Source organism: Folsomia candida, unplaced genomic scaffold, assembly GCF_002217175.1.
Source record: "Folsomia candida strain VU population unplaced genomic scaffold, ASM221717v1 Fcan01_Sc022, whole genome shotgun sequence".
NCBI classification, from domain to species: domain Eukaryota; kingdom Metazoa; phylum Arthropoda; class Collembola; order Entomobryomorpha; family Isotomidae; genus Folsomia; species Folsomia candida.
The window spans coordinates 1,156,205-1,228,293 of NW_019091214.1; the positions used below are offsets into that span (position 1 = coordinate 1,156,205).

General features: G+C 34.0%; 3 protein-coding genes across 5 annotated transcripts; 2 read left to right on the forward strand and 1 right to left on the reverse strand.

Moving 5' to 3' along the window:
* Positions 1–1,473: 1,473 nt before the first annotated feature.
* On the reverse strand, positions 1,474–5,581 carry LOC110858805 (A-kinase anchor protein 200). Its single transcript, XM_022107691.2, has 3 exons — positions 4,150–5,581; positions 3,471–3,623; positions 1,474–2,429 (listed from the first exon to the last, which is right to left on the reverse strand). Exons 1-3 carry the CDS (start codon positions 4,213–4,215, stop codon positions 2,064–2,066), a joined length of 585 nt encoding a protein of 194 aa, XP_021963383.2. The 5' UTR covers positions 4,216–5,581; the 3' UTR covers positions 1,474–2,063.
* A 4,672-nt stretch (positions 5,582–10,253) lies between these two features.
* LOC110858742 (probable GPI-anchored adhesin-like protein PGA18) lies at positions 10,254–13,545 on the forward strand. 3 transcript variants are annotated; one of them, XM_022107602.2, is made up of 11 exons: positions 10,254–10,501; positions 10,964–11,092; positions 11,189–11,269; positions 11,336–11,521; positions 11,584–11,769; positions 11,832–12,029; positions 12,181–12,378; positions 12,447–12,545; positions 12,608–12,682; positions 12,753–12,860; positions 12,937–13,545. In XM_022107602.2, exons 1-11 carry the CDS (start codon positions 10,384–10,386, stop codon positions 13,389–13,391), a joined length of 1,833 nt encoding a protein of 610 aa, XP_021963294.1. In that variant the 5' UTR covers positions 10,254–10,383; the 3' UTR covers positions 13,392–13,545. The 3 variants fall into 3 exon arrangements, with proteins under 3 accessions (XP_021963294.1, XP_021963295.1, XP_035714825.1); XM_022107603.2 differs by lacking the exon at positions 11,584–11,769; XM_035858932.1 differs by lacking the exon at positions 11,336–11,521.
* Positions 13,546–45,758: 32,213 nt separating this feature from the next.
* On the forward strand, positions 45,759–52,037 carry LOC110858787 (zinc finger protein Noc). Its single transcript, XM_022107671.2, has 2 exons — positions 45,759–48,890; positions 50,036–52,037. The coding sequence occupies exons 1-2, from the start codon at positions 48,786–48,788 to the stop codon at positions 51,491–51,493; spliced, it is 1,563 nt and encodes a 520-aa protein (XP_021963363.1). The 5' UTR covers positions 45,759–48,785; the 3' UTR covers positions 51,494–52,037.
* The last annotated feature ends 20,052 nt before the right edge of the window (positions 52,038–72,089 follow it).

The window sequence follows — 72,089 nt, forward strand, 5'->3', positions numbered from 1 at the left end:
TAATGGTCAAGATAAAGACAGTTTACCAATTTGATGGTACATATTTTACCATGAAATGATCTTATTTTTTACGAAATGTGAAAATGCTAATTTTTTTTGGAAAAATTTGGCAAATTATTTATCTCGCCCTGCGTAGCATGAATTCCTCTTTTCTGTCTGTCTGTCCGGTTTTTTACACGAATTCATTCTAATTTAATAAGACCTGATCTCCGTTTTCTAAGCGTCGGTAATAAATGCGTTACCAAAAATATGTACCAAAAATATTTTACCAAATACCAAACCCTACAAGTTTTGACATCATCGTTTTCACCGAATTTTACCAGACATGCAGGACACATATTTTCCTAGAAATTTTGACCCTCACATGCCTCCTGTTGTAATTAAGACGTTCCGTAGCCTTGACATGGATGGCGACATTCTTCCCGCAGGGTCCGTGAGATTGACTCATTAATCATGCACAAGTTGGAAGTGGACCAGTTGTTGGAGAGGAAGAGTTGTTGGTTCAGAATAAATCTTAATAAACACATTTGTCAACGTCTAATTTAGATTTATCTCCCACGTCCAACCAACTATCCCCCCCTTCAAAATGCAGTCCACTCTGCTCTTCTTACTCATTTTAAACGAGCAGTTCACTCCAATTTTTGTAACCTGGTATAATTTTGGGCGTACTCACTCTTGCTCATTTAGCAAAATTTGCAAAAGCTCATAAAATTTATGCGGTGTGAGAGGATTCGCAAAATATGAGTCTTTTCAAAATACAGTCACCACTCTCCTTACGTATCTTCACGTTTTAAACGAGCAATTCACTCCAATTTTTGTAACCCGATAAAATTTTCGGCGTACTCATTCATGCTTAGGGTTGCGTCTTATTTAGCAAATTTGCCAAGCTCAAAAATGTATGTTGTGTGAGAGGATTGGCAAAATATAAGTTCGCAAATCTCGCAAAGCTACTTATTTATTTTAAAAAAACACAGATTTTGATGGTTTTTCCATGATTTTTAAAAAATTTCTCTTCTTTTAGTTTAGGTGATGATGAAGATCAGTTTGCCAAATAATTTTGCGAAATATTTAAAACATGCCCATTTGCTGGGTAAATTAGTCAAAAAATTTTATGGTTTTTCAGCAAAATTTTTTCGAAAATTCGACGTCCGCCGTCCGAACATATAATATTGATATTTAAAACACAACGAATTTTATAAAAATTATAGATTCGACGTGAAACTGTGTGAAATTATTTTATATTTTAGTGTTATTTTATTTTGAAGCGCAATTTTTTAAAGTTTACACAGTTTGCGCAAATTGAAGTGAATTGTGGATATTTGAATTGTAACATGTGACTTGAGTACTTATAAAGTTACAAAGCTTAGCGTGAAGCGTGAGTTTTTTTCAACTTTATTTATTTATTTATTTAGTTTTAATCTTAAAACTAAAAGGCAAACACATTGAGGTTTGCTTCCTAAAGTTTGAAAACATATTGCGTTACAAAAGTTAAGAGATATGCCAAATTCTATCTTAAATTTTTCAACTTTTAGAGATTTTGTAATTTTACAGGATTTTTGTACCTAAAATTGTTGCACATAAAATTACAAAGGTTAGCGTGAACCGGAAAATTTTCTTTGTTTATAGTGTAAAGAACTAAAGTTTTAAAGAAATTTGTTTTTTAAAGAAATAAAGCCGTAGTAAATTTGTTTTTAGTGTATTTACTACAACTTTATTTCTTCATTTTAAAATTAAAATGATGCCATCAGGATATTCGTTTAAAATGTTTTGGCAAAATGTTGTGTTACACAACATTTTGTTACATTACACAACTTGTGTAATTTTACATGATTTTTGTACCTACTTACAATTTGCATAAAATTACAAAGGTTAGTGTGAACCAAGAAATTTCATTTGTTTAAAGTGTATTTATTACAACTTTATGTTTTCATTTTAAAATTAAAACTATTCCATCAGAACATTCGTTTCAAAATTTTGAGAATTGTAACATTTTAAAGGATTTTTGTACTTAAAATTGTTGTCCACAAAATTACAAAGGTTAACGTGAACTTTTAATATTAACGTTAAAACGGTTTCATAGGAGCAATCGGGGCAATAGGAGCGATCGGCTCGATAAACGGTTTCTCCTTTTTCGGCTGAACTTTGACCTTTTTCGGTGGTGGAGGTGTGGTTGTTGTGGTCACCACAACTTCCGGTTGGCCAGTGCTTTCTTCGACTGGGACGCTGTCATTTCCTTCCGTGGTTTCTTCTTCTTGTGGCGTGACGTCGTCTCCTTCTTCGCTTTTCTCTTCGTCTCCTTCGTCACTTTGCTCTCCGGATTTTTCGCCTTTTTCGTCACCTTTTTTGACAATTTTTTTCCCATTGTAATCATAATCATTGACTTGCTCGTTGGATTCGTTGGAGCCTCTTTCTTCAGAAGCTGGAGATACCTGAAAAGTCAAGGATTATATAGTTTAGATAAAATTTGAAGATTTTTGAAATATTCAAATTTGCCCTTATAAATTTTAAAATCTTGAAAAATTTGGATGAAGGAATTTGAAAAATTTTTGCTGTACAAAAATGATAAACAACCGATATAAAAGATACACTTAACCTGAAACAATTAATGTTATACAGCTTAAAATTATAATTTTACACTTTTAGGCATTTTAGCCCGGCAAATTTGTGAACTGTAAATTTTGTTTTTGCAAAATTATACTATTTTTTGGCTTAATCAAATTTAGAAATTTTGGGTATACCAAATACAAAAAATAATAAAAATATGAGTATTCTGAAAATTTAGTTTTCCAAATTTTAAGCTTTTATAAATATGAAAACTAAGACCTGCGGACATAAAATCTAAAAGTAATTTTAGTAAAACAAAGTCTAGTTTTTCAAATTGGCATTTCAACTTTACAAATTTTAGCAAATTTACAAAATTAAAAAAAAATGACTTAAGTATATGAAATTCAAAAATTAAAAACACAAGCAACTACAGAGCTATATAAACAAATAGTCACAAGAAAGCAGTAGAAGCTAAACTGAAACAATTTGTAGCCTTGACAAATTTAACAACTTAGGTTGTACAAAATTCTACAATTTTTTCGATTTTGTCAAACTTGAAAAATTTTCACAAAAATAAAATAGAGAAAATTTAAATTTAAATTATTATGAAAAATTTAGAAACTTTTGTCTTTAATAAAAACCAAAGCCTTTATGAATATGACAATTACGCCGGGATCAATGTACAATCTGAATTTATTAGTCATTGAAGTCTAACAACTCTGCACTTTCGAAATTGGGATTTAAGCTTTCAAATTTGAAAAAATTGGGTAACAAATTTGAAAAATTTTGGCTTAACAAAGTTAAACAATTTTGGCTTAAAAATGAACATTTTGACTTGACAATATTCAAAAATTTGGACTTAAGAAAACTGAAAACTTTTGACTTTCCCAAATTTTCCTGCAATCTCAATTATTTTTCAAACTTACATCATCGATATCCTCACTTGGTGGTGTTACGGGATTATCGGGTTCTTCCGTCTCCCCATTCGTCACATTTGAAGATGAAGACGAAGTAGTCACTTCCGGTGCAATGGTCACTGACGATGGGGGCGTCTCATCCTCCCCTTTTTCCACAATTGGCTAAATTAATTCAGATGACAAATTAATGAGACAATTCGTAACTTTGTAAAAACCGTAAACTTTGTAAAATAATTTTACAAACTTTTACAAAATAAAGAGACGCCCTTGATATGAATAAGTTTAAAAAAATTACGAGCTAATTTTTCTTACAAATATTTGTAAATTTTGTAAAAGTTTGCAGAATTTATTTACGGAGTTTGTAAAGTTACGAAGACCTAAGTGAATTCCTTTACTAAAATATTAGCCCTCTAGATAATATTAGGTATAGCATTGTGCTGTAAAATTAATAACTTCTGTAAACTTACAAACTTTTTCAAACTTTGACAAATATTTCTGAGGAAAATTAGCTCAAATTATTTTTTTAAAACTTACTCAGATTTCTGGCGTCTCTTTATTTTGTAAAATTTCGTAAAATTTTTCTATAAAATTTACACATTTTACAACATTACTAATCCCCACGTGAATTGTCTCACAAATTTAAATCTGATACAAAATTGCATGCACTTTTTCAAAATTAATTTCTCACCTGTCCCGAATTCCCCTCGATGCATAACCCCACCACAAAAAATACAATTAAAACTTTCACCTCCATATTTAAAAATGTTTGAAAAATTTTGCAAAAAATATGTACGTGCAAAAATTATGAAAATATATTTAAGCCCAACAATTAATAATTATTTGCCTACGAGTCGGCAGGAAACGGGAGAAAAAATGCATAAAAATTGCATAAATTTCCATTCACATTTTATTTACGTTCCATTGTTTCTCTTTTTCCAACTGTGCAGCAAGCATGTCATCAATTTAAGATATTGAATTTGTCATATTTTCTGGAAATCGAGGACTTGCTTTATGCATGCACGGCCACAAAAGACGTTTAAACAAAGGGCCAATTATTCCAATAAATTAAAATGAGGGACACATTACATTGTGACGCGTGCTTAAGCCTGTCTAATAGGTCGTCGACGTATGTAGCAATAAGAATAACGCACTTTACATATTCTCCATAAGCACATAGTATTTAACAATAAGCGTAAAATTATTGATTTACCTATTTTTTAAATTAAATTATATTTAGAATTAATTAATCAATTAATTAAAGTAGCCAAATGTAACCCATTGCACACATTCTTTATAAATACATAGTGTTAAACAATAACTGAAATAATTTACTTATTTTTAAAATTTAATTTTAATTATAATTATAATTACAATCAATTGATTAATGAATCAAATTATCCTGTTAGAACTATTTATGCTAAAATTGTGATCTACGTTATGTAAATCAATTTTAATAAAAATAAATTCAAATGTATTCGACTTTTAAACTTGACAAAATACTCATTCCGAATTAAATTTTTCGTTTTGGTAAAATTTTTAAATTTAGAACTTTATAAAGTGCGACACGAGGTTTTTTTGCATTTACTCAAAATAGAACCTTTTTTAAAGCTATATCGGGATCGTGCAGCGAGTTACATAAAAAAATCAAGCCAAAAATTAGGAACCACGTGACGCTTATGTTTCCGTTGAATGGTCCATTTGAATAAAAATATTGGGGGCAAAGGTCACGCGCCCGCGTTGGTTTGAGGAAACAACGAGTAAAAATTAGCTTGAAAATTGAACTTTGCCGCCAATCTTTTCTTCAAATGGGCCATCCAATAGACAGATAAGTGTCACGTGGTTCCTACTTTTTTTGAGATAACTCAACACAATCCAGGTGTAGCTTGAAAAGAAGGTTTCATAGTCAATTTGAAAATTAATAAAAATACAAAGGAACAAATCCCAAGTCTTCGAACGAAAGGTTTGATAATTGAGCCTCTTGGTCAGAAACTTTTGACTTGATTTCGAACGATTAGAGCGAGGTCTCCCAGCGTATGCTCTCCGATTTGGACCAAACTAGTGTCAATCGATCACAAATTTAATAAATTTGAAGTGTAAAATTTGTCAACTTTAAGGCACGTTTTCTCCTCTTCGGATGCAAATATCTCTGCCAATGGGAAATGGTGTCTTTTGCAAATTTTATATAAATACAATTTTATAAAATAATTAAAATAAGAATTTTATTAATTGTAATTAATAAAATGATAAATGGCATTCCAAGTTCCATACGGATCTGAGCTTAGCACAAATTCGATGCAATATTCCAACAAGAATTTAATCCGTCGTTGAAGTTGAACAATTTGAAATTCTAGCAGAAACATATTAAATATTACATATTTGTCAAGTTTATTTTAGTTTATGGCACACTTTCTTCACTTTGGATGCAAATATCCGACCCAAACGTGACCATTAGGAGATTGTTTTTTTCCAAATGTTCTGTTTAAATCTATGACCGATTGACACTAATTTGTTCAAAATTGGAGAGCATACGCTGGGAAACCTCTTCTGTTGAATTTGACAATTACAATAACAATTCTTTGAATGGGAGGTTTGATTTCATAAAAATGAGGTTTTACATTAATTATCATACTGAATATAATGCGAAATTATGAAGTTACAAATTCATAAATCATGCATGTATCACATTGTTATGGTTTATGCACTCTAGAAATCCTGTATTAAAATTATACCAAGCGGTATTCATGCATGACTAGCAAAGTGGTATTAATATAACTAGGCATTAAAGTATTACCACATTGGTAGAGAATTTTTACACACCAGTATAATTTTAATACCAAGCAGAAGCAACTTTAATACCGAGAAATTAATACCAGACTTCTAAGTGTGCAAATTAGAAATTTCCAAAAATCAGATTAAGTAATGCTTTTCATTAGCAGAGTTATAAAATTTAGTTTGGATTAAAATTTGATTGATTGGTAGCAAATTTTTACGAAGCGGTATAATTCTAATACCCAACGTTCATATCGAGAAATCTGTATCAGATTTCTATATTGTATTGTTTTTAGTTCAGTAACGAAACTTTTTGATTAGAATTAGAAATCAGTAACGAAACTTTTTGATTAGAATTAGAAGGCATCCCTCGTTCCTATACCTGCTGTAACATAATTAGTATATATTATTAAAATCCCGTACACTTTAAGGCGTCAAAGTTTGCCAAGACTGAAATTTTGAAAACATTTTACCTATCCAAAAATTGTTTTATTCTGCCGTATTTATTTTATAAATATTTACCACAATTTTACATGTTTTAATGCATCACGCAGTGTTTGGCAACTTTGTAAAATAATTTTACAAGCTTTCACAAAATAAAAAGACGCCCTTGATTTGAGTAAGTTTACAAAAATTTGGGAGCTAATATAACCTTCGAAATATTTGTAAAAATTTGCCAAAGTTTATAAATTTACGGATTTTACAAAATTACCAAGACCTGCGTGACTTGCCTCATTTAATTTACTATTTAATTTCATCACTGGTGAAATGAAGGTAAAAAAGCTCACGTCAGAATTTGTAAACTTCGCAGCCGGATAACAAAATTAGAATTTTGCGAATTACTCTGCATCAAAACAGATTAAATCCTGTTTACATCGCAAATTGTCGAAATTGTTCAATAATTTGCAGTTTACAAAAGTTTTACATTTCCTTAGAAATATTTGTAAACTCTTATAAAAGTTGATAAGTTTACGGATTTTACAACGTTACCAAGGCCTGCGTGAATTTTCTCAAAGTTTTATCAAAGTAAACCTTATTTTGCTAATTTCCTGACCTTTCTTATATTGCTGAGCTTTAATTCGTCATTTATGTAAAAGCGTAATTTTAAACGTACGTAACTTTATGACAAAATCAAATAATTCACTTCTGTAGTTGTAACGCAGTAAAAACTTTGTAAATACTTTTTGCACAAAGGTTTGCATCAAAAATGATTTTATACTTACTGAATTATTCAAGTACATAATTAGTTATGCTTTACAAATCAAATATTTGTTCGAATATTTGTAACCTTGTAAACCCCATAAACTTACAAAATATTGCAAAAAGCAAAGCTCGAAAACGTAACCTTTTTGGCCAATTAGACTAGTAAAATTTGATTTCTTTTCAGTTTCGGAGTTCTAATTTGACGAAAAAAATTATTTTAGACCTAAATCTTAAATAAAATAAATTCACTTCAATATTTTAGCGCAGTATACTTTGTAAAAAAAAATTAAACAAAGTTTTTTTCAAAAATTCTCTTCAATAATGTTTAGTAACTAATTTTATACTTAATTAATCAATCAAGCACTTATAACCTACGTGAATTGCGTCGTTTAATTGGCTTATTTAATTTCACCTCGTAAAATAAGGACGAACTCGAGTCAAAATTCGTAAACTTCACAACCCAATAAAAAAATTTTTAATTTTATGATTCGTTCAATCATTTAAAACAGATGAGGTGCCATTCAAGGTGTAATTGTACATAAATTGTTCCAAAATTTGCGATTTACAAAATTTTTCGACAAAACTCTACTAAAGTGGAACTGATAAGTATTAACGTCTAGTAATAGCTTGGTATTAAAGGTTTACGATATCAGTAGAAAATTTGTATAATTTTACTACCAAGCGGTAGCAACTTTACTAGTGAGAAATCAATACCTCCCTGACTACTTGACTATATAAGATTTCTAAAAGTGTGGTAATGGTAATCGGTCGTGGGGTAATAATATATTTAATAATAATAAAATAACTCAATGCAGTTTTTACGGACCGGTACAATTTTACTACCGGCAGCAGTTAATACCAAACGGTTACAACTTTACTACCGAGAAATAAATACCTGCCTGACTTTACCAGATTTCGAACAGTAAAAATTCTCAACTCGATGGCATGGAACCCTTTCTTTTACAAGGATATCAACCTCAATGCCAATTATCCAGACAAGACCTACCTGAACTACTACACAGACAAAGAGGTTTAACTGGTCAATACTGGATTCACTTATTCCAAATATTTAAATCCATGATTGATTTGTTTGTTTCATTTCAAATTACAAATTCCGATTCAAATCCAGAGTACATTTCCAGACAGCGATGAATGACACCATAATAAATACATAAAATTTCGTCTGTCTCCTTCCCAGCCTAGAAATGTATGCACGTCAAATAAATAAATAAATTACCATCAATTTTCAAATTTCGGGAAATATTCGGCATTTTAATTCACCAGATTTTCTTTCTATTTTGCACAAATCGAATTCGCAAAAATGTCTGCAAAACATTCCCCATCAGATTGAGACCAAATGAAGGGACATTTTCCAAATAAAGTTCCCCAATTTTTCCAAATTTTGAAAAAATATTCAGAAATTTCTTCTAATTTTAATTCAACAGATTTGGTCCTCCTGCCCAAATAGATTTCGCAAAAATAGGTTTTGAAAATGTTCCCAAGACCAAATGAACAGATGCTTGTTAAATTTTCTCAAACAAATTTCCTCAATTTTTTCAAATTTCGCTAAATATTCGACACATTTTTTTCCTTTTTTTTAAAAAGTGCAATTTTCGCAACAAGTGAATTTGCAAATTTGCCACCCCCCACCAAAAATGTCATTTTATCAAAAGTCCGACGTGACGTGAACGTCCCAGCCTCGTGATCTACTTTTTCTCCGCATTGCTTAATCTTGCACGTTACGACTTTCCAAAACAATGGATATTTCACCCTCTTCTTGTTTTTTAACCTTCCTCTCGCTCTCCACCGCGTGGCGTCATCAGTTTGAAAACTTGATCTCATTACTTTCCGCTAAAATGACAATAAAATGGGTAACATCTCACCTAAAACAATTTAATCGAGCATGCTTCCGAATTAATTTGTCGGGGTGGCCAAAAATTAAAATTCAAGTATTTATTCAAGTACACAGTAACAATTGCTTTGGAGCAAAATGAATGTCTACATTTCATCGTTCAAGTAGTGCTTGATTTTCGCACATTTCTTGCACTGCACGAAATATTCGCCACCTTGCGAATAACACTACGCTTCCATCCAGTAAAGTTATCCCAGCGTATGCTCTCCGATTTTGACGAAATTAGTGTCAATAGATGACAAATTTAAGTGTGCATAGTATGAAATTTGAAAAAAGACACGATCTCTCAATGCTCCCGTTTGGCAGATATATTTGCATCCGAAGAGGAGAAAACGCACAGAAAGTTTGACAAATTTTACACTTTCCAAATTTACTGCGAGTTTTCTCTTCTTCGGATGCAAATATCTGCGCTATTAGGAGAAAGTGTCGTTTGCAAAAGTCATACTAATTAAATTTATGGTCAAATAAGACTAATTTATTCCAAACGCTAAAAATGCGATGTCCTAAAAACTGCAAGAAATATGCACCATCTAGCGTCGGGAAGTAGTTTCTTGCGCCTTGCAGGTCAAAATAGGCGGAATCAAACAATTTCTTGCGGTTATTTTCTGCACGTGGTCTTTAACACACGAAACACTAATGCTTATTTCTTGTATTTGTTATTATTATTAATTGCTTATTATTCCTCACGCAGAAAAAAAACAATTTCTCCCAAGTGTTTTTTTACGGTAAACCCTGTTTAAAGTTGTCATACTTATTCAAATATTTTCATGTCATTCACACATTTTCCTCCTTTATTCACTACACCCTCCACAATGGCACAAATATTGAGATCATGATCACAAGTCATGATTCATACGTATCAATCACCCCTCGGATGAGTATAAAATCATGCCAAAAACCGGAATGTCGGCATCACTTTCAATTCCACTAATCCTCCTCCAGGAGGTAGCAAAATCCGGATAGTTTTCAAATTTTTAATAAATTTTGAAAAGAAGGATTTTTTTTACAAATTTTGAAAATCTGGGTAAAATTTCCATCATGAATTTATTCGTGGTGGGAGTTGTGCTAATTTTTGGGTGCCTCGTTCCTATGGGGGAGGCGCAAACGGGGGTTAACTGCGGGACAAAAAAGCCAACTCTAAAGACAGGAGAAACTTGTGAGTACAGAAATTCTGATTTGTTTTTTGTCGTTACCAGATTTGTTACCGAATTCATAAAATTTTATGGTCGGATCTAGTAACTGATTTGGTCATTTTTTTACCAAAAATGTTTACCAAATTTCGAAATTGATTTTTACTAAATTTGCAATTTCATTTTTACTAAAATTTGCAGCCTAATTTTTACAAAATTACAATTTTGACTTCACTTTTACCAAGTTTTCAGCTTAATTTTACCAAATTTGGTCGTGCACTTACATGTCCATACATTTTTTTACTTAACATTTTGGGTAGTTTTTTTACATTTCGTTACGTTACCAATTTGTAACATTTTTAACTCGTTTTATTTTTTGGTATTCTGTTACCAATTTGGTAACAAAGTGTATGTAGATGCCTTCCTACATCTTCATAGATTTGATAAATCCCCGAATTAAAAAAATAAATTTGCGTATTTTTGTTCAGATTATGTAAATCAAAACTGCCCCCTCGGAAAGACCTACAACTGGCCGGGAAATTCAACCATGCAAGCGCAACACTGCCATTGTTGGAGCTACTGCGGATATATTTGCGAATGTGATACATCCGCAGGAGGTAATTTTCGCAAAAAACATCACTAAAACTTTTTTATACAAAAAATTTTCACTAATTTTTTCAAAATTCTCATTTTACCCACAACTTTCAATTTAGGCGGGACCACAAAGAAAACTGCCCCCACAACGCAGCCAGCTGCGGCATGCAAGAATCCCCCAGTTCCGGCGGGATGTTCATGTAAGGAAAAGTTTGGCAGTGCAAAAAACATGTATTTCAAGCTAAAATTATACGGGAAATTTTTAGGGGTGCCAAATCCCGGTTGTACCAAAGGACCCACGTACGATACACAAAATCCCGCCACCCACTGCCACTGTTGGAGCCATTGTGGGTACATTTGCGAACCAAAAAGCGGCCCCGCCCCCGCCCCTGCAACAACACCGGCGCCTGCACCGGCATGTAAAAATCCCCCAGTTCCGGCGGGATGTTCATGTAAGTTGATACAATATGCTAAAGGGGCTATTTAATCCTAAAAATGGGCGGGAATTTTTTAGGGGTGCCGGATAAAGGATGTTCCAAAGGCGATACTTACAATACCCAAAATCCCGCGGCTCACTGTCACTGTTGGGGGCATTGTGGATACATTTGCGACCCGAAAAGTGGTCCCGCCCCCGCCCCGGGGACAACGCCTGCGCCTGCCCCGGCATGTAAACAGCCCTCAATTCCGGCAGGATCTACATGTAAGGATGACTATATATTTTGGGAGCTAATCTGTATTAAAAATGGGCGGGAATTTTTTTAGGGGTGCCGGATAAAGGATGTTCCAAAGGCGATACTTACACTACCCAAAATCCCGCCACCCACTGCCACTGTTGGGGACATTGTGGATATATTTGCGACCCGAAAAGCGCTCCCGCCCCCGCAACGACGAGAGCACCTGCTCCCGGCACGACTCAAGGAGCGTGCAAAGCACCTCCTTCGGTTCCATCGGGATCCACATGTAAGCAATCGAATCATGCAATTTGCATAAATTTAACTTTTTGGCAGGACGGCTTTTCTATGTAAAATAAACTTTATGCTTTTCGCGGGAAATATGAAATTCCCGCGTCCTTAAATAAACTCTGTTATAAGAATTGGCGCCAAATTTTCAGGGGCTCCAAGTCCTGGCTGTCCCAAAGGCGATACATACAATACGCAAAATCCCGCCACCCACTGTCATTGTTGGGGGCATTGCGGATACATTTGCGACCCGAGAAGCGCTCCGGGTCCTGCAACGACTAGAGCACCTGCTCCCGGCACAACACAAGCTACATGCAAATCACCTCCTTCAGTTCCGTCGGGATCGACATGTAACTAACGCAATTTAAAATTATATTTCCCGCTAAAAGTTTCGTAAGCATTTTGTCAATTTTTGTAGGGAATCCTGATCCTACCTGCCCCAAAGGACCGACGTACAACACTGCAACGACACACTGTCATTGTTGGGGACATTGTGGATATATTTGTGATCCGAGGGGTAAGTTGAGACAGCGAGATTTTTAGAATTATATATTTAATTTTCTTCTAATTTGTATAAAGCCGGACCCACAGCTGCTCCCGCAACGACCGTTAGAACATGCCGATCACCCCCAACTGTCCCGCCTGGCTCGAAATGTAACGTTACGGACTAATGATTTTCTAGATATATATTTATATTCTATCATTCCCACCATTTTCTATTTAGGGGTTCCTGATCCTAACTGCAATAACGGACCAGTCTATAATCTCCCGACCAACCCACCGTTTCATTGCCACTGTTGGGGGCATTGTGGCTATATTTGCGATCCTAGGGGTAAGTTGATGAAGCGGCGGGAAATTTCAATTTAAAATCGGACGCAAATAACAACTGCTAATTATTTCGTTTATAGGTAGCACCGGAGCGGTAACTGGAAGCACTACAATGGGAACGGGATCAACTTCGATGGGCACGGGTTCAACTACGTCCGCTACGGGATCAACTACTGCCATTACTGGATCGACTACTGCTGCTACCGGATCAACTACCGCCGCCACGGGATCAACTACGGCTGCTACCGGATCAACTACTGCCGCCACCGGATCAACTACCGCCGCTACGGGATCAACTACTGCTGCTTCCACGACAGGTGGAACTACTGGAACAACGGCGGGATCAACGACCGGCGGCACAACAGGGACAACCGCTGCCACAACGGCGGGCTCAACAACCGGCGGCACAACAGGAACGACAGCTGCCACGACGGCTGGATCAACGACTGCGGCGACAACTGTCGCAACAACGGCGGGATCTACGACTGCTGCAACAACTGCGGCAACAACGGTTGTAACGGTGGCAACAACTTAAAGTTACCAGCAGCAAGTTAGGCTTCCACGGGATCACTGTAATTAAATAACAGCTGATTTGGCCGCCATTTTAAAAACTATTTTCAATATTTGCATATAAATATCAATGTAGAGCAAATTATGCTTTAATAAAAAGCGAGAGCAATTCAAATTTATGAGTTTGATTTATACTTCCGCCGTAATATGGAGCTAGTTTGTTAAGCTTTAAATCATCAATCGAGCTGCCAAGAAAGCGCGAGGGATTTAAAATTTATTCCAGGTTAGCTTTGTTGTCACTCTGCCCCACTTTTTGAGTTGGCAGGATTTGGTTTTACTCAAAATCATGCCAAGTTTTTTGCATTTGATAGATATGAGATCGGTAATTTACTATAATTTAGCAAATTTCGTAGAATTTTATGTTTATGTAACGCTTCACCCCATTTTTTAGCCATTTCGGTTCAACTTGAGTTTTTGAGTTTACAAAAATTTGTTTTACTTGTTTCAAAAAAATTTCGAAATACTTTCGCTAAATAAAATTTGAGATCGGTGATCAATGTTAGTTACATATCTACATAATCTATGGAGTACCACACTTTTATGCAATTTCCCACTTAATCATACAACTATATACACATCCATTAAAAAACCTAGTTCCGTAGGTTCGATTTCTGCCTTTTCCCGGTAAACCGAGGGAAAAAATCCCGAAAAATTCCACGACACAAAAAGGTCAAAATATCCTCGAAACGTTTCAAATTTATGAAAAATGTTCAAAAATGTCGTGAAAGTGCTCGAAAATTTTCGATAACTTGGAAAATGGTTTGCACGTTTGCACACAAATCAAACCTGCTTTTAAGTAGAAAATTATGACCGAATCCCTGCACGTCCCCCACCCTTTCTGCAACAATTAAGAATGAATTGAGCCCCGTCATCTCGGCCTCATTCATCATCATGCCCACTCCTAACCGCGGATAACCCATTGTGCTCCGCAAATAGTAATGAATGATACATAATAACCACGCCACACCACACCGAGAACAGTGGCCGCGGAAGCGTGGGGACAGAGGGACAATGTTCCCACGGTTATTTGATGTCCCCCACAATCTGCTCATGTTATACAAACTCCTCCCTCCCTGATCCTGTAATGTTAATGCCCCCCGATTTTCCCCCAGCTTCCGCGGCCACTGATTATACGAGTATAACATATTTAAATCCAGTGGCCGCGGAAGCGTGGGGACAGAGGGACAATGGCCCCACGGTTATTCGATATCCCCATCATCTGTCCATGTTATGTAAACCCCGACCTCCCACTTATCCTGCAATGTAACTGTCCCCCGATGTCCCCCAGCTTCCGCGGCCACTGACTGAGAAGGATGGATTAGCCTGACTGACTGACTGATCGGACTGATGATAATCGTCATCATCATGACGCTTCTTCTTCTTCTTCCCTTCGTAATTAATGATTAATGCGAAGACACGGTTTTCCGGGGATGTTCTTCTCCAGCAGGGTCATTAATCACTTCGTGGGTGTGATGAATATGTACACACGGGTAGAAAAATATGGTCAGACAGATGAATACTATTCATTTCACGCCATGGTTTTGTAGCCCCGTAAATTTTGAAGAGTTTGAAAAATACGAGATACAATTTACACCAGGAGAAAGTAAATATTACAAATTTAAGTTACATTTGTTGAATCAATTTCTGCATCAATTTTGCACGTTGCAAAAATCGGTGTTTCCTGTTTAATTAGTATTTTGCTCGCAATTTCATATACATTTGTGGCATGAAATTTTACACAGTTACAAAAATTCCTGTTTTATTTTCTCACTATTTCTGCATAAAATTTCGAAATTGTTCAGTTACAAAAATCCCAAGGTTTCATTTTTTCGCAATGTCTGACATGAAATTATTTTGCCCAGTTACAAAACTTTCGCTCATTCTGTTATTGAATTTATACCGCAAAATAAAGCGTCTCCATGAATTTTAGTATAGATAATAATTTTATACCAAAAACAACACGCATTATGAATTTCGTCATAAATTTGTCACCTAAATTGCATGGCCCTTTTTGCCATGCAATTCTGTCCTGTTTGTGTGTGGTCCATCCCCCTTCGTCGTCGCACATATGGACACATGTCCACAGCTAAATCCCCCCCTCCCCATATTTTGAGTGACATCTCTCCCCCCTCATGAGCAAAAAAACCGCACCGTCACCCAGAAACCATTAAGGCTCGTTCGTTTCAAAGCATGATGTTGCACTAAATAAGGTCCTCTCTCTCCTTAAGGGTCCCATCCCATCCCTTCTCATGCATGATAATTATTCATCTCAGCTTCAGCCGAGAATAAATCCCACAACAATAACAATAACAATCATCGTCGTGGTCTGGTCTGGCCTGTCAAACTTTTTAACACCGTGTCTGCCACGGTATCAATCATCCTGTCGAGGTCTAAAGTGCCGACGTGACCACACTGGCAATTAAAAAGCATCAGATTTCTCCTCTCTCCAGAGAGATGAATTGTGGTGTGATGACTGATTGTCGACTTAATGATGCAAAATGTGTGTCCAGCAAGAAAGAAAAAATATGGTTTGTTTGATTAGATTTTGTTTTTAGGGGGGACACGAAATAAGGGATGTGACCCAATTTGAGCGGTATTTTATCATGAATCGTTGAGGGGTCCTACTTAACTGATCATAATTTAATACTTTTTGCGACTATAATTAATACTTTTTCCTGAATACTTCCTCTAATAATTAAATCTAACAATGAAGGTTCTCAACATATGCTCACAGATTTGGACCAAACTGGTGCGAATTGATTAATTAGTATGAAATTTGCAAATGGAACTATCTGCCAATGCGCAACTTTATAATCTAGAGCATTATTTATGTGCTTGTATCCAAATTTTGAGAAAATTCTTACTTTTATGTTTTTCTGTACATATTTCGTAAGTATTATATAAATGCATAGTTCAGAGATTTTTCGTAATTACATATCCTCCCACCGATGTCCTTGTATCAAAACTTAAAAATTTTGAATAAAAAATTATTGGTCTCGATCAAAATCTTCTAGCAATTTTATATTTGAGAAATCCTTTAAAATTTTTGACTTGTTGACCTCTCAAAAAAACTTTAATCATTTTTTTAAATTAATTAATGGTCAAAAATATCCTTGTATCAAAACTGACAATTTTTTACAATTTTTGATAATTTTATTCCCAACTAAACTATTTTAACCATTAAGTGCCACGTAGAAAGGATGTGGCTTCCTTTTTATGAATATTTCCTAATCAGCACACCTAAAAATCCTGTCTGTACGGCCCCTGCTTTTCTTTTTCGTGGGTGGAACTATTTAAAACACATCATTTTCACCTTGTTAATAAATATACACGTTAAAAAAGTGACTTAAGAACACAAAGGGACGGATGTGACGATGCATGAGGCGTCCAATTTTACTTTCATATTACACGTTTCTTTATTTTAATCCGAGACAAGATCCTGCATTTTCAACCTCTCACAAGAAATCGGGGGCCATACACACAATCCACGTCTTTTTTTTTCAATAAAACGACAAATTTCTCCAAAAAAAAGACAAATTTAGCACACTTTAGAAAAATGTTTGATAAAATTGGTAACGTCAGGTTGCGTTGGTATAATTTAAATATTGGAGCAATTCACGTAGTCCTTAGTAACTTCGTAGCCCGTGTGTTTTTGAAAAGAATTTTGTAAAAGTTTATCTGAGCAAGTTTACAAAAATTTGCAACTTAATTTTTCTTGCAATATTTTCTAAGTTCACAGAAATATCGGATTTTTGAAAGTTACCAAGACCTGGGTGAATTTCCTCATTATATTACAAATGGTTAATTTTGCAAATTGATCGACATAAATCTTCGACACATTTTCGCAATTTCTATAAAATTATGTAGTTAAATTTCCAAGTCAAAATATATTTTTTTATGCAAAAATACAGTAAAACTTTGTACAGGTGCCTACTATGAAATGGATGAAAAACATCAAAAAAGAGTGTCAACTGAAAAAAAAGAATCGAAAATTTGTAAGGTTTCACTCTATTCTGAGAAATTTCACTCCAATTTGCTACAAATTCAAGTTATCCTCAAATCATGACAAATTTAGGTAAAATCTTGGTAAAAGTTGGTAAAAGCTGGTAAAATTCAATCTCCTAGCAACATTTTCAATACCAAATTTACCAAAACACGTCCTTTCTGCACGGCCCCTACTTTCAGCTCCTTCCTTAGATTACCAATTCCATTAAAAAGGCAATGCAGCAAAAGAATAATAAATCTGAGCTTAGGATTTCTTTTATAATCGCTCATCGCCCAGAGTAAAAATGAAATCCTTAATTCCGACCGTATGGAAAATATTCTGGATCTGATATTTCGGGACTGTGTGTAAAGAATGTGATCCAATTTTGTACACTCTAAATAAATTTGATTAAAATTTACTCAATTTTGAGTAAAATTGCCACCAAAGCAACTATTGAGTAAAATTTACCCTGTCAAAGGTAAAATTTACTCAAGATTGAGAGATTTTTGCTCAACCTCGAGTAAATTTTACCTTTATATTGAACTTTGTAATTTAAAAATGAGGTAATTCACATAGGTCTTAGTAACTTTGTAAAATCCGTAACATTTCAAACTTTTACGAAAATTTCTGATGAAAATTCTGATATTTCTTGACTTGACAGCATTGTGCATCGCATTTTACATTCCTTCCTGAGAGAAAAGTAGGAAATTGTAGATCTAAAATTGCACCAGGAATTTGCGAGGGTTGAAAATAGCCTAAGTAAAATTTTACACATTACTTTATTTTTTAAGAAAAGTAAAGTTTTTACAAAAAAAAATCCTTTAAAATAACTTGATTGAAAAATCTTGCAAAATTTAGTTAAAACACTTTCACGTGGAAAACGCTTATCTGTCAAATATTTTATTTGTTATATACAAAATTTTGAACATGATGAAAGTTGTCAGCCACATACAATCTGAACACAATTTAGCGAAGATGAAATTTGTAAAATTTCTCATAATGGCGTGAAACCATACAAATTGTCGGTTTTTAATATTTTTTTCTCTTACAGATTTTCTCGACGACTTAAAACTCCTAGGTTTTCAAAATAATTCCGAGAAATTTTTCGAAATTGTAAAATTTAATTTTAGTTGGAAATTCAGTAAATTTATAAAATGTTGAGGCAATTCACGCATGCCTTGGTAACATTGTAAGATATGTAAATTCCGTAAACTTACAAACTGTTATTAAATTTTTAAAATATTTTTGAGAAAAATTAGCTTACAAATTTTTGTAAATTTACTCAGATCAAGGGTGTCTCTTTGTAAAAGTTTTTAAAATTATTTTACAAACTTTACAGATTTTTACAAAGTTACCAATGACCACATGAATTGTCTCGTATTAAAAATTCCTAGATCCTCCTTAAATCGGTGACATCCTTGATTCCAGTTCCCTTAATATTTATGTAATTTACTAGTTTTTTACGTACCGAATTAATTGCTCATTTCGTTCCACAGTTTTTGTTTGAGTCGAGACAACCTTGAATTGAATTACATTTCGAATAGACATTTCATCTCATTTTACTCTATTAATATTTTACCCATTATTAATTTGTTAACGGATTTTAATTTCGCACGATTATTTACTCTGGTGACTCAGCCCTCTGTGCAATTTTTGCAGATTTGTACCGGGTAATAGCTTTCAGTGACATTCAAAATTTGAAACCGATCATGGAAATAAGTATTTACGTAACAAAACAAAATAAAGTTCAATTCTGGGCAAGTTTTGAGCCGAAGTCGATAATATTTTGGGATAACGTAACTAGGGGAATTATTCTATAGGTTAATTATGGGGTATGTAATAAGATTTCAGAATGAATAAATTAAAAACAAATTCATAAATGTATGTATGTATGTATATATTTATTACTGTGTCTTTCCCAATTCATTGCATTTATCGTACAAGTACAACAACAATGGTCTACCACTGGTGACACACTGGTCATATACCATATATTTAACTATTCTATATTACTAATTATTGCTTAACTAATTAATAGTATAAAAATTCTTCAGTTCTTTTCTGTACAATGATTTCCATTATTTCTTCTTTAAAAGTAGTGAGGTTCATTTCGGAGATAGACATTTCATCTCGTTTTACTCTATTAATATTTTACTAATTATTAATTTGGGTTGTTTGTCATGCAAATGTTTTTTTGCCGATTATGCAAATGTTAAATATTTGCATAAAAACAATGAGGGTATTCATTACAGAGTTAGCATCGTTGAAAAAAAATGTCATCAATTCCGCAAAAAAAATTGTCTTGAAAATCCATTTGCGAACTTGCACATCTCCGATGGACAACTATTTAGTTCGCAATTTTTGTTTTCAAAAACTTTTTGCAATGCGAGCATGCGACTATTTTTGGACAAGTTTAGAGCCGAAGGCATAATATTTTTAGAACTTGTAATTACATAATTGTACCAGATCGATACCAAATCAACAATTCAAATTTACCAAAAAATAAGTTAAACGGAAACCTTAATGAACTTATAAGTAAATTCATAAAATTCAAAATATTCATAAAAAATTAGCGACGAACTTTACTAAAAAACTCAAAAATTACAATTTTATATCAAATTGTTGCCAAATTTGTATATAATAAAATAACCTTATTTAATTTGGTCGTTGTTTAAACCGCGACTAAATTGGTAACATCAATCCGCCATATTTATTGAGGTAACCCAGATAAATTACCAAATTAGTAAAAAAAACTATAAAAAAATTATTTTTTTAAAGACTGATTTACTGTCAAAAAGCCTTCATCAACTCTTTTCCTACAAAATATTCCTCTAAATTTTAAAAAGTTTGCAAATTTGACGTGAATAATCTCCAAATTTTCATTACTTAAAATATGTAGAAGCTTATTATCCTTTCTTTACATAGTTTACTTTACTTCCTCTTCAAATCAAGGTTTGGTTGGAGCAGGGGATGCTTGCCACCACAAATTTCTGGTCTTTACTTTCTCTCTGTATAAATTTCCGAATAATTAATTCCTCTTTTTCTAAAAAAAAGAAAAAGTTTTCATTTCAACAAAAAAACGGACGATTAAAGTACTCCGTCAAATTTAAAAAAATATGCACTGTTAGAAATCTGGTATAGTCAGGTAGGTATTTATTCCTCGGTATTAAAGTTGCTACCACTTGGTAGAAAAATTATGCCGGTCCATACAAATTTGCTACCGACGCAGTAAAACGTCAATACCGGCTATTACTAGACGGTATTTCTTATCAACACCACTCATAAATGAATACCGCTTGGTGTTAGTTTAATACTGAATTTCTAAGAGTGTAAAAAATTGAATTAACTGCCCTGTGAATGCCGGAATATTTGCACAGTCTCCGAAAAAGGAAGCACGGCAAGAATTGAATTTCTGGATTAAAGTGTATTAAATAAATTAGAAAAGCCCGTCCCCGCCAGGAAATTATTTCGTTACACAATTCGAATTAACTTTCTCCTTTGATCTCGCACGAGGCCAGAAATTGATCTGTCAGTGTGACGCAATTCGAAGTATGTATATAAATTCTGTTACGGATTACACAATCGAAAATGAATTCTTCCTTTGAGGCGACGGATTTCTAATAGATTTTCATGGCTCATTATCAAAGAGTGGGTATGTATTTATGGAAAATCACTGAAATACAGGGTGGTTTAAATGTCAGGTTACAATGTCAAATTTTTCAATGGGAAAAATTCGCAAATCTCCATTAGTTAACGAAATTTTGCCTCTGAAATTCAGTATTTTAAGAATTTTGTCATCAGTTTTCCATAAGTTTTGATAAAAATTAATAAAAATCTCAATCCCAAATCTGTAACTAATGGAAATTTACGAATTTTTCCCACTGAAGAAATTTCCATGGTAACCTGATATTTAAACCACCCTGTATATAACTATTTAATATTTAGGAAAGCAAGTCGACGCGGCATTAACAAAATTCCGAGTGGTTAACAATACTTTGCGTTAATTTCAAAATTCTGAATTGGCAACTGGACATATCGGAACATTAACCACTTCGCCCCTATAACGACTATGTGGCGTATTTGACCTTTACACCGAATACGACCATGTGGCGTAAGTTCCCTTGGCACCGGAATACGACGATGTGTCGTATTGACCCTTGACAACGGATACGACTATGTGGCGTATTTTCCGTTCACACCGGCCTACGACTATGTGTCGTATCCGGAAAAAAATTAGGTCATTGCCTCTCCAAGCAAAGCAAAGCAAGAGTTATGAGTCAACAACCCGCCCTTTAGGCGGGAAGATAAATTGTCTCTTAGGAAATAATATTAGAAATGGATGCAAAACAAATTTATAGCCAAGTGGCTATATCTAGCCAAGACGCCGAGTTGTGAAAACTGTTTTTTGCAAGGAAATTTCGACACCGATTTATTTCAACAACGCTTTACGATAAGATTAGAGAAATTGTTTTGCTCGCATGTAGCACAAATGGGCGTTTTGGGCGAGAAAACTAAAAGTTTGATGAATTGCATCATCGCATGGATTTAATTATATACCACAAATAATCTTGCCGGTAGGGTAAACTACGTCAAAATTAATGATTACGTACCGGGTGCCGCTGAAATATCTTTTAGGCGGGAAAATTAAAAATTGAGAGATTGCCAGGAATTAGTAGAATTTAATTTTCCCGCTTAAAATTGATTTCTATTCACCAGATGCGCCATAGTCTATGTTCGAGCAATTTCCTCTCACGGGATAATTATTCATTGTCATTGCTGTCTATTTAAAGTCATTGTAAGGATTTTTGGTTTTCCCGCCCAAAATCGGCTCCTAAGGCGCTTTATGCGCTATAATCAATATTTGCGAGTTTACGTACTATTATGCAAGTATTACTCCATGCTTGTTTAACTTTTCATGCAATTACAATCATTTTTAAAATTCGGCGTGTTGGCTATTTTCGGCTATAAACATTGGTGGTTCGCCACAACTCAAAAATGCAAATTATAACTCAAAATCCCTTCTTGAAAGGTTATTCATACCAATTTTCACAAAAAAGTGTCCAGAATAATTCCGGTGGGAACACCATTTTTTAATTCATGGCCCAGGAATTAACGTCATGCAGTAGATAAAAATTTCGGGGTCAAGGGAGGTAAAAATTCGCGGTTACTAGGGGTGAAAGGTATGAAAAAACTCGTCTCCTAGGGTTGAAGTGGTTAACATGAACTCCTTACTCATATTCTAATTTAAATTTCGTTCAAATTTTGTTGCAATATGTGTTGCAACTGCAGTCCCAAATTTACGGCTATAGCCGGCTTTTCACAACATTCTCAGTTGGTTTAAACATTCGGAATAAGTAACGAATTGTATCTAGCGATTCAGCTAGATCATTAGACCTATGGATTAACTTAAAATGCTAACCAAAATTCCAAAATTCGATCGTGGCATTCTAATACTGAAAATGCAATTATTTTGCAAACTTCAACGCATAGGAAAATTGGGGTCCGAAATTGAGGCATCGGCCAAATTCGAGTGTAAAATAATTTTTAAAATTATTTCGCGCGATATTTGACCAAAAGTTGGACTAGTTTGAGTCAAAATCCAAAATTTGCAAAAAATTCGCACATTTTAGCTCAGATCTCGAAAACTGCTGGCGCGCCACCCCAATTTTATTACGGATTTCTGATCTACTAAATATTACGCAACTTTTAAGCCATCAAACTCGAAAATCGTTGGACGCCGAAAAAACACTATTTCATTGTATATATCTATCTTAACTAATACTGAAAATGCAATTATTTTGCAAACTTCAATATATAGGAAAATTGGGGTCCGAAATCGAGGCAGCGGCCAAATTCGAGTGTAAAATTATTTTTAAAATTATTTCCCGTGATATTTGAGAAAAATTTGGACGAGTTTGAATGAAAGTCCAAAATTAGCAAAAAAAATCGCACATTTTGGCTTAGATCTCAAAATCCACTAATGGGCCCCCCCAATTTTATTACGGATTTTTGATCCACTCAATTTTACGCAACTTTTAAGGTATCTAACTTGAAAATCGTTAGAGCGCGAAAAAAACACTATTTCATTGTATATATCTATCTTAATAATACTGAAAATGCAATTATTTTGCAAACTTCAACGCATAGGAAAATTGGGGTCCGAAATTGAGGCATCGGCCAAATTCGAGTGTAAAATAATTTTTAAAATTATTTCGCGCGATATTTGACCAAAAGTTGGACTAGTTTGAGTCAAAATCCAAAATTTGCAAAAAATTCGCACATTTTAGCTCAGATCTCGAAAACTGCTGGCGCGCCACCCCAATTTTATTACGGATTTCTGATCTACTAAATATTACGCAACTTTTAAGCCATCAAACTCGAAAATCGTTGGACGCCGAAAAAACACTATTTCATTGTATATATCTATCTTAACTAATACTGAAAATGCAATTATTTTGCAAACTTCAATATATAGGAAAATTGGGGTCCGAAATCGAGGCAGCGGCCAAATTCGAGTGTAAAATTATTTTTAAAATTATTTCCCGTGATATTTGAGAAAAATTTGGACGAGTTTGAGTCAAAATCCAAAATTAGCAAAAAATTCGCACATTTTTGCTCGTATCGCGAAAACTGTCCATGCGCCACCCCAATATTATTTCAGATTCTTTATGTACAAATAATTACGGAAATTTTAAGCCATCAAACTTGAAAATCGCTCCATTGCGAAAAAACACTATTTCATTGTATATTGTATATATCTATCTTAATAATATGGTAATTGCAATTATTTTGCAAAGCTCAATATATCGGAAAATAGGGTTCCGAAATCGAGGCAGCGGCCAAATTCTGGTCCAAAATAATTTTTAAAATTATTTCGAGCCGTATCAAAGTAATAGGTTTGGTCAAAACTTGAATATTTCAAAATCAGCAAAAAATTCGCACATTTTGGCATTTATCTCGAAATCCATCCAACGACCACCCCAATTTTGTTACGGATTTTTGATCTACTCAATTTTACGCAACTTTTAAGGTATCTAACTTGAAAATCGTTAGAGCGCGAAAAAAACAAATATTGAAATATTGAAATGTCTAAAAACCTGGAAATCTGTAATAACGTGTCAAAATATTTTGAAATTTTTGATCTATGCGAGTTAGGGGAACACATCGGCATCAAATGAATAAATTGAAAATAAATACATACCCGCCATGCAAAATTTACATATATATTTAATTTGAAGCCCCAATGCTGGACAGACGAACCTATTTTTTCAATAACGATTAAGCGAAATATTAAAATTATCATTCGACGTGAAAATCCAACATTTTTAGATTTACACAGTAAAATAGGAAACACGCGCAGAAAGTTGAAACTTCATAAATATCCGCCCTCTGATCATTATTGCCTGCATAGCCAAAATAAATATGCATGAATAAAAAAAAAATTTAAAAAAAATTAATTAAAAAACAACGTAAGCTTGAATTTTATAAAAGCATGGAAATATTTAATTTATATAAGTTACGAAAATTATCTAGAAGATTTCAAATCCTAGTACATAAAATCCAGAAATTATTAATTTCCCATTTTATTTCTGTCTGATAACATATTTTAAAATAAGGCGAAAAATTTGGATGAAAGAATATTATTTTTTCTTCAGAATACTGCCCCCCCCCCCCCAAAAAAAATATTTACAAATTTTAGTGCATAAAATTTCCAGAAAGCTGGACTTGGTCTCGTCTCGTAAATTTTCATGCACCTGTTGCTACATATTGTACACAAAAGTATTGCACTCTTCTCAATTTCATCCGTGTCATAAATCGTCACTCTTTCCTTTTCAGGACTCCTCACTTACACAACCCTGTTCAAAAACTGTGTCATAAAAAAATCTCATGCATTTTTACCCATAAAATTAAATATATAATTTTCCAGGAAATTTAAATAAATAGGTTAGGAATAAATTTCAATTTTCATGAAAATCAAACAAGCATTAGAGCAGAGATAACATGTTCCACAGGATTTACAACATTTTTCAAAATTTCAGACAAAAACGTATTTACATGATTTTGCTCTGTATAAAATTTTGTGTCAAGACATTCCAAAACTTTTGCGGATTCTTCCAAGGATAAATTTTCCCCAGAAATTTACAATTCTTACAAACCTTTCAAAATTTCTCAAAAACGGCAAAGCGAGTTGGCAATCTGCCTTCAATTTCGGAGAATATAAAATTTGTGAAATTTCTCATACTGGCGTAAAACCTTACAATTTTTCGAGTTTTTTTTTAACCGAGACATCCTTCAAACCTAAGCAACCTTTAATCTTTTTCTCTCCTCCCAAAAAAAATTACGAAACGACTTCAAAATCCAACTAATAATTGTGATGTTTTTAAATTTTAAAATTTAAATCGAGTTGAAAATTAAGTAAATTTGTAAAATATTGAGGCAATTCGTGAGAATCTGTAAAACCCGTTAACTTACAAACCTTTACAAAATGTTACTCATATTTCTGAGGAAAATTAGTTCACAATTTTGCAAACATACTCAGAACAAGGACATTTTTTACTTTGTAAAGTTTGTACATTATTTCACAGACCTTTTACAAAGTTATCAGTGCCTCCGTGCATTGGCTCATACCAAACAGTGCACAATTTAGACAAGGTTTTCGTTTCGTTTTTTTTACAAAATTTACGCCTTTAACAAAGTTACCACTTCATTCCTGAATTGCGTCATATTAAAAACTGAGAGAAATTTCCTATCAAAAACATGCCTTTTTCCTCCACAAAAAATATTCTCCCCAAGAAAATCCCCACCCTTTACGTACACCCTCTTCTTCCTGTCTTCTCTCCCCATTAATTTTATGACGGGTGTGTATCTCTGGTAATAAAGACGTGTCAAGCGCAGACCTTCCAGGGTCCCAATCACGACGTCGACGACGACTTTGTGGTGAAAGGGACGACGGAATAATGGGATCCGATAAATGGAGTGGAATGAAGTGACGAGTTTATATTTATTTCGGCGGCCTCAGGGTCAAGAAGATGGGTTTCGTTTCGTCACATGTCAACGGCATGGCGAGACCACTACTACCAACCCAACCCACGCATGTCATGTCATATTTACTTTCCGGGTCACACAATCACTCGGCTCCAGAGTGAGTGACAGGGTCGTAATTGGTTTAAGTGGTGGTGCATTGATGGAGGACCAGGCATGAAGAATGGCACCAATTTTGGGGTAAACGGTATCATTTACGAGATATGTTACTATATTATTAGGTGGGCAAAATATTGAGGCAATTCATTCACGCAGCCCTTGGTAACTTTGTAAAATTCGTGAATTTCGTAACATCCGTAAACTTTATAACTACAAAAATTAGATCGTGGTGGGAAAAGACAAAGCATAATGATAGCAATTTTGGTGTAAACGGTATAATTTACGAGATATGTATGTAAATTATTAGTTGTGAAAAATATTGAGCAAGTTCACGTGGACATTGGTAACTTTGTAAAATCCGTAAACTTACAAACTTTTACAATTGTATACTTACACATATTATCGTGGTGAGGACCAAGAATGAAGAATGATAGCAATTTTGGTGTAGTTTACAAGATGTGTATATGAATTATTAGCTGGGGAAAATATTGAGACAATTCACGCAGTCCTTGGTAAGTCCTTGGTTCAGTTCGCTTAAAAAATGCTGCTAAATTTGAAACTTGATCTAAATTTTTGAATTTTGAAAAAAATCACAATTATTTTGAAAATGTGGTTGGATTTTGAAGTCGTTTATTAAATTTTTGTAAACCAGCAACTATTTAAAAATTGTTTAGATTTATTAAACATGCGTGTTCCTCGGACTATGAATTTGAAATTGTTAGGATTTTGAATATGTTAATGAATCCATCGTATTTTTACAATTGTCAAAACCTCGCAATACGGAAACTTTCATAATATTTTGCAAATTTATTGAATTTATAGTTAAAATTAAATTTTAGAATTTCGAAAAAATTTTCACAACTATTTTAAAAATTAAGTTACATTTTCAAGTCCTATTGTGCACTTTTAAGATAAAACTAAAGTAAAAGTTGTGCAGACAATTGGAAACTGACAACTTAAAAAATAGTCAACAATTTGTAAGGTTTCACGCCATTATGTGAAATTTGACAAATTTATATTCGCAAATTTTTTTTAATTGTAAATAAGGTTTATCCTCATTCAAAATGTTGCAAAAATTTCAAATAAATTTGAATTTTTTTTAGTACTAACTGTTCTAAATGGAATTTTTGTAAATATTTTGCTCTCCCAGAAATCAACTAGTGTAAAATTTTACTCATGTTGCTTTCGACCCATGCAAATTTTTGGGGTAATTTTCAATCTATAACTTTCTCTGAGGGACCAATGCAGAATGTGACAATAAAGTTCTTTAAAAAATCCGGTTTGCGCAAATTGTCCCAATAATTCGGAAAATACTCAAATTTTGCAAAATTTACACAAATATTCACATGAAAGCAAAATTTCTCTCAAAAAATTTATAACGAAAATGCATTAGCCCAAGTTTTCATGTTACTCTGTAAAGTTTCTAAATGACATATTCAAATTTCACAAAATTTACACAAATATTCGTAAATATGAAGGCAAAATTTCTATCAAATTTCTATACCAAATTTATAAAGACGATGAATGAATCCCCCCAATTTCTCACGTTACTCTTTACCTTACAAGCTTTTTGTAAAATTTCATAATTTCACAAAATTTTCCCACTTTACAGAAATCTGCGTGACCCAAAATTTCTTATGTATACGAGCCCATCATCTCACGTCAGTCACTCATCATGTCACTTGGCTGCCAAAGTCTAGTCCAGTCTGTAAATTACCGTTTTTGTCCGTCGTCGGCACCCTTGAGGCGACGTGGAGAGAAAGGAGCCTTAAGTACCTCTTGACAAGGGAAACAATACACCAGAGAAGCGTCAAACCTGTCACAACAAGGTTTTCGCGTGGCCGTATTAATATTTATGGCCGTGTCGGCACCCGATGAATTTATGAGACCTCAAAAACCGTCGTAAAACTAGGCTCCAGTCCACTCCAAAATTTATCCGGCTTCATATTTCGTAATGGATGGGACATTACCACGTGACTGTCGTTGTAAGGGTGATATGGGCACATTTTTTTTACCGGAGTTACCAGGGAAAGGAAATCAAAATATTGCCGTACATTTTTTTACCGGAGTTACCAAGAAGTAAACGCATTTCGGACTCAGGACACCACATGGCCGTCGTTGGCATGGTGACATAGGCGCTTTTTTTACCGGAGTTGTCAATAAATCAAAATACTACCGCACATTTGATTCATCTCATTTACCTCTATTCCACTTTTTACCGGTTTACCACCAGTAATAATTGTGTACACATATACCTGGTAATATTTTTTTTTCAATTTTCTGCTTTACCAACAAATTGTAAGTAGCTCCGATTAAATTACACCGTTTTACCAGGTTAATAATGTATTACCGAACGGATCCAATCCCTCGTTATGTAGTACCAATTTTTACCGGTTTACCGGTAATAATCGTGTACACATAGACATTATGATAGTTTTTTTCATTGGATGATTTGCTATCAAATTGTAAGTTAGTAGCCCCAATTACACCGTTTTACCATGTTGGTAATATACATATTACCGACCAGATTATGGCCATCCGTCTCGTTCGAAATGTCACATCTGTGTCGTCAAGGAGACGGATGAACAGTTATTTAGTCGTTAAATGGCTGTCTGCCCCCGCTTTATCTCCACCACTGTAAACATGTCATCATAGGTGCAGACAGGTTAAGGCAGGGATGGTCTGGATGCATCATATCGTAAGACAACAATGGAATATGTACTTAATGGCTGGGTTTTCAACCTGGGTGGCATTTTGACATGCACAAAAACCTGCTGAAAATCCCACTATTAGAGTTTTATGTGTATAATGTACCTACGCCTTGAAAATTACTTCAATCTGTGGACTAACTTTCCCATACCTCACATATCAACTTACCCAGTTTTACGAATTTCCACCATTTCGCACAACTTCTTATTGGAAAATGATCCGATTTACATTTTTGGCCTCAATTTTACCACATTATGCTCAACGTTTCTGGAGTTTTACGAAATTTTAGAGATTACAAAATTACACACAAAATCGACGGAAAAAACTGTCTTAGCGTATTTAGTAATACACCTTCAAATCAACCATTTCAACTTAAATTACCAGATTTCTTATTGAAATTTCACCCAGGTCGCAACACTTTCAGCAACAAAAAATTCTATTGCTGTTCACAAATTTATACCCTAAATTGGGTTACAAATATTAACGTAAATTTACCAAAGTTTTTTTTTAGTTGTTTTCACCCTTGTACTTTGTGGGGTAACCAAACTTGACATCTAGCTAGATAAAATAGTTACGCTTGACTCATGTTTTTTTTTGTTTGGAGTTAATATTGTCCAATTTATTCGCAATTTGTAAATCCCTCGTAAAACCTACTTTTTCCAAAATTGACAAAATTTATGCACTATTCGTTTTAAACTCTCCATCCACCCAAAAGCTCTTTTGGGTTCATGGAGAGTTTAAACAAATAGTACAAGAATAAAGTTATGTTCCCAAATTTACTCTCGAAATTAGGTTACGTTACAAACATTGAAGTTGATTGAAGTGAAATGAAGAAAATTTAGCTCGAATTAGAGATTACGGACAAATCTGAATTAAATTACTACAACTCGACGCTTAATTGTTTCCTAAATTTGGCGTCAATACTATGCAATTTTACAGTTTAAAATTTCCTCTTGAAATCAATTTCAGATTACAACAACTTATGCAAAGTTTAGGAAAACTTTTCATGAAAAAATACTCCTATGCCAACTTCCAAACCGAATTATTCCTTTTTTTGGTAACATTACTGTAAAACCCTTTGATTTTCTAGGGAAAGTTTTCCAAATTTTTGAAAAATATTCTCCCCATATGATTTTTCGTTACAGATTTTACTTTTGCAAGTTGATTTTCTTTCGAAAATTTTCCAAATTGTTTGTAATTTTACAAAGTTACGAATTAGCTCATCGCATCATTCCTGCAATTTTTCAAAATTTAAAAGAAAATATTCTTCGCATGCAATGTTCGTTGCAGATTTTACTTTCTCTCATTTTTAAGCTGATTTTCCTTAGAAAATTTTCCAATTTCTTCGTAATTTCACAAATTTACGAATTAGCTCGTCCCAAATACACTCATCATTTCTCCAATTTTTAGCTAAATAACTTCATCCTTCAAGTGGAGATGATGTTCCATTTCACCGAGAAGAGTGAACTGCAAGTGAGTGATGTCGATTTGTGAAACGTGTTAAATTTCTGACACTTGACAGCCCTTCACTTTAGACTTACTTCTTTATTTACGTGACGACGAGGCTCCTGCAATACACGGACGGACGGACGGAGAGGGTCGTAAATGGCGTGTGTTTAGTGCACTGCAGCCATAAAGTACAAATGCGCTTTGTCGATTGCACCCAAAGTGCCGACGCCGCCAGCCAGTCCGTCTTTCACACCGAGAGATATATATTCCAAATTTATTTATACATAGCTGTCCGACTTTGGAAGGATGGGGGAGGGGAAAATTTTTATGGAAAGTTTTCGGAAGCATAAAATTATTTGATGTGAAAAATTTCGGGAATTTTGGGCGAAAATCGAAAATTTTGATTTTGCAAGGGTAGAATTTTGCTTAAAAAATGGAGGTTGGCAGTGGAAGTTAAAATTTTGCCAAAAAAAATAATGCCAAGATGAAATAAAAAATTTTGTCGATCAGTTTTGGCTGAAAATTGAAAACAAACAAGCCATTTTACCATAAAATTAAAGGTTAGGAATTTTACCCTATAAATTTGGATAGTAAATCGAAAACCCAGAATTTCGTCCGATAAATTTATGCGGGAAGTCCGGTACACATAATTTTGCTACATAAATTTGGGCGGGAAGTCGGAAACCAGAATTTTCTACATAAGTTTAGGCTGGATATTGGAAACACGCCATTTTATCATAAAAATGCACCCGGAAACCTGACAATTTACCCGATAAATTTAGCCTGCAGGTCGGGAGCGCTTAATTTTTCAAAAAAAAACATGAAACCCTAGAAATCTATAATTTTGAATTGGAAGTCCGACATCCGACCCGTTCGAAAACTGCGCAGCTATGCCCCCATATTTATTCCTATCAATCCAGACATCAGACATTGACAGCTTCTTCAATCAAAGGCCGAGATCTCTCGAAGGCGCAAATCACCACTAAATTTTTCCCTTAGAGAGGTAACATCTTATCTAAAAAACATCACATAATTTCTCCTCCGGAAGTGAAACAAATTAAATCTATCAAAATTCACTCAATATTTCCAAAATATGAATTTTTCCATAAATCCGCACTGATCACGGAGAAAAATAATTAAATCGTAAACACAGATCACTTTATACTGTAAATTAATTTAGCAAAATTACGCACTTTACAATAAAATATCGACTCAATACTAAAATATGAATAATGCTGACGTCCAAAGGAATATTTTTTAATATGAATGAGTGAAATTGATAAATTAAGATGAGAAAAGTATACTTATTTTCATCAAAAGTACAAAAAATTCTGTTGAATTTGTTACCAAAAATCATTTTTACCAAAAAGTGTACCTCTTGTTTTATCCAAAAACATATTGAATTTCTTCAAAAATTATGGTTCCCAAATCAAGAAATCGTTTCAGATTTGTCTCCAAACACCTACTTTCTTCAAAATTTCACCAAAAAGCAAATAATGCGTAATACGTATATAATTTTTGCCCAGAAAATTATACTTCCTCCAAAATTATCGCCAAAAAACACCAAAAAAATGTCTTCTTTTATCCAAAAAATTGACTCAATTTTTTCATAATTACACCCCAATTATCAAAATAGGTATGGGAAATCTTTACCAAAAAATTACACCAATTTCAAAGCAAGAATACATATATCTTTAAATTTTAACCCAAAAATTACCCCAATTTGCTCCAAAATTATCTCCAAAATCCAAAAATGTAATCCCTATTCTTCCCAAAATTTTCCCCCTCCCCTCCCCCTAAAAAATAAAAAAATAAAAAATTTTCAAATCCACACCCGTTCATCCATGTCGGCATTCAAATTCGATTCAATTCAACATTTCCTTACCGAATTTGACAGCTTTGCATCGCATTTATCCAGCTTGACATTGACGTCCGAGACGAGCACATGTTTCGTCTCACTTTTTTTTCTCCTCTCCTCTAAGTGAGTGCGACATGTTTTTATTATGTCATAAACAAATTGGTCCATCGGATGGATGTGAAACAAGCTTTTTTTCACAAAGAACGGATTTCGGCTTCTTTTGATCCACTAAAAAAAGGAATAACAAATACGGACGGACGTATGTACAAGAACCACTAAAAGCTTTCGGTAGGACCGAACTTGAAGTATGTGGCCACTTTTTCGTAGAATTTTGACCCTCTCTCGACCCCCAAGGATGGGACACTTTGACCTCCACTACAAGTTGGTCGTATTATTTATGTACGCAGGAGGATCAATAAATAGCTAAATCCTAGAAATTTAATGTGGTTAGATGTTAAATTAAACAACAAATAAGGCATTTTGGATAAAATTCAACACAAAATTGTATGTACAAATCTTGTAAACTAAAGTAAAATACGAATCGAACAATCACGGAAATTTGTGAAAAAAAACAAATTGTGAAATTCCCAGATTTGTTTTTCAAAATGATCAAAACCGAATTTTAAAAATGTGACCACTTTTTCACAGAATTTTGACCCTCAAACCCTGTGTGGACCCCCAAGGGTGGGACACTTTGATGTCCACTAAGCTAAAAATTGATCACATTCTTTAAACAAGGTCAATAAATATTTAAATCCGGGGTTCCCAGAAATTTAGGGTGGCCAGAAGTAAAATTAAACATCAGATATGAAATTTAGGGTGAAACTCATGTCACAAAATTGTATGTGTAAAGAACTTTGGCAAATTGAAGTAAAATATGCGTAGTAAAGATATGGAAATTTAGGAAACTTCTAGGTTTGAATTTTTGAAAATTATCAAAAAATGTAATTCTGTCCACGAAAATTATCTAGCTCTTTCTCTAATTAACTGGAGTGATGAAAATAGTATTATCTAAATAATAACTGCAAAGTTTAGAAAAGTTGTGAAATTTCCAGATTTGCATTTTTGAAAATTATCAAAATCGTATTTTTCCCATGACACTAATCAATTTTAAGTCTCGAACGCGGCTATTTTTTATCTGTTCAATTATTTAATTCATTCCATTTGCCAGAATTTTTATCGAGGTGCCCACATTTAGCAGAATTGGAAAAAACTTTGTGTGATGCGAATGCGAAATGTCACATGTGGCCAATTTCAGCAAATTTTGTCACAAAATTTTCACATAGATGCAACCAGCACGACAATTTAGCAGCTTTAAACTGAATGCAAATATTTATCCATATGTGCCAAAATTTCGCAGGATTTTAAAAATATTTTTATTTTTTTGCAAATTTATAATTCAAAATATCACATGTAAAGCAATTTTCATAAAATTTTGACATTAAATGTAACCACCACGAAAAAAGGGCAGCTTTAGACTTAAAACTGTCCATCATTTCGTCATACAAAATGTACGTTTAAATATTTGCAAATTTTTGTAATACGAACTGTCACATTTTACCAATTTCATAAAAATTTTTTCCTAAAATTTTCACATTAAATGTAACCACCACGAAAAAAAGAGCAGCTTATAAACACTTAACGACCAACTGTCCATCATTTCGTCAACCTTTCTTTCTTTTTAAGTAATCCCGTGTCGTCCCATATTTTGACACATGACAGGTGTCGGGTCGGGGTGCTCTAAGCTGATTAACACACCGGACAGGCCAACAATACAATTCACAATGGAATAATGAGACGACGCCAATGTGTGTCCTTCCTTCGACCGCTCTTTTTTTCCGGTAAAAATAAAAATACACAATTCGTGTGAAATTTCGGGTCGGCATTTTGGGCTCAAATTGGACCCCTGTTATTAAAAGTATTAAGTTTCCAAAGGTGTAAAGTGATCAAGTCGTGCTGCGTTTATGATCACGCGAGATGCACAAAAGTCAAGTGTGGTGGTAGTAAATAATATGTAAGTTGGGCGATAATAATAAATATAAATAGAGTAGATATGTGTTGGGGGACACTCTAAATAATTTGGTAAAAATTTACCGGTGACGGTATGGTGAATTTTGGTAGTTTTTTTTACCGAGGTGATGATTACAATTTTGGTAAATAGTTTTTTACCGAGGTGATGATTACAATTTTGGTAAATAGTTTTTTACCGAGGTGATGATTACAATTTTGGTAAATGTTTTTTTACCTAGATGATTACAATTTTGGTAATTCTTAAATTGGTAATTTTTTGTTGTCCTATGTTTAACGTCAAATAAATCTGAATAATTAGGTATCAAAACATCAACTAGGACAAATTTGTTACCGGAATTATAATATATTTTTTGACAGGCGATTTTTCACTCTAAATAATTCGGTAACAATACCTGTAAGTATCTACCACCGGTAACAATACATGTATTTGTTGGTATTGGTGGTAAGTGAAATACGGACCATTTGCATATTTGGCCATCCCGTTGTTCCATTTACATATTTTAATCCTTATCCTGGAAAAGGCCGGAATAAAGATAAAGTGTGAGAGGATTATCCGTAGCCCTCAATTTGATGTACAGACCGACTGATCGACTTCCTTCTTGGAAGGACTACCAGTCATCCAACCAATATTTGCACCCTTTATGGCTTGAAATGTGTCAAGGTTGTAAAAAATCTGTTTACACAAAAATTGTAAAAATTCAACAAACTTTCCTAAAAACGTATCAATGTACCACTTAAAATGACATTTAACTTTAATATTAACTCTTCATTTAAAAGACTTTTAAAATTGTCTACTATTTTTGCACATATTTGCAAAATTTACCAATTAATGGCACTCTTAGAAATTCAGTACTAAAATAGTACCTAGCGGTACTTATATTATGGCAATACCAAGATGGGATTGATAAGCAGTACGGTATAGTAATAACTCGGTACAAAAGTCTTGTCATATCGGTAGCTAATTTTTACGGACCGGTATAATTTTAATACCAAGCGATAGCAATTTTAATACCGAGAAATCAATACCTGTCTGACTATGACGGATTTCTAACAAATGGTCCTCGGTAAATACGGTAAAACGATTGGTCACTGATATGTATAATACCAGTAACATAATTTAACAGAGTTTATACGGACCGGTATAATTTTAATACCAAGCGGTAGCAGCTTTAATACCAGATTTTTAACAGTGTAATCAGTCGGTAAAAAAGTAGTGGTCGATGATATTCATAGAAATAAAATAGTGTAACCCGTCTGGACTGGATTTCATAAATTTTCCATAAATCCAAATCATGCCACTCACTCGTACCACTCCAATTACTTAATTCAAGAGTTGCGATTAATTCGCGAATTATGTAACTGCAAAAAAAATGATCCACCCATTCAGTCTGAAGTATGTATGATGAAGTTTATAAATAGCACAAGTGCATCTCATCTCCCACGACCACCAGGACCAATTATTCAATCCTTCAATCTCTCCCCATCAATCAATCATCCATCCAGTAAATCCACTCTGCTCGAAAGTATGTGTATGCAATGGGTGTGCTCACCTCCACGTGCACATTTTTTTGCAAAAATATTGCGAAAATTTCTCCCGTCATGTTAAAAGTTTCCCTGTAAAAAATCGCATTCATACATATTTGCAATTTACAAATGTGTAAATTTTCTGAGCTATCATGCTCAACCATCTCCACGTGCACAACTTTTTGCAAAATATATTGCGAAAATTTTTCCCTTTATAGTAAAATTTTCCCCAAAAAAATTGCATCCTTAAATATTTGCAAACCTTCAATTTTATAAATGTTTTAATTTTCCGAGCTATCATGGTATTTATGATCAATTGCGAAAGCTCGTCATCTCCATCTGCACATTTTTTGCTCATCTGTCAAACATTGCTAAAATCTTTCCATTTTCACGCCAAAATTTCCTTTCCAAGCTCACAAATTAATCAACTTGTTTTTATAATTTTTTCGATATTTACACAATTTTTCCCAATTTCGACGTTCAAATTTTACCATAAGTGACACACGCTAATTTTTAAAAATTTGTCTTCTATCATCATCAATTTGCCAAGTTCCCTCAATTCTCTCCTCAACTTTTTGATTTTTTTTGCTAATTTTCCCCTCAATTTGCGTACTTTTGTCCACTTTACCCATTTTTTTATTTCCATGAACTCACCCAATCCATCAATTCCCGTCGTAATAACAATGCGTACCCCAAACGAACGATAGTGATAACTCGTCCATTATTTGTCATCTCCTTACTTACACAATCAATCCCACTGTCTTGTCAATCTCCCCGTATTTACAAAATAAAGAGCATCGCCAACGAATAAATAAATAAATTGACACTTTTATTTTTGATCGATCACTCCATCGAGTGACGCTCATTCATCGTCTGCCTGCGTGCGTAATACAATCCTCGAGTAAATTTAACTTCAAGTGGATCCCACACAAATAAATGAATACATCAATAAGCCGTCAACCGTGTCAAACGAATGTAAAAAGGTGGCGTCATACATTAAAATGTAAAATGACACCATATGCAAATTATCTGATTGATGACCTTTGACCTCGCGCTCACGGTCATGAGGTCAAAAAATATTAACGGGCGTTGATTTCGTGGTGAAATTTCCTTTGAAATGACACCCCGTATAAAAACTAAGGTCCAATTTAATTTTCCACCACGCATCCTCGCACAGAGATGACCTTTGACCTCGTCGCCACGGTCATTAGGTCAAAAATATTAATGATGCTGAATTCGAGGTGAAATTTCCTTTAAAATGACACCCCATATGAAAATTAAGGGCAAATATAATTTTCGACCACGCCCCCTCGAACACCGAGATGACCTTTGACCTCGCCGTCACGGTCATGATGTCAAATACACTAACGGTGTAGAATTCGCGATGAAAACGGTGTTTGATTATATTGAGGCGTTCTGGAGATGCTTAAAGACGGACAGACAGACGGACGGACGGACAAAACGATCCCAATAAGCGGCTTATGCCACTCAATAATCGAAAAATGATTGATGCATTTCAATTAATATTCCGTATCACACGACCACCTGCAATGTTACCATTATTGACGTGACACTTAATTAATTATGAAGCGAGCCAGCGAGTGAGGAATGGCATCGAAAACAATTCGGACGACTTGTTTTGAGTGAATTGATGACGTAAATTGTCTGTCACCTTATCGGAGAACGCTTGACCTCAATGAAGTCCAGTTTATAGTGGAAAAGGCGAATGGAGACAAGTTAGAAGGGTAGGAGTAAAGTTGTACGATGGACGGGGCATGCAAAATAATTAATTCCAGCAATTTTGGGCGTGGTGATAAATTTTCGGCATACAAAATAATTAATTCCGGGAATTTTGGGCATAAATTAACTCCGGGAATTTTTGACATAAATTAATTCCGGGAATTTTTTACATAAATTAATTCCGGGAATTTTGGCATGCAAAATAATTAATTCCAGGAATTTTGGTCATTAAAATTCATAAATTGACGGAATCTTGGACATGGAAATAAATTAATTTCAGGAATTTTTGAATATGAAAATAAATTCCCGTGATTTTTTTAGCCATGAAAATAAATTAATTCCCAGAATTTCAGGCTTGAAAATTAATTCCTGTAGCTTTCGCCATGAAACTAAATTACCAAATTTTTGCAAGGAAGAGAATTGCGGATCTGATTAATTAATTCGCGATATAAAATATGAAGAAATACTAAAAATGTCGTTTAAATCTGACAAATTATTTATTTCGTTACATATATATATTTTTTAATTCGAGCACATGAACAAAATTCCCGTAATTTTTTCTAAATATTGTCGTATTTTGTTTTATCCTATTTTCATCAATTTGTCGGATTTATACAATTTTTTCAAATTTTGAAGTTTTGATGAAATCAAATTTTCCCCTTATTAAAAAAATCCTCCATTTTCGTCAATTGGCCAAATTTTGCCATTATTGCTTGAAATTTTAAGCATAAATGTCCTCCCTAACATTAGCCCTATCCCCAGGAAATTACAGCATTGGAACAAGCCTGCCGTATTTTGCCGATTCGGAATCTAAAAGAATTACGAAGATATATTAAAATTTTGAAAACAATAAAAATGTCGTGTACAAAAAAAAATTGTCTCAAAATTTTTCAAATTTTAACCCTAAACTTTGTAAGAACTAGTTAAACTGAATAATTATAAATCAATACCTAAATACATACGTAGACCTAAAATGTTTAAAATTATAAAACTCAGACATGTTTTCATTTCGAAAAAAATTATAATTAAAAAATTATTAGGGGCTTAAATTATAGTTCAAGGTGTGTGTAATTTTTTAAATCATTATTATTTTGTGAAATTAAAAGATGAAATTTCCGATTAAATAAAACTGTCGTAAATTTCAGAAAAAATTCGAAAAAATTGTGACTTGTCCCCTTCTGCACTTCTCACCGTTTATCCAGTGACAACAAGTTTTCCAGGAAATTGTAAACAGATCATGCCACATTTTGCACAACTTGTTTTTTTACGAACGAATTATGTATTTCATGCCAATATTATTTGCGTGCGAATGTATTGGCCACCAATTTTTGTGAATTATGTATGTATGTAAAAGCTATAAAAATTGTTGTCCCTGTCACGCTCAATTTCACTTGTTTACTTTAGTTCCGTCATGCATAAAGGATGTCACATCGTCACTTTTGACCCGCGCTGGAAATAACAACCTTGTAACGTAATCATTACCGAAATATTTGTTACCAAAGCATAATTGTGCAGAGAATTCACATTTTTATTATCACTCTGCATTTCAAATATGATTTAAAAATTATGTGCCAAATTATACCCACCGAATATAAGTCGTTACCAAGGAGTGAATTGGTCACAATTTTGGTAATTTCGGTAACTATTTTTTACCAATAATTGTCCAGGAAATTCAAATTTGTCACCTTCCCACTACAAACTAATTTAAAAAATTAAAGCTTATGCACACTTCTTCCCACCGGTCAGAAATAAATCCTTTTACCAATAACTAACTAATCGCAATTTTGTTACCACGGTAACCTTGGTAACTATTTGTTACCAATAATTTTCCAGAAATTTCAAATTTACCAATCTGCATTAACATACAAACTTGTTCCAAAATTTAAATTTCATGCTAAATTATTACCAAAGTTCGGAAACAAACAAAAAAACTTGTCAAAATTTGTTTAGATTTATGACTCATAATTCTGATTACAAAATTCTTAATTGGTAATAAAATTTCGTATACACCCTCGAACCCCAAATTCTGCCCGTTTCCAATAAAAAACAACTCGTTACCGTCCTTGGTGACACTTTTGCACCCTCCTCTCTCCCGCACGACCCCGGAATCATGCTTTAGGAAAACGCGAGTCTTTCCATCCATCAAAATCAATCAGAGTCGACATGGCATTATCGTGTAATTGACAAGACAGCTCTTGGGCAGGCTGGCTGGCTGCATGGAAAAAAGCGTGTCAATCAACCCAAACGTCAAGTGACTCCCAAGAATGGTTGACAGTGATGGATGATCAGAGCCCCACGACGACGACGACGACCAATGCTACTCACTTACTTATTTACGTGACTCTCTCCTAACTAAATTGATCCAGTTTTACGACGCGACAATTTCACAACTTTGCAAATTTTGGGGTCACGAGGGATGCAAATTTTGCAAAGAAATAAACCGGGCATAAATAAATTTTGTACAATTTTTAAACAAAACTGGATGCGTTTACTTATTTACGTGACTTCATTCACTTGAAATTGATCCAGTTTTACGACGCGACAATTTCACGACTTTGCAAATTTTAAGGTCACGAAGGACACAAATTTTGCAAAGAGGAAACCGATCAAAAATAAATTTTGTACAATTTTAACAAACTGGAAATTTGCACATGCATACGCATAATTTCCACCAATGCGAATTGGGTTACTAAATTGATCCAGTAATGCCACAATTTCACAACTTTGCAAATTTTTAAAACTACGAGGGACAAAAATTTTGTCAAGAAAAACTGATTAAAAATAAATTTTATACAATTTTAACACATAGGATAAAAAAATTAATTTGTCAAATTTCCACGTCCATAGCCATTATTTGTAATTATTCACGCACAAAGATGTAAATATTTAGATAGTTTGGAGAATGTACTCTCAGATTTGCAAAAATATGCTAAATTCACTCCAAAAATTTTATATCTTTATCAATTCACCGGATGTGTCGTGACGCCAATAAAATGGGGGCTGTGCATACAGTATTTCACAAATTTTTGCCACCGCATGAGAACCGCATTCTTTCTCTAAAAAACCGAAGTTTTTCATCTATAAAAATGGAATTTCTACTCCCCTTATAAATCAAATTAAACCCGAATTCCTTCCATTAAAAACAACCGAATTTTCCCCCTATAAACCACTATCTCGATTTTTCCCTCTGTTAAATACCGAATTTTCCCCCCTAAAAGCCGAATTTCCTATAAACTGGATTTAACCTAAATTTCTTCCTCCAAAAAACGAATTTCTTTTCCTTTAAACCGCATTTAACGTGAAGTTTCCCCCTAGAAGATAATATTTCTCCCCCTTATAAACCGAATTTAACCCGAATTTCTCTCCCCTCCCCCCCCTAAAATTCCCCCGCATCCCAAAAAATCCCAACACATCCTTCCCGCACAGCCCCCACCCCCGCAATTTACGTGGGTTCTCTTTCCTTCCCTGAAAAACTGAACGCGAACAAACCTACCTCGCATTAAGGCTGAGTAAATATTGATCAGATTACAAAAGTCAATCAATCAATCAATCCATCAATCAAAATCGTATCGTTATCAAAAACGGATGATACGAATCAATCAATCATTTTTTTCTCTCTTTCTTTCTATCCAACCTAAAATTTGACGTTTCCTCTCCTCCCAAAAATTGCAAACTTTACACAAATATTTGTCTTTCTACTTAACCAAAATTGCACCCAGCGTCTACGCTACGCTGCGTCTACGATTTTCCATTTTACAAAAATATTTTCCACCACGTAAATAAATTCTCCGAATTTTGATAACGAATTGCAATGCAAATTTTATTATGGCTTGTTTCACTTTTTATCTCTCGCGGAATACAATAAATAATAAAAAAAGGAGAACAAATCTCATCAATCAAGTCATAAATATAAATATTTCGGCGTTATAAATAAATAAATAAGTAAATAGTTGGTCATGGCGTGTCGTATGAAGGGGGATCGTTCAGAAAGGATGAGACCTCCATTTTTGACCTTTATGTGATCCAGGGATGCCTTAATTGACCTTAAAATCAGACTGATCCTATTAATCCAAGTGGGAACTTTCGTAATTAAATGTGGCACATTTTATTGAAAAAAAACATCCCAAATTTTTGAAAAAAATCCCTATGTTTTTTTAGGTACTTCATGACCTCCATTTTTGACCTGTTATGTGACCCATGGATGGTTTAATTGACCTTAAAAATTACGAAAATTCTATTTATTCAAGTGGGAACTTTCGTAATGAAATGTGGCATTTTTTGTGGTAAGTTTACTATCACAAAGTATCGATTTTTTAAGCGCGTGACCATGATTTTAAGGGAATTTTAACCTTTAATTTGACCTCTACGACTCCTTAGACAATAGAAAGTCCAATTTAAATAAAATATATGTACACATAAATTGTATCCCTAAAATTCCGGATGTATGGAAGACGCACTTCGGCAAGAATGTTACATTATTTTTACGTTATATTTCCTCCAATTATATAAACAAACTAGTGTCAATCGATCACACAAATTTAATTAGCATGACATTTGCAAAAGACACGATCTCCCAATGGGCACGTTTAGCAGAGATATTTGCATCAGAAGAGGAGAAAATGTGCAGTTAAGTTGGAAAGTGTGCAATTTGTCAATTTTAGGACGCGCTTGACGCCAAAAATGAATTATTTAATAAAATGGGACGTTATTATCAATTAAGATTAGACGGATTGAGGGATAATGTTGCATTCGGGGTTAAGATTTTTTTTGTTAATGTGTTTTTTTAATGTGCACATCTACATGACAATATAGGCTTTCTCAAATTTTGGCCAAATTAATATCAATCTAATTAACGTTAAATTTTCAAACGACACCATCTCCCAATTCTCAGATGGGGCGCATAAACTGAGTAAATTTTGTACTTGTCAAACTTACAGCTCGTTTTCTCCTCTTCGGACGCAAATATCTCGGCCAAACGTGCCAATATGGAGATCGTGTCCTTTGCAAATTTCATACTAATTAAATTTATTATCGATTGACACTAATTTGGCCAAAATCGGTGAACATACATAGGTCACAATTTTGGTAATTTCTTCGATAACTATTTTTTACCAATAATTATCCAGGAAATCCAAAATTTTCAAATTTCAAACTTGATTCCAAAATTCTATTCCAAAACTGGGGGACCTTCATATTGTAAGTTTGAACCTTTCCAATCGTCCAGTTTCTTTTTGAGGCAATTCATGCAAAGGTTGGAACAAATTTAGATTAATTGGGTCAAGTGGGTAGCGTTTACATACATTTGAGGCAATTCACGTCAACCTTCATACATAAGTCTGTAACCGCGTAAACTTACGAATTTTTTGGCCAAACTTGGGAACATTTCGAAAGCAATTTTTGCATACGAACTTAAGATAAGATAAGGTAAGATAAAGGGCATGTTTTTGGCAAGTTTACAAAGGCTGACGCCAATTGCCTCACTATCAAGTTAAAAATCTGACCTGACCCTTGGATAAAATCCTGCAACATAATTTATCTTTGCCCCTCATCATCCAGGCAGGAAACTTGTTATCATCATTTCATACCTATCACGTCGCGCAGCCTGTGGACACAGCCTGGACCATACGACAAAATATATCTTGGAATATCTAACAGAGCTACATTTCTTATCGTGTGAGCCTGGACAAATAAGACGTCAAACAAAAACCCACCAAAAATTCTGTAACGACGACAAGAGCAAAACACAAATACATAAAACGGAATAACGCATCTCTCTCTGAGATCAACAGTCGTGTCAAACAAATCTCTTAAATCCACAATAATACGGAATCCTCTACAAAAAAATAAAATCTGTCAATCAGTCCCCGTCATCACATCGCTTCGCTGGACTAAATGGAATGTAAACAAGACGGAAAACATGTAATTCATGTAATTTTGCTCCCAAGTTTTCAACGAAGTCTGACCTTTTGACCGATCTCAAAATTATTTTGTTTAAATTTTCGACCTAAATTTTTTGAAACGAAATGTAAAAAAAGAAGGAAGACGTGTGCAATTCATGTAATTTTTCTCCAAATTTTTCAAAGAGTTTCGACGTTTTGAGGCCCCACAAAATTTTCGAGATTATTTATTTTGTTTAATTTTCCCATTTAAATTCTGGCTTAGTTTTTTGAGTAAGCAGATCAAGCTAAAAATCGAGGAATTAAAAAAGTCCGTCGTTTCTAAATTCTAAAATTTCTGTACATTTTATTTTACCAAAAATGAAACCTACCAGCAAAGATAAAATATCATGAGAAATTTGATTCGCAATTTACTTAGGTCGATTATTTGTAAATTGTGTAATACACAAGATAAAATACTTTTTGTACAAATTTTACAAAATAAAACATAATGCTTCCAGGTTAAATATATAGGATGAAATTTGTTAATTTTGAGGAATGTCTTTTTTTGTACGAATTTTAGTTGAATTTAATTTTGGAAATTTTGGGGTGAAAACTTTATCAGGTTTGTACGCCATTTGGACAATTTCTCCATATTTTACTTTACTTCATAGTTCGCAGATATGTTGACCGCGTCCCCAAATTTGTAAAATTATTGTGCAGCTGGTTTAACAAAATAATCATAAATTTAAATGTAAATGCAAATTTTATGCATTTAGAGAAATAGGAAGGGCATATTTACATATTTTCGAACTAAATTTAATTTCTAAACCAATTCTTTCAAGAGAATTTGTTAAAATTATGTAATGAAAAATTTATCAAGTTTATTTCTACTCCATTTCGGGAATTTCTGTATATTTTTACTCCGTTAAAAGTTAACAGATATAAACGAAAGGCAGTTGGGAGTTTCGTAAACTTTCTAAAATTATTTTGCAGCAGGTTTAACTAACTAAATTTAATGTTTGAACAATTTTTTTTAACAATTGGAAAAATTTTGTAGTGAAAAATCTATCTGATTTCTTTCTACGCCATTTTGGGAATTTTTCTGTATTTTTACTCTCATTAATAGCTAACAGATAAATAACTTGTAAGTAATAAGTAAGTAAAGTTAAGTTAAAGCAAGTAAAGTAATAAGTAACTTTAAAGTATTTAAATTTCCTAAGTTTTATAAAATTATTGTGCAGCAGCTTTAATAAAATAAAGACAAGTTAATTCAAAATATTTTAAACAAGAAGATCATATTCATATATTTTCGACCTACACACATTTAATTTCTGTCCCACTTTTTTGAAAATTGAAAAATTAATAACTTCTACGCCATTTCGAAAATGTATGTAGATTTTAATCTAAAATAAAACTTCACAGATTCAATATTTCTTATTTGGAAAAAATAAATTGGATATAATTATTTTAATCATTTCGCAAATTTTGTGTAGTATTTTTATTTTACCTAAAAAATAAGCTATTTCAAAATACCATTTTCGAAACTAAGGTAAAATTATTATAATTTTGACATGTTTTTTTTAATTTATACGATATATTTGTAACCTCTGTAATTTTCCTACTCAAACTTATTATTAACATATTGCACATAAAGTAAAGTTGCACATAAATTATTTGCAACTTTCCAGAATTTACTGGGTTCTGAATTGACACTTTTATGCATGTATACCCAAACCAAATCCAAGGTCTCCTCAAAATACGTATGAGAATGAATCGTATCTCCAAAAAATCCGCAATTATCCAAAACTTTCCTAAATATAATCACACATAAATTAACTCCTAGCATGACATTTAGCTAAATATGTATGTATTAAAATACATAAATACTTAATTACGCAAGGCGATGATGATCACGTCAGTTAAATGAAACCTCAACTCTTATCCTAATCACGATTCTCATAAATAATTAAGATATTTAAGTAACTACATAATTTCTTTTCGTCTCCAGTCTAATTTCTAATTTTAGAGGAAATCATACATAACCTGACTAAAATAAAATTGAAGGAGTCAGCCTTTCTGCCCAAAAACTGGAAAATGCTATACTTCTTTTAGGGATATTTAACTTAATTGTGAACCCGTGCAAGAAGCATGTGGTAAATTTTTTGGTAAATTTTTATCTCATTTTTTAAACCACACTTTGATCAAATTTTGACAAAATTTTGAAAACATTTGGACCACGTTGCAAAAAGCACGTGGTAAATTTTCAGTAAATTTTTACCAAACATTTTAATTAAAATTTGGCAACATTTGGGCCACCTTGTAAAAAGCACGTGGTCAATTTTTGGCAAATTGGTACCTCATTTTTCTTATCACACTTTGACCAAATTTTGACCAAATTTTGACCACCTTATATAAAGCTCGAGGTCAATTTTCGGTAAATTTTTACCGCACATCTTGATCAAATTTTTACCAAATTTTTACAACAATTTTGCCCCATTCTTTACCAGTTTCTCCCACATTTCTACCAATTCCTTCCCCCATTTTTCCCAACCTCTCCCCACATTTCCCCCAACTTTGACCTTTGACCTCATCCCACATCCATCCTGCACGTCTCCCCTCTCACCGAGACGCCTCGACTGGAGACCAGAGACCAGACCACTCATCAAGAGCAGTAAATAGTTATAAATTTTATTATTTCATAACTTTTACGACCCATCCATTAAATTTATTGGAGCCGGCGGACTAAAGTGCCGATCCTCTCAATCCCCTAACCTATGTAACTATATAAAGTGCAAAATATTTAAAAATTTTAAATTACCCGCCACACCCACACTAACCAAAAAAGCAGCAAACAATGTATTTAATTTAGGCCAAATTTTACCCAAAAATTTTATGTAATGACAGGAATTGAGGCAGACTTTTAACTTCTTGGATGTGAAGGTGCATGTTAAAATAATCACGATAAATAAGTACGTAGGCTGAGGGATGATACCCTTGTAATCAGGGTGGAGAGCCCTTAATAAGGCTGCCACATAAGTAGTCCGTACGGCTTATGTGGACTGAAAGGCTTTTACACTCTTAATACTGCAGGAATAAAATTTTGTAAAGTTGTGTTTGAGATGTGAAATTTTGTTTAAAGTCTAATTCATTTTTTTACGGTTTTGGCACAAAATTTTTAGAGGTTTCCAAGAAATTTAAATTTGGCTAGAAATTAATTTTGGTTTTTAAATATACTCTTAATAATGTGGGAATTAAATTGTAAAATTTTGAGTGCTTCAAGTTGTCAAATTTTATTTAAACTCTTATTTATTTACTTATTTTTTTTATACAAAATTTGGAAGTTTCCAGGAAATTTAAATTTAGTTAGAAATTAGTATTCGTTTAATTGTTACGAATGAAATTTGTCTACGTCACCTACCTTTCTAACCATTGAAGTAAGAAATCTGTTTATTTGTATTTCGTCGCCTTAGTTGTACATTTATTTAATTTTGTAGCTAAATAAATTCTAAATCTCGGTAACAATTTGGCTACTAAATATAAGTATTTAGTAACAGTACAGTTTCGTCGCAGTTCTTGGTAACTTTATAAAATGCGTAAACTTACAAACTTTTAAAAAAATTTGCAAGTATGTATTTCTGAGGAAAATTAGCCCAAATTTTATAAGTTTCCTCAAATCAATAGCGTCTTTTATTTTGTACAAGTTTGCCAAATATTTTACAAAACTATATGCATTTAACAAAGTTGCCAAAGAACTGCGTGAATTGCCTCAATTTTTTGTTACTGAATAAAATACTCCTCTCTATAAAAAGCTTAAAATATTTTTTTCAAAACTTCTCACTTTTTTCCAAAATTATTATTTTTCCCCACCCAAATTCCCCCCATTCCATCCCCTACTGGAGTCTTCAATTTTGTACAAGTTTGCCAAATATTTTACAAAACTTGTGCAGTTTACAAAGGTACCGAAGAACTGCGTGAATTGTTTGAATCTTTACTACATAAAATATTCCTCTCTTTAAAAAGTTCGATATTTTTTTCAAAATTTCTGATTCCCGTCCCCCCCCCCTCCCATTTCCCCCCTTATTATTAAGCGTGTATTTCTCCCACTTCACTCAAAGGCTGTCCTTCTGTCAAAGAAACTCCCATAATAATTACACGTCCGCAGCACCCTGCACTTTACTTTGCATCCAGTCTGGACGAAACGAGCTTAAGAGAATATTAAGAGAATGATGGATGACTCGAACATGCAGATGCAGGAGGCAACTCGAACCATAAAATATAGCTGCAGCATTATTCCTGCATGCAGCACAGCACAGGATACAATTTTCCACCACACAAAGAAGTAGAAGAAGAAGGATCGCTTTTTGTGATTTATCTTCCTTTGGTCGCTCTCACCAAAAACGAACCAGTCTCCCCTTGCCTCTCCAACTGGAAACAAGTGTCTGCGTCGCTCTGAGCAAAGAGAAAAAGAGCAAAGTTTTACCATTTTCTGGGATAAAAGCTTGTTTTCCGAGGAGAAAAGTTACGATATGAAAAAATTGGTGGGGTTATCCTACTGGAAAAGTTGAGGAGGTGTTTTCTAAGGAAATTTGGAGTGATTTTTGGAACGTTTGGAGTGAATTTTGAAACGATTTTGGGCAGTTTTTTGAGGTTAAAGTGACGATTTTGAGGGAGAAATTGTGTAATCCTTCTACTCCAGTCGAGTGACTAAGTTGAAAACTTGGAAAAGTTTTTGGTGTAAACGAAAAGAGAAGACTTTTCCATCTAAAAAATTGTTTTTATGGAAATTTGAGAACAAATTGCGAGTTTTATCAAGTTCGAAAACAAAGAAGAGTGGATTTTTGGATTGGATCGTGAAAACTAACTGGATTTCAAGATTTTTAAGTTTTCTTCATAAAATTCGTTAAAAACTGAAATTCTGTTCTGTGAATAACTGGGTTTTCAGTTTATTAAGTGACTTTTTCTTCGATTAAATAAAAGCTAAAACTTCAAACGATCCATTCTTTTTTGAGGAAATAAAAGTTTTTCCAGTAATAAATCGAAATTATGGTTGTTCTGGAAAGTCACGCCCACACGATGGGAAGTTCTGCTGGAAATCATCACCACCACGCCCACCAATACCTACAACCCGACCATCTCTCTCCAACAACGGTAATTTTATGTTCAAAATTCGTTTTTTTAAATAGTCGTCCTTTTTAAAAATAAATTATGAAATTTTTCACTAAAATTCTATTTTATATCTCGTTCTTTCTTTTACTTTTCCAAAATTATTAACAATTTTGAAATGAAATTTTTTGTTTAGGAAAGTTATCGTAATACTTTTACGTCGTTTTAAACAAAATCTTTATCTGGCTAATTTTATTAGATTTATAATTTGTGGTAGAAGTTCTCATTCTATTTTTTTAATCTATTTTTTATTTCGTTTTTCTTACTTTTTAAAAATAATTCACAATTTTGGAACAAAATTTTATCCTGCAAGAAAGCTATCTTGGTATTTTTACGTCGTTCTTTTTAAAGAATTTTCATTTAGCTTGTTGCCCTTAACTTTTAAATTCTGGGAAAAATTTAATAAAAAATATTTCTTATTTCCCATTTCGGTATTTTATTGAATAACAGTTTACTTTAATTTCCACCTTTTCAAAATAATTCCCAATTTTTAAATAAAATTCTTACAGAAATAAATCCATCTTTTTAACAAAATCTTGTTTCTAATTTTGTTCGTAACAAATATAAAACCTATTTTTTCTACGTCTTCTTTAAGACATTTATATTTTTGCAATTTTATTACCTACAAAAATTCCCCGATCATTCAATGAAATAACATTTTCCTCTTTAAGACATTTATCTCTTACAAACTGTTTCCAATTTTCATATTTTATCCAATAAAATTCTACATTCTGAGAAAAACTTAATTTTCAATCGAAATTCTACCAGTGGAAAAATAAAATAAAATGTCTTTATTTTCTACCCCGTCTTAAATTCACTCCTTATCCAACGAAACTCCCTTCGCCAAAAAACATTTTACTAAAATTTCTCAATTTTCTCTCTCTCATAAGAAACATAATATACAAAATTTCACAATTTCCAAGAACAATTTACTATAGATTTACAATTTAATGTAAAGTTTTCAAATTTTCTCACTAATAAGAATACGCAATTTACAAAAACTTTCCAATTTCCACCAACAATTTAATAAAATTTCCCAGGTCTCTTTCTCTAATGTGCAAAACAATTTGCAAAAAATTCCCAATTTTCACCAAAACAATTCACTAAAAATTCCCTTCTTTCTATTCCAGCTCGACTCCAAAAAATCCCCGCTCGCCATGCTGGTCCAAACCTGTTCGCAAATCGGATCCGACCCTCACCCCGCATCTTCCACCACACCCCCCACCTCCAAGTCGCACTCCGCCAAGAACCATCACCCCACAAAATCGCCCCCCACGACCACCACCTCCACCACCCCGCCCGAAACCAACAACAACAACTCCCTCCTCCACCCCCACAACAATACCAAATCCGCCTACCGAAACACCACCCCGGGTCGCCATTCCACCACAAAAACACCGCCAACCAAACATGCCGCGACACCATCCCCAAAACCAACCCCACCGCCCCCGCCAAGTTCAAAATCCTCGTCACAAAAACGGCCCCACTCTTCCTCCTCAAATAACTCCGCGGCCACCACGATTTCCCCAATTCCTCCGAATTCTTCCTCCCATAAATCCGCCCGGCTAACGACCACCCCACCGATCACGTCGTCATCAAATTCTTCTTCCTCCTCAGAACATGAATCCACGTCCACCTCCGTCCCGATGCAGCACTCGCCCACACCCACGATCCGGTCGGGCATGGAAGTTCTGCAGGGTGGGCATCGCTACCCGCCCGCCCTGATACCCGGTGGTCCTGGGGGCGGGTACTATTATCCATCTCCACCTCCTGGCTCCCTAGATCCCGCCACGGCAGCCATGTTTCTGCTAAACCCTGCCTTCCGTGACCTCCGTTTCCCGCCGTATGGCGGATATCCACCCCCACCACAGCAAGCTTACGCGTCGCCCTACTACCGACCGGCACCTCCCGTCGTGACCTCGGCGTCTGGAAAGGTGCCGACCTCGCAAGAATGTAAGGACCCCTACTGTACCGGATGCAGTGCACAATCTCCCCCCATTCCCCCGCCCCTAATCTGTCCGGCGGGTTGTGCGTCGTGCGACCATCAGAAAATTGTGGGCTACCATCACCCCCAATTTTACCCGCCGACGAGTTCCTCTTCAAATCAACCGCACATTTGTAATTGGATTGTAGCCGATAATTATTGTGGGAAACGGTATTCTACGTCGGAAGAGTTGCTCACGCATTTGCGTTCGCATACCAGCGCGGCGAATGCGGCGGCCGCCGCCGCCGCGGCGGAAAGTTCGGCGAGCGCGGTGGCGCTGCAGCAACATTTGGCGGCGACGTCGCTGTACGCGGGGGGTGGTGGGGGAGGTGGGTATCATCCCGCGTTGCTGCAGATGCAGTTGGCGCAAGCGCAAGGGGCTGGATTTCCGCCGGGCGCGGGGGGACCGTCTTCTTTCGCGATGGCGGCGATGCAGCAGATGCAGCAACAGATGAGGTCCGCTTTTCCACCGCAGTTTCATGGGGGAAAGGGGGGAGGAGGGCATCCGGGTATGCTGAGTCCATTCCCGCCAGGCGGGTATTATCCGGGACAGCATGGGAGTAATAATCCGTACGCGGCGTTGTTTTCAGGGAGACCTGTGTAATTTTAGGGAGGGATTGCTCAAGGGTGGAGTTTTTGTTTTAATTTTTATCTTGATTATTAGTTCACGAAGGGATTTGTAACTTTATAAACAGTTGGAAAGACCTAGTTTTACATTACAAAGGTTACAAAGTCAATATGTAAGACGCGAAATTTAGGTTTCATAACAGAAAAAAAGTAGCCATTCTTTACTTTAGTAATTTTTAATTTGTTTTATTACGACTCAATTCACTCGGGAATTTGTAATTTTACAAAATTATAAAGATTCACATATTCCTGTTTTTACAAAGGTTACAAAGTCAAGTGCGTAACGAATTACAATTTAATTTACAACGCGAAATTAAAATTTCCCTAAAAAAGTAGCCAATCTCTTTACTATTATAATTTATAATTTGTTTTATTACAACTCTCAAAAATTTGTAATTTTGCAAAGTTACAAAGATTAATTAGGTATATCCTTCCTTCTCTTTTTACAAAGGTTACAAACACCAACCCGCGAAATTCAAATTTCTTTAGAAAAAATCCTACTTTATTTATTTTTAAAAATACATATAAATACATATAAATCTTCTCTGTCACCTTACCCAAAAAATATTAATTATTTTATTTTATCATTATTTTATTATTCTTAAGCCGTATGATAGAATAGAAATATGCAAATTTTGCAAGAGCTCAATTATCCCATTAATTTTTTATTGTAATTTTATTAACTTTACGACACGCTATAAGAAATATTTATGTAAGTTAGCAAGAATTTAAGAACAACAATTCAAGAACAAATCATTTTTATTGTGGGGAAATAATGACACATAAATTTTAATCAATAAAGTATTTACGCTTAAAGAAAGTTAAAATGGAAATTAAAATGCGTCGTTTGTTTTGCTTTATTCGCCACCCAGTTAAATGGCCAACCTTCATTTTACGAGGTGGTGCATATTCATTAAACTGCGGCACCCATTATTTAATTTTTACTTATTTGTTAATTTAGCAGGGACGCGGTTACGGCATTTTTTATATGAATCGAAGTGATGGGATCCTGCGAGAGGGATGTGATTGATTTTATAAAAAATATTGAAGCAATTAATTCACGGAGTTCTTAGTAATTTTGTAAAATTAATTTAACTTTGACGCGACTACGGCATTTTTTAATATTCATTGAAGTGATGGGATGTAATCGAGTTTATGTAGTGTCGTTTTTTTAATATTGAGGCAGTTCACGAAGTCCTTGGTAACCTTGTAAAACTGATTTTAAATCAATGATTTAGCTTTTTTAGCGATTATTCTATTTTTTTATGGGATCCTGTGAGAGGGATGTGATCGATTTTAAGAAATATTTTTTTTTTAATATTGATGCAATTCACGGAGTTCTTAGTAATTTTGTAAAATTAATTTGACGCGATTACTGCATTTTTGTATATATTTATCGAAGAGATGGGATCCTGGGGAGAGGGATGTGATGGATTTTAGGGGCGAACTTTTTTAGAATATTCAGCCAATTCACACAGTTCTTTTGTAAATTTATAAAATTCGTACCTTTGATGAGTACAAAAATTTGTCAAATTTTTAAAAGTTTCCACAATAGAATGAAACCGAACTTTTTTCAATTACATGCACATGATGCTCTCACCTGTACAAGTTTTAATTTCTTGATCTCTTCATAATTTCCTAGATAGCGTTAAAATCTAACTAATTTTTCAAAATAATTATGTATTTTTTTAATTCAAAAACTTTAGTTGAGTTGTAAATTTAATTAATTTGACAAATATTATGGCAATTATCGTCGTCCTTGGTGACTTTTTAAAATCCGCAGTTTTGGCAAGTATAAAATTTGCACAATTTCTCACGTGAAACGTTACAAATTGTATAGTTTTTATTCAGTTAACAATGTCAACTACTTCACATTCCGAATGCATGAGACCTGATAAACTTGTAATGTAGTTATTTCTTAAAAATTTATTAAGCGACGCAAAACTCCAACTAAATTTTCAAAAAGATACGACATATTTTTCGAAACTCGACAATTTAATTCAAGTTGCAGAAATTTGTCCAATACTGAGTAAATTCCCTCATGTAACATAATAAATCCCGTAAATTCCGTGTACTTTCAAACTTTTACAAAATTTTAGAAATATTCCGAAGGAAACTTGTCTTACAATTTTTTTGTAAATTTATTCAGATCTTAATTTTGTAAAAGTTTGAAAAACTATTTTACAAAAATTACCAAGGTCTGCATGAATTGACAACATTTATTTACTTTTTTGAAAAAAGTAGTGAAAATAATTTATAAATTTGATAATGTGACATAAGTAATCTAAATATAGATATTTACTTAGGAAAAAATTGAAATATAGTGGGAAATGGTTTTGAAATTTTCGTAATTTTTAGGAGTCGTATTTTTGACACTGGATTCTGTAAAAATCCCATTTTTTAGTCAATTTTAGACATCAGATTCCGCAGAAACTTGCACAAAATCGACCACATTCTCAACGAATGGGCTCGTTCGCATAAAAGCGAATTATTCATTTACTAATTTATTACCGTGTTGTCAAGGAAACGTAAATAAGACAACAATGCAAATTATAGTTATTCATTTATTGTTAATTGTTGTTACATTAAGAAATTATTGCACCAATTATAAAAAAGGTGACGAGTAGCAAGGCGAAATGCGTTTTAAATGAGAAAGTAGTAAAAAAAGTAATAATAAAAAACGTAATTTTTTAACCAGAAGAAATTTCACGTTTGCTATTTTTATGCAGATTTTATAAATTTTCATGGAATTTTTAGATCAGAAAATCAAAATATGACAGATTGACACGACATTTTCATGATTTTTGAATACTTACGCATAATTTTAAATAATCTAGGTTGAAGTAGTCTCTTAAGCCAATTTCGGTAAAATGTCAATCTAAAATTTCCTAAAATTGTTTACTTAAAATTTCAAAAAATTCCATTAAATCTAATAATTCATTCAAATTTTAACGGACAAAATCACATTTTTTGCAGCGCATTTATTTAATTTTAAGTTTTTTTAAACCAAGAGTGAGAAAAGGAGATTGATTATCTAAAAGTTACAAAATTTAATAAAATTTCGATTTAAAAATTTCTAAAATTTTGATTAAATCCATTCCAACATAATTTTCAATTTATCCCAACAAAATCACATTTCTTGCAGTACACATATCCAATTTTTCTCCCATTTTCACCCACAATTAGTTCCCTCGTTCTTTTTAATGCAGAAGTGATGTAAGGAAGTCAATTAAAAGTTAATGATAATCATCATTAAATCCCCGCAATTAAAGTGATGGCTGCGGTTAATTGTAAAATCAGGTTTTTCCGCACAAGTCTCTCCTCCGACTGCATAATTACTTTGTGAACTTCATAATTTTGTCGTGATACTGATCGCCGAGTTAAAAGGCAGGTTGCGTGTGGGAAAAAGTGTCAACTTGTCAGAATTATTTAGACAAGGGTAGAATTCAGCGAATGAATTATTGCAATAATTATTGCAAACTTGCCAATATATTGGCGAGTTGTTAATTAACGCTGGGAACTACTATTTAACAATGCAGGTAACGTCCAGTCCTTCGAGTCAGAGTGACAGATTAATTTCGCAAATAAATTTTGCGAACTGAAATTTGGTCGTAACAATTATCACGTAGTGAACAGTATTTCTCAGAAACTAGACAGCAAAATTCTAGATATTCATGAATTTGCAAATTTTCATATTTCAGGAAATATTTATTTATTTGCATCGTTTGTAATTAAGCAAAAACCAAACAAAGTTCGTAACTTGGCAAGTTTTTTGGCTTGAAAATTCATTTTGAGAACTTGCAGATCTCCAAGGCTGGTATTTAATTCGCAATTTTTTTTTCAAAAATTATTTTGCGATGCGAAACATGCGAACTCGTAATGAATACATCTATTTTTCGCACAAAAAATTATGTAAATTACATCCTTTTACAGCAAAAAGCTCATTAATTAATCTATTTACGAGGTTTACAAAGTGAAGAACGTACAATAACAGGTATCCATTTTTGTCCAGATAGCGATTTATACCCACAAAAATTATATCCTCTTCATATCATCTAACAAAATTGACAATCCACGTTTACAAAAGTCATCTCACCAAAAAAAACATGAATCGTCACGTATAAAAAATTCATCACGGTTTTCAGTGAGGCAATTCAAGGAGTCATCGGTAACTTTGTAACTTTTATACAAATTTTTTACAAACTTGTACAAAATAAAGAGACGCCCTTGATCTGAGTAAGTTTTCAAAAAATTGTACGCTAATTTTGCTCAGAAATATTTGTAAAACTTTGTAATTTTACGGATTTTACAATGTTGCCCAGCCCTGAGTGAATTGACTTGTAAAGTCTTACTTAATTTCATCACCGGTAAAATAAGGACGGACTCACGTCAAAACTGTTAAACTTAACAGCCGGATAAAAAAATTAGAATTTTGTGATTAATTATAATGCGAAATATAGATTGTGGATCTCTCATCTTCAAATTGTTCCATAAATTGCAATTTACAAAACAATTTAGAAACTTTTCGCAAATTACGATCCCCCTTAATATTTATTCGATAATAATAAGTTTCCGCCGGAAATGTAAATTCTTTAACTAGTTTGATCTTAATCCGAATAAGTTATAAAAATTTGTAATAAAGAATTTACAATTTAATACGGACTTAATTAAAACGTTACTAGTTTAGTTGCCCCGTCATTTCATCTTGAACACAATTAATATATGAATTGTACATACAATTTTTGTTGGGCATTTTGATCTTACAAATTTTAATCGCATTTGTTTTTCAACGGGAGATTTCTGTCGAAAATCATAATTTTAAAAATAAAAATTTCGAATTTTGCAGGTAAGCACTTCAACTGGAAAAAAATCCGACAATATTTTACATATAATAACAATTAAGTATCTTACTTAAACAGGGATGCAATTTCAACCTGAGTAAATTTGGAAGCTAATTTTCTTCCAAAATATTCGTACAAGTTAAAAATATTTGTAATTGCTAACACAATTAACGGATTTTACAAGGTTACCCAGGCCTGCGTGAATTGCCTCATTGCAAAACAATTTTCAATTTTCCACGAGTGGAACAGTAATCGTAGCATTAATCCTATTACAAAAAAAATCCACTATAAAAATTAAAATTTTCCAAAATTCTTGTACCCTTCAAACTCCAAATTTTCAGGTTTACACACTTTGACATCATCCTAATTTCTTCCCCACCTTAAAAAAATCGTCCCTTCCCCTAATTTCATTACGTTCAAAAATTACGAGCGAAAAATCCCTAAAAGTTCCCTCGAAAAACCCGAAGTTTCCAAAATCCTTGCCACTTATCCTATAGAATTTACCAGGTTTACAAACTTTGACATCATCCTAATTTCTTCCCCACCTTAAAAAAATCGTCCCTTCCCCTAATTTCATTACGTTCAAAAATTACGAGCGAAAAATCCCTAAAAGTTCCCTCGAAAAACCCGAAGTTTCCAAAATCCTTGCCACTTATCCTATAGAATTTACCAGGTTTACAAACTTTCAAAATTTGCGAACTTTACAAACTTCAACGTCCCCTCGCATCATCCTAATTTCTTCCCCGCCTTATAAAAAAGTCATCCTTTTCCCTTCATATCTTTCATTACGTATAAAAAATTATGTCCCAAATCAGATAATATTTTTGATGCGTGATGATGATTTTGTCAGTGTCATCCTCGTCCGTCCATCCATTCCACTGGGCTCTCTGCCTCTGCCTCTAATAAAAAGTGAATGATGAGATGACACAAAATTACAACATGTCCAAAATGTCTGGCTGAAAATGAAACGAAGGCGACGGTGACAGCAAATCCTAAAAGTGACACTGACTCTCTCCTCGCTCCACGTCAAGGCAGCCTGCCTGCCTGCCTGCCTTACTTAATAAAACTGGAAAGGCAGCCCCCACACGACAAGTGACATTGGCAGCGGACTGACAGCTCCATGCGAGAGCTACAAACCAATACAAAATACAAAGAAGGCAAGGGGAACAAAATGATGCAGTTTTTTTCAGTCAGAGAGACGAGGGGATCAAACAGAAAGAGTGTTAAGAAAGGAAGAAGTGTGCGATTTTTTAAAAGAAATTTTCGAAATGATTGTGAATTTTTTTTTGGAAAGATTTGGTTCGATTAAAAATTTAAGAAATATGATGCACTTTTTGAGACAGATCAAACAGAAAGAGTGTTAAAAGCTAAAGTGTGTAATTTTTAAATTATCAAAATGATGGTATTCTTTTTTTTGAAATTCTAAAATTTAATTCGATCTGCAAATTTAGGGAATAAAATAATCCATTTTTTTGTTTAGACTGGGATGAAACAGAAAGAGTATTAAAAGCTAAAATGTCCAACTTATTTGGAGAGAATGAGACCAAATTCTCAAAAAGATTGAATTTTTTTTTCGAAATTCTAGAATTTAATTCGAGTTAAGGATGGGTTTATACTGAGAGTCAGGCACGTTGGTGAAAACGTTTTTGAGGTTGAATAACCCCGGAACGGTTTGTCGTAGCGGGTCAAAATTTTGAACAGAGGAGCATGTTATCCTCAGGTAGGTGTGTGCAAAAATTCAACTCTCTACTTTCAAAACTGCCTCCCCCACAGCCCCCAGAAGTTGAGTAACTAATTTCAACTCTTTCCAAACTCCGTCAAAAAAATCGTTCTCCACAGAAATTTTTTTGTTTTCAAGTATCTGAGCCCAAAGAAGTCCATTTGACTTACATCGAGGGATTGTACAGATATTTCACTATTCGAAGTGATTTTTATCTCCAATATAGGTTCAAGGTCATTTGCATAATCTTCGGTCAACTTTGCCATCTTCTAAGACGCTCCGTCATGATGAAAAATCACATTAATTATTTTTTACCGTGCAATTTAGCAAAATGCTATTCTAAAACTGGTTTCAATACACGATCCATACAATACTTTGCAGATACTTTCACTTTTTGGGGGACTTTGGTAAGTGGGAGGACACCACGACCCGACATTGCACTCACCACCATAAACTGTTTAAAAAAGTTCTCCTTACAAAGAAGCACCAACCAAGCGTGAATTGTTTTCGGCATTTGTCGTGTAGTAAGCTCTTCGAACCTAATTAGTAACTTGTAGAGAAATTAGTGCTTCGTGAAATGTCACCAATAACTCACTCTGATTTCTTCACAGAAAATTCGAAAAAAAATTTTTGTGAACACGGGCGCGATTTTTTTCCTGCTTTCCGGTCAGCTGATGCACACGACTATTCCTACGAAATCGTTTCTTCAAAATGTTAATTTCTCTTTTCACTGAACGCTTAGACACCCCAACCTTACGGGAAATTTCCTTTTGGGTCGGTGGATTGTCTTTTGAGGTCAAGAGGTCACTTTTCCTATGCACCGTCGGAATTAACACTTTTTCTGCCTTCTTTCAGGAGGTGGTGGTTGCCATTTACTCAAAATTTATCGCTTTTCACCTATATTTTTCAATACCTTATTGATTCTAGATTTCGAAACCGTTTTCCATTCACTTTTAACATGTTTTGTTATTTGGCTGTACGACGACTTAAGTTTGCAAAGAGTTTTTATGACTGTCTCTACTTATGGGGGCTGTGGGGGAGGCATTTTTGAAAGTAGAGAGTTGAATTTTTGCACACAACTATCTGAGGATAACATGCTCCTCTGTTCAAAATTTTGACCCGCTGCGACAAACCGTTCCGGGGTTATTCAACCTCAAAAACGTTTTCACCAACGTGCCTGACTCTCAGTACTATACAGAATTTTTGGTAAAATAAATTTATAATTTTGCAGAGTTTACAAAAAACCTTGGGTTGTGGGTAAAAGAAATTGTGAGATTTAGAGGCTAAAAAGAAAATTTTTAACATTAGTGAAAAAATGATAATTACAGGTCATAAAGCCCTTTAATTTTTGCAAACTGCAAAATTAGTAAATTTTAAAATGTTGAGGTAATTCACGCAGGTCTTCGTAATCTTGTAAATTCCGTACAGTTACAAACTTTTGCCAATTTTTAGACATATATCGAAGAAAAATTACCTTACAAACGTTTATAAACTTATTCAGATCAAGGCGCCTCTTAACTTGTAAAAGTTTGTAAAATTATTTTACAAAGTTACACAGGACTGCTCAATATGTAATGCAAAGTTTGTTAGAAGGGAAGAAATTTAGATTAATTGGGGCACGTGGATAGCATTTACATACATTGATGCAATTCACGTGAACCTTCGTAAGCCCGTAAACGTCGAACTTGGGACATCTCGAAGGTCATTTTTGGTTACGAACTTCAAAACATTCTGAAGATACAAGACATGTATTTGGATCGTAAGCTGGTCTTCGTAAACTTGCGAGGTTGCGGACTTATGAAGGCTGAAGCTTGCCTACGTGTGATTCACGCCAACGTATGTAAAATATGCGGGCAAGGTTTGGTAAAAAAAATATTGAGACAGTTCACGCAGTCCTTTGCAACTTTGTAAAATGTGTAAGTTTTGTTAAATAATTTTACAAACTTTTCCAAAATAAAGAGACGCCCATGATCTGAGTAAGTTTACACAAATTTGGAATCAAATTTTCCTCAGAAATACTTGTATATAATTTTGTAAAAGTTTGTAAGTCTACAGATTTCACGGATTTTATAAATTTACCAAGGCCTGCGTGAATTGTCTTAATAAAAAAATGTTTCTATACAGTTTTATAGGTTTTTAAGTTACTTTACAAAGCATCATTTCACTCCAATTTTTTAATTATAAAGTTTACAACAATTTGAGCATCTAAAGTTATTCAATTTCGTAAACAAGAGTCAAAAATTTTCAGTTGTAACGTCTAAATCTTACAAATTTTTGCTAACAATTTCATCCCAGTTTTTCGTAAACTCCGTAAAATTACAAATGTATTTTATTCATTGGAAGGTTTTCCTTTTTATAAGGTTACAAATGTATTTTACTAAAAAATTCTCTTAAACCTGTCCTTAGATTTTCTTCTTATAAATAAATGCAATTCCCATTTTTTGCCAACTTTACGCACATTTTTTCTTCACGTGTGGGAAAAAATGAAAGTTGGATGTCCCTGGTTTCCTGTCTGGCCCATTAAAAGCATACGTTTCTTCTGGGCGAGGAGGGAATGAGTCGTCACTTTTTTCCATGTCAGAGAGTCACAATTGAGGGAGGAGGAGGGGAAGTCGGCGTGTCAATCAATCACTCGTGACGTCGTCCTCGACCACACCAAATTTACAAAACCACAGACTTTTCCCCGACGCGATATTCTCGTCGTCGTCGTAAATGAGCCGTCAATTGGACACTTGTCACCCTGTCCGGTGACAATCCACAATCCACCCACCGCAACGACGACCTCTCCTAATTGCCCGTCTCTCTCTCTCTCTCATTTACCAACACTCTTAATAATCCGGTAAATGTTACCGTTTTACTAAACGGTTTAGTAAATTTGGTATTTTTTTCACCAAAAAATCGTGTTGGTAATCATTACTATTTTTACAGATTTACGTAGGACTTGTTTTTTTACCGATTGACCTCTCCTAATTGTCTGTCTGTCCCTCATTTACCAACACTCTTAATAATCTGGGGATAAAAGGGTGACTCTGGTAAATGAGGCTGTTTTACTAAATGGTTTGGTAAATTTGGTAATTTTTTTAACAACAAATTGGTTCTGGTAGGTATTATTAGTATTAAAAATTATTTTTTTTACCGATCGATCTCTACTAATTGTCCGTCTATTTACCAACACTCTTAATAATGTCGGCAAATAAAAATGTTTTACTAAAAGGTTTGGTAAATTTGATACATTTTTGGTTTAGTAACTATTATTATTACCAATTATTTTATTTTTTTTACCGATTGACCTGTCCTAATTGCATGTCTCTCTTATTTACCAGCACTCTTAATAATCCGGTAAATGAACCCGTTTTACTTAACGGTTTGGTAAATTTTGTACATTTTTGTTCCGATAACTATTATGATTATTACCAATTATTTCATTTTTTTAACCGATTGTCCTCTCCTAATTGCATGTCTACCAGCACTCTTAATAATCAGAGGACAAAAGAGTAACCTCGATAAACTGTTTTATTACACGGTTTTAGTAAATTCTGGTGTCTTTTTTGTACCGGAAAATTTGTTTTGATAAATATTTTTATTTTTATTAATTTAGAATTTAGTAGCAAAATAGATTCAGTAAATGAAGCTGTTGTACTACACTCTAAACAAAAATTTGTCAAATCAACACCGCCGGTGTCAATATATGACTTAACCGCCTTGGTTAAAATGTTGATTCCGAGTTATGATGATTTTGATACCGGTAGTTATAATGTTATGACCGGACGGAAGAAATTCATTACTACTCGGAATCACAATTGTAACCAAGGCGGTTAAGTCATATATTGACACCGGCGGTGTTGATTTGACAAATTTTTGTTTAGAGTATACTTAAACGGTTTGGTAAATTTTGTGTTTTAACCAAAAAATTCGCTGTGGTAATTATTATTATTTTGCTGATTTAGTATTTATTTGATTTCTTCCACAACTATTTACTCGTTTTTCGCCCTCCCTCATTTACCAATCCTCTAAATAATCCGCCAATCCGTGAAAATCTGCCAAAAATTATTTTGGGCAGTTATTCACCTGCTCTGGACTTATCAATTTACCTTCGATATTAATAATTCGTTACTATTTTCAAGATTTAACAGAAATTGGAGTCAAACTTGACCAATTTTTTGTTCCATTTAGAATTTAATTCTAAATTTTACATTTTTGAAATTGATAAGGGTTTGAGGGTTTGAGTTGATAACTCAACTCAAACCCTTAAATTCATAGGTTTTTATGTTCGATACGTCAATTGCCTAAAAATCTCAAGAGCTGAGTACATTTGTTCTACAAATCTAGATTATTATCGTTTCACAAGAACATTTTTACAATCTAGTACAAAACGACGTCAAACTTGGCCAATTTGTTTACCATGTTTGAATTTAATTTTTAATTTCACTAAATTTTACATACATTACTAAGCCGACCGGATAAAATTGATGGACAGACAGACGACCAAGATTATTTTCTCGTAAGCCCATTCTTGATATAATTTTTTTTAACGAACAATTTTTTTATCTTTGAATTTTAATCTTAACTTTGCCCCATGTTACAAAGTCAATTGGACAAGTTTGAGAACGGACGAACAGGAACAGACGGACGGACAGATTGTTGCATTAGCCGCTCAACTTTCTCTATGCTTTTTAAACCTTTCTTACTAACTTCACAAAAGCAGTCAGATTACAAAATCAGTCATCAATTATGTATTTAACACAAAATTATTTATTTACCAAATTCGTCGTCAAAGTATGCAAATTCTCATTTAAAATATTTCCTCATTTTATTTAGAGTGCAGTTAGTCTACATATCTCCCTCTAAGTCGATCGGATAAGTTTGAGGACGGACGAACAGACGGACAGATTCTTCTATAAGCCTTCACTTTCTCCCTCTTTATAAACCTTTCTTGTTAACTTCACCAATTACGACCAATTTACCTAAAAATTAATCATTTATTCCCAGAAAATATGTATTTACCAAATTTGTCGTCAATTTTATTTAGAGTGTAGTTAATCTATACCGCTCTTAATTTCGTGGTATGTTATTTGGTGTCCAGTTATTAATTGATTTTGGGCCTCAGCCGATTAAGTCAAGTCTATCAATTTCCCTTGTTGGACTGGACTCGATTCTCTCCCGTCACTTCCGCCCCGTCACGACAGCCCCACTTTCGCACGGGACTAATTAATCAACAGGGGACCTTGCGGGAAGAATGGGGTCGAATTTTTGGAGAAATTTGACCTTTGACGTCTCCTCAAATCGAGGTATGCTAGGCCCGCAAAATTTTGGGAATGATTTAGTTCCTATTTGGCATGCAAATTTTTGGAGAATTTTAACCTTTGAAAAATTCTTAAGTCGACCACGTGCTTTATTTTTGCAAGGTTTTCTCAAATTTTGCGAATCATTTTATTCCCATTTAGCATCAAATTTTTGAAGAATTTCGACCTTTGATCCCTCCTCGAATCGACCCCGTAGTTTATTTTTACAAGGGGTCTTCAGGTTTTGGGAACCATTTCGTACCAATTTGACACCAAATTATTGGAAAATTTTGACCTTTGACCTGTTTTAAGAGGATGCCTGAACCCCCACCACGTGCTTTGTTTTTGTAATTCGTATGAATTTGTTATCCATTTTTGCGTTTAAAAACCTGTCAAAATACGATTTGTATAAAAGGTGTCACCCAATTTTTGTGAAATTTTGACCTTTGACCCTTCAACTTGATGACATCCTTTTTGCAGGGTCTGCTCAAATCTTATGAATTATTTCGTGTCGTCCAGGACTCGATTTGGCGTTTAAAACCTCGTCAAAAAAGATCTTATCCTTGACACGCTATGCAGTGGACAAAATGTGACATTTCTGTCCCTCGTTCGTATATAACAAGGCAATTAAAGGATTGGCAAACACGTGGAAATTGAAGGACTCAAATTTCACCCCGATTTCACACTCTGATAAAAAACTGTATGTACTTACATACATACCTTAAATTTGACCTAAATTCTGGAGGAAAACTTGCACGAGAAATTATTTAGTTTTCTGCAAAAAATTGGGTCAAAACACTTTGTATGAAGAAAAATTTGTTTCTTAAAATTTTTGAAAATTTCCACTAGCAAGAAATGCATAATTCTGGTATTTAATTCGCCACAAATTTTGCACCATTTGATCTTCTACAAATAAATTTGTGTACTGTACACAAGTAATTCGGCAAAACATTGATGTATCCTCATCAAAGTTGAGACTAAATTCGCAAAAATTTTGCAAATTGGGCATAACTTCGCCTCCACTTTCTTCACGCCTCTCCCTCCTCCCGGAAATGTCGTCGTGTCACCTCATCAATCAAAATAACTCCCCTCCCCCCAAAAAATACATATATACAAATCCAAAGATACCACGTGGGACCCGCATAAAGCACGTGGTTTCTCTTTTCCCGCATACTTTGACCCTAACTAATTAATCATTAATTTCTTGACCCCTTCCCCCCACACAGAATTCGATATCACACACTCTCTGCCTGGAAATATCACCTCATCAATTAAAATAATTTCGCCCTCCCCCCCAAAAAAAATTAATTTAAATAAATCTAATGATAAATAGAGGGGCCCGTAGAAAGCACGTGGTCTCACTTTTCCCGTACATTTTGACCCCAACTAAATAAATATTGACCTCTTGACCCCCATCCACACAATTCGATATCACACACTCTCTGCCCGATCCCTTTACTTTACTTGAATACAGTTAATAAAGTGAGTTAAGCCATAGCCTTCCATTGAGTTGATAAGGGAGCCTGATTTATGTCGTTGTGCGAATTGGGGGACGTGGCGTTGGACTAATTCGCCTTATTTATGGCTCATATTCACCCAGCCAGCAGAGAAAAAGGTTATTTAATAAAATAAAAGGATCCAAATCGATAAATCAGACTGATTTATTACTTCCTCGCAATGAAAATGAACCACAGGCTCAGATTTATTACACACACACACATCAAGCTCCTTTTTTATGCTGCTTGCTACCAATTCCAATCGTCGCAAAGTAAGGAGAAGAGGAATAAAATTGAACTTGCTTCTCATGAGGGATTGTGCAAAAAGGATGCGGTACTGTAGGTCACCGTTCGGGTCAAGTCCACTCCACGTGGGTGACACGTGGTTTTTTGCAGGGCACCGTTCAGGTCAAGTCCAGGCCAGGTCTTCTTCGGGTGGAAATTTCATGAAAATTATGCAAAAAATTTTGGCATTGCAAATTTCGACGAGGTCACGATGAGTTTTTTGTAATGCGTTTTTTTGCAGATAACCTCTGAGACAAAGTTACTGCATAGATAAGCCCAGATAAGCCGAGACGGTTACGGAGTATAGATATCTAAAACTTAAAAAATGCTTCCAAATTCCCTTAAAAAATGTATCTTATCAATTACGCAGCGTCCCCATCAATACATATTTTTTAAAATTTACATACCGTCAAAATTAATCTCGTCACTTAATTATTACCTATCGATTTCCCAATTAATTTATCCTATCATTTCATTTGCATAATAACTCAAGATGCCAGATTTGTCTTACGTACGTATCATCTTATCCGTCCCCACCATAAATCAATCAGTTTTCTTTTTCCCCTCCATACCAAATTTCCTCTTGGGGACCTCCCCATGCAAAATGTCACCTCTCCAAAAACCTCGTAAATCATGCGAATGAAATCAATACCATACCAGAAAAATCAAAAACATTGCCCAGACTGGGTAATAAATCCTGCCAAAACGAAGCCCAGGTCAAAAAAAGAACATAGTGACCAAAAAATATGTATTTTATGATTCGTATCCCCGATTTTTCAGGGAAAAAAAGAGAGCAACATATTTCATCTGAATCAGAGAAGTTAGATACATATTCGGCATTTGTGACGACATAAGGTTGAATCAGGATGAAATAAAATTATGAGTTATTTATTACATTAGGTACATGTTTCCCGTGGCATCATCAAGTTGACTAACTTTTTTGTGTGTGTATATGCAACCGTCCGTGTAATAAGTTTAACGCTAAGGCAAACATTCATTAGATATCTGGTGTGTGTAAGAGGTCAAAATTGTGGCCAAAATGTGTGAAAGAAAACAATATTCGCTGCGTAAAAATTCACGTGTCAAAGTTTCCATTTTTAGGCAAAAATCATGCCCCAACTTTTACCAAAAACCCCACACCCCTTCCCAAAATCATTTCAATCTTTGTCCCTAAAAATGCGTGCCACTATCAAAAATGCATTTCAATGTTTACCAAAAAATTCACATACCTCAACCCACTGCCAAAATTCAGTTCAATTTTTGTCTCAAAAAATCGTGGCCCATTTCCAAAAATCTATTTCAAATCTCACTCAAAAAATAAAATCTTACACCGTTCGAATAATTCCATTTAAACAATTTTTCATAAAACTGCCCGAAATACATTTCACTCCAAAATTCCTCTCCCAAAAAACGCACCTCCCAAAACTCAAAAATAAAATCCTACACCGTTCGAATTACCTATTCCATTTCAACTTCTCCCATAAATTTTTCATAAAACTGCTCGAAATGCATTTCACTCCAAAATTCCTCTCCCTAAAAAACGCACCTCCCGAACCCTGTCACTTACTTATTTCCTCTCTCATGCCACCCACAGGAGTAAGTAGCATCTCATCTCATCTCATCTCTCATCCTGAACAGAACTGAACCTTACGCAATTAGCGAATCCATCCATATCCTCAATACTACACACTTCCAAAAACCTACTCAATCTTTCTGCCATTTATTTACCCACAGCAGAACACAGCCAGCGAGCACATCCAGGCAGGCGTTACTTGGAAGATCATCATCACATTATGATGAGCACGAAGTAAGGAAAACCAGAGCCATCCATCATTTCTGGGGGATTTTGATGTTGTGGCGTTTTGATGGGGTACATGATTGATTAATCACTTTGTTATTTCAGTCCTCTCACATCATCCGTCAGACGAGTGATCTCCCTCACACACAAAAGCTCCAGGCCAGAGGGGGCCGTGCTGATGGGATGTCAAGGAAAAATTCAGGCATTCGATAAGATCAGAGGGTGGATGTATATTTAAATTCGCTGAAATATGTGTGCAATATTTACGAAAAAAAACGCTAAAATATTTACGAAAAAAAATTCTCAAATTTGTATTTACATGACCAGAAGGCGAATATTATTAACAAAAAAAATCGCTGAAATATAGCAATATTTAAACAGTAGTAATAGCAGTTAAAAAATTTGACAAGAATTGGAAATTAAATCAGAAGAAAGCAGAATCATGACAGAATCTACGTGAGTTAAGATTAAGGCATGTCTTACTCAAAATTAATTATCGGATGTAAAGTCATCCTAAAATTATTCAGATGTCGAAAATGTCAAGGTATGAATATTTAATAGTATGTTTTATGCACTAACAACTAAAATTGTCAGTAAAAAAAACACCAAATCTGAAACTAATTTTTCATAAATTTTTAAGCGAAAAAATGAAATTTGTCTTATAAAATTTCAATTTTAAAAAATTTAAATTCAATTCAATTTAAAAATTAAAAAAATAAATATGCCGCATTTCCTCTGCACGTTCCGCTCTCTTAAAATAAGAGTGAAAATGACCAGGACAAGGATGGAGCGAAATTCCTGCCAGAAATAGAACTCTCTTGACGAGAGGAGCTGAGAGAGATGGATCACCACAAGGAAAACAAAGCAATCAGAGGACAAGAACCGATAATGATGTGATGACGACTTGTACGTATTTTGCTGTATTGTTTTCATTATTTAATAATAAGATTGATTGACACCTAATTATTGTGAGACCTCGTCATCATTAGATCCCCCACACCACACCCACTTAAGGTCAGCCGACAACAAATTTCAAATATTTTTATCCCACCGACAAATGTCACACAACTATTTCTGAGTTTCTGACTGATTTTCAAAAAATTAAACTGGATTTATCTACAAAATGCTGTATTTTGAGGACAGCATTTCGACACCTAATCAGAGGCTGACATGACCTCGTGACCTCGTACGAGTCACTCATTACAAAAATTTCAAGCATTTTTGTCCCCCTAAAACCCCGAATTTCGGATAAATGCTCAAAAAATTATGGTGAATTTCTCTTAAAATCCACTCCACATTTTTGTCGGTTTCTTCTCCAATTAGATCTATTCCACCCGGTTAATTAGACACCTCCGACGCGTCAGATGACTTCTTGACCCCCATTGCAAACTAATTTCTTAACAAAAATTTATTTTTCGAAATAAAAATTTCCGAAGAATTAATTCCAAATTTTCCACATTTTCCTAGGTCTCCCCTCCATTTAAACTGTGCCACTAAACTGGACCCCCACGCACGTGTCATCATGACCCTCTAAACTCCCACCCCCAATCACAACTGGATCATTTTTCATGCATTTTATATCCCCTCCAAAAAATTATCCGAATTTTCAGAAATATATTTCAAAAGCTTTCTTCTCCACATTCTCCGCTCCACCATGCCATTCGCCACCAATTAAATCTGTGCCACAAAACGAGACGTGTTTATTAGCGGGGTTCTCGTCCTTGTCGTCACATTTTATTGCGACTTGATTACCCTGAAGGGCCGAGATACTGAATATGGAGGCTTTACGGAGACGAAAAGATAGCGCCGTCGTCGTCCTCCTCGTGTAATGACGGGTTCTCGGTTTACGTGAAACAATAAAATTTTATGACTGCTTATTAGCCCCCATTAAACGCTTCCTCTCACTCGCACCCAGGTCCGGGAGGGTCCTCCACAGAGCACGGGCTTGGAATAGGCTATAAGGGCGAAATTTTAGTGTAAGGCTCGGATAAAGAGATAATTTTTTACAATATAATTTTAGAAATTTTTACAAAATAGAGAGACGCCCTAAATCTGAGAAAGTTTGCAAAAATTTGGAAGCTAATTTTCCTTGAGAATATTTATAAAATTTGTAAAAGATTGTAACTTTACGAATTTAAGGATTTTACAATGTTATCGAGCCCAGCGTGATTTGTTTCATGGTCAATTTGTACTTTTAGTCTTGAATTTTTTTAAATTTTTTATTTTTTTAATTACAGGCTTTGGAAGTTTTCAGGAAATTTAAATTGGCTAGAAATGAATATTGCGGTTTGATAATCCCTTATGTCGAAAATGGTTGATCTATGAAATGATTAATTCTATCTCTTTTTTATGTTTTAACTTATTTCGTCGCCAACCTTGTGCAATTTTATTGATAAATTCTAATAAATCTAATTATGTACATCAGTATCAATCACGCGGTTTACGGGGTTTACATTGTTACAGAAGCCTGCATGAATTTCCTCATTCGAATTTTGCAATTAGTCGATATTAATCTTAATTGTTCTTCTGGCTTTAAGATAATCACAAAATATATTTTTAGTCGCTACACACATATTCCAAACATTTTTAAGTACGGAGTACGTGAATTGCTTCATGTTTTGGGGGGAAAGTCGAAAATTATGAATGTTAAGAGTCCAATTTTTTCAAATCTAGAATTTTTGGAAAATTTTTCCACAGCATAATTTTTAAAAAAACATGAATTGCATGTTGTTGTTCCGTTTTTCCATGAACTCGATAATCCTGAATCATTTAATTGCCTTGTTTTTCCTTAGAAAATAAAATCTCCGAGCTTTATTTTTTCTGGAAATTTGAAAATCCAGATTTTTTTCACCCTGGAAATTTCTCCAACCTGAGTTTTAATAATTAAAATTCACTATCTGATTTTTACACCCAAAATCCTGCCCTCCCTTCATCCCATACCCCACACACATGCCCTCCACTTTTCATCACATCTTCCTCGCATGACCATCCATACATTTGTTTAATCCCAAATCCAAACTGGCCTCATAAAAAATCCGACCCTGTTCACATTACGCACGCATTTATTACATAGATTTACACCGCACCAGCAGCAGAATTTTGTTTATTATCGTCTTGTTGATTCACTCACTCACTCACTTTTTAAGGACGTATGTATACGCATGTGCATGCATGTGTATGCATGTGTACGTATGTGCATACGTACTTTTTGAGCTACAATAAATACGTATGTGCGGACAAGATAAGGCAGGCAGGCGCAGTGGCCGCGGAAGCGTTCGTGGGGACAAAGGGATGAAAATATTAAAGGTGATTTTAGATATTGAAAAGATCAAACTAGTTCCCGATTTTGCATCATTTCTGAAAATGTAATCTTAATATTGGCTTAAATTTTATGAAAATCTTTAAATTCAAGCATCATACAGTAAATTAAGCTCACTGATCTCAAAAATCTAGTGTAATTAAACGTTGAATTTTCCGCTATTTGAGTGAAAATGAAGGAAGGATTCAGTCATTTCAGATGAGTAACTGTGAATGAAAATTATTCACTCCTTTCATTTTTCACCTATGCTTAATACATGGAGCAAAGTAAGAAATGAAGGCCGATGAAGTGAACTGAAATGAAATGAATTTGAACTGAATGTGAATGAAAATCTTCGGTCAGAAATTGGGATGACTGTCGTTTGAATGAAAACTAAATTTTTGAACAGGTATGGTCCCCATGCACGGCTTCCGCGGCCACTGGGCAGGCATACATAATCCTCCCGACCGAACTGACTGACAGATCAAACCGGGCATAAAATAAAATAAAGTGAGTGAGCAGTTATTATTATTATGACTTTTACTCTCTCTCTCCTACTTTATTGCATAGCCAGTCATTATTTATTTCTTCATTATCAAACACTTCCGCCCACCAGGGGATCGAATCAAGAGGAGCTGTGCGGGAAGGATGTGGGACTTAATGGAAGGGAGAAAATTTTAAAGAATGGACTACTTTGAAGGGTTGATGCTAAGCTAAAATTTGAAATACGACATATTTTGGGCCTACATTTCACGCCGAAAGTTAAAATTAAGAGATTTTGGGTACGAAGTATGTGTACCTAAGATGGAAACCTTTGATGATGACAGAGCAAATTCATAAATTAATCCATTTTGATAATCAATCCTGACCTAAAATTTAAAATGCAACATATTTCAGTCTAAATCGCATGGCTTAAAATTCGGCACATTTTTATCTCGCCGAAAGATAAAATTGTAAAATTTTGAGTATAAAGTGCACCAAAGTGAAAATCAATAAAATTTGAGTATTGCTTGCGAGTTTAAGATTTAATGAAATAAATACATTTTGACCCCTAAAATTAAAAATTAATCAATTTTGGGCATTAATTCTAACCTAAAATTTAAGATTCAACATATTTTAAGCCAAAAACTCGTACTGAAAGTTAATATTATATTTTACCTTTAGCCTGATGGCACACTAAATTTTAAAAAAATGACCAATTTGAATCATTAATTCTGACTTAAAATTCAACATATTTTGAGTCTAAATTTCACGCCAAAAGTTAAAATTAAGAAATGTTGGGTATAAAATATACCTAAGATGTAAAGGTCCCCTGACCCAATTTAAATATTAATCCCATTTTTTACTAACTAATCTAATCTCGATGTAAAATTTGTAATTCAGCATATTTTTAGTTCAAATCTCACGCCAAAATCAAAAATTAAAGATCTTTAAGTATTGTTTTAAAATAGTTTAAGATCTTAAAAAGCGAGCAAATGTTGACCCAAAATCTCCAGCTAAAATTTAAATTAGCTTGATGTAACATTAAAATTTTTTTAATGGTAAATTTTGATCATTAATTCTGACCTAAAATTTAAAATTCAAAATAATTTTAGCTCAATCTCACGCCAAAAGTTAAAATTAAGAGAGTTTGAGTATAAATTATCCCTAAGATGAAAATCTGCCAAATTTTAATCCCAAATTCTGATCCCAAATTCTACTCGTTAATGTTACCCAACGAATCAATTTTAATAATTAAACCTCACCTAAAATTTAAAGTTCAACAAATTTTAAGTCTAACTTTCATGCCAAAGTTTAAAATTCGACATATTTTGGGCCCAAATTTCATGCTAAATTCAACATATTTTTATCTC

Bases quoted from the DNA above. Each gene is read 5' to 3' on its own strand.
- LOC110858787 (XM_022107671.2), top strand. From the start codon at position 48,786: ATGGTTGTTCTGGAAAGTCACGCCCACACGATGGGAAGTTCTGCTGGA. The intron at 48,891-50,035 runs GTAATTTTATGT...TTTCTATTCCAG, and splicing joins ACCATCTCTCTCCAACAACG to CTCGACTCCAAAAAATCCCC.
- LOC110858805 (XM_022107691.2), bottom strand. From the start codon at position 4,215: ATGGAGGTGAAAGTTTTAATTGTATTTTTTGTGGTGGGGTTATGCATC. The intron at 3,624-4,149 runs GTGAGAAATTAA...GAATTAATTTAG, and splicing joins TCGAGGGGAATTCGGGACAG to CCAATTGTGGAAAAAGGGGA. The intron at 2,430-3,470 runs GTAAGTTTGAAA...TTGACTTTTCAG, and splicing joins CAAGTGAGGATATCGATGAT to GTATCTCCAGCTTCTGAAGA.
- LOC110858742 (XM_022107602.2), top strand. From the start codon at position 10,384: ATGAATTTATTCGTGGTGGGAGTTGTGCTAATTTTTGGGTGCCTCGTT. The intron at 11,522-11,583 runs GTAAGTTGATAC...GGAATTTTTTAG, and splicing joins AGTTCCGGCGGGATGTTCAT to GGGTGCCGGATAAAGGATGT. The intron at 12,861-12,936 runs GTAAGTTGATGA...TTTCGTTTATAG, and splicing joins CTATATTTGCGATCCTAGGG to GTAGCACCGGAGCGGTAACT.